Source organism: Hevea brasiliensis, chromosome 7, assembly GCF_030052815.1.
Source record: "Hevea brasiliensis isolate MT/VB/25A 57/8 chromosome 7, ASM3005281v1, whole genome shotgun sequence".
In the NCBI taxonomy this organism is placed as follows: Eukaryota; Viridiplantae; Streptophyta; class Magnoliopsida; order Malpighiales; family Euphorbiaceae; genus Hevea; species Hevea brasiliensis.
This window is the reverse complement of record NC_079499.1, coordinates 4,398,960-4,456,055: the sequence shown is the minus strand read 5'-3', so window position 1 is coordinate 4,456,055 and position 57,096 is coordinate 4,398,960. Positions and strand designations below refer to the sequence as shown.

The following is a 57,096-nucleotide window of genomic DNA, read 5'->3' as shown; positions in this document are numbered from 1 at the left end:
TTGTATATTTAAATTTCATATATTTTCAAAGAGAATTATATTTAGAAAACAATTGTATATTTATAACAGGCTCAATAATATAGAATTGAAATATTTATATATAAATATCCTTTCAAGTCAATTAGATTTTTATAAAAATTTAATTTAATTGATTTCTTTTAAATCATTTTTGGTATTTGAAATGAAAGAATTCAATTTTTTTAATTTAAAAAAAATATATTTTAAAAAAATAAAAAATCAAATATGATTGTATAAGAATTCAATTAAATTCTTTTCTTATAAACGAGTTATTCCAAATAAAGCCAATATAATGTTATTTGTCCTGCCTCCAGACCAAATGGATTCTTCTAGCCAAGTAGGGGGGGTACTGGATTGAAGGTATGATCATAAGAAATCCTTGTCCTATGTACCTAGGAGCAGCATCACTAATTCCAAGTTTGTTTCACCATAACTTGCAATATGAAAAAACAATAATAGAATATAAAAATAGAAATGGAAAAAGTCTTACTAGGGTACAACAGGAAGGGAAGAAAAGAACAAAGCAAAGTTCTCACTCTTTCTGGATCAAAATAAACTCTGTATATCAGCAAACAGAAAGCAACGATTAAGATAAATAATGATGGGGGATTCTTTATTCCCCAAAATGCTCATCATCTTGACCCAAAAAAAAAAAGAAATTGGGAAGTACAGTTGGAAGAATATGATTTTTTATATGGGAAACACAAAATAAAGAATGTTAATGCAGCATATTTTGAATATTTCAAAATCTAGTGGTTGAAGTTGAAGTTTAACTTCAGTATTAGTACATGATATCAAATATATCCTCATTCTAGTAACTAGTTACACATGAAGGGGATGTGCACCTCATTACTGTAGAGCATCATTTCGGGGTAGACTTAGTTCCCTAATTATGATCCAGTAAATGGTAGGCAGGATCCTGGACAAACCTATTAAAAAAAAAAAAAAAACTTCCTTTTATGTTCTATCTTTGAAAGGCTGTTAACTTGCTAAGAGTTATCTTCTCTAACGGCTCAGACAAGTATGCTTGAGTTCGTGTTGCTAGTTCTTGTGCCACGAAATGCATGACAGGCCGTTCCTCTGGAGTTGTTCGAGTGCATGCTAAGGCAACCCCAACTACAAAAACAACCTCCTCTGCTAAGTGGCCTGTAGGAGATGGAAGCCGCTGGTCTAGCACATCCTTTACAGACAAATCTGGATAAGTTTGCATTGATGTTTTTAGTGATGATAATGAAGATAAAAGCTCTCCTGGGTGCCTTCCCATCAAAACTTCTAGTGCAACCACTCCAAAGCTATAAACATCACATTTATCATTGACCCGCATTGTGAGCGCCAGCTCTGCACATGAAGCCAAAGAAAGGGAACATGTAAGCCTAATGGTTAAATAACTGTATATAATACAAGTTAGGGGCTTAAACTCTTGAATAATAGTAATAATAACAATAAATAGGCCAACAAATTGTTGCTGAGTGCTAAATGCATATTGCACAACAACAACCATTAATTCATATTGCTGAGCGCTATTAGATATTAATTCATATTGCAGAACATAAATGCACAACAACTATTAATATACCTGGTGCCATATAGCCATAGGAACCAGCAACTGCAGTCCAGTTGGATGAATCTTTATTCAACAGTCTTGCTGTGCCAAAATCTGAAAGCCGTGGCTCAAAATCTGACTCGAGCAAAATATTATTCAAAGATATGTCCCGATGAACAATTGGTGGAGAGCAATCATGGTGCAAGTAGGCAATTGCATGAGCCACTCCTTGCACAATCTTCACCCTTGTAGCCCAATCAAGCTCCATTTCCCCTTCCACCCCATACAATACCTTTCCTAAACTTCCTCTCTCAACATACTCATAAACCAAGTACAAGCAGCTGCCCCTAGAACAATAACCATAAAGCTTGATGATGTTTCGATGCCTCACTTCAGTCAACATCCGAATCTCATTCTCAAAACTCTGGCGATTTATTGCTGGAATATCACTGGAATCTGATATATTTAGTTTCTTGACTGCAACAACTTGACCTGTTGCCAATACAGCCCTGTAAACACTTCCAAATCCTCCTTTTCCAATGCAGTACTTCTCATTGAAGTTATCAGTGGCCTTAACAATATCGCCAAATGTGAATTTTCCTTCTCTTTCCCATATCATAGACTCATAACTCTCATATTTATTTATACCTCTGATCTCTTCATCACGGAGTTCAGTCTTGCGACGATATATTAGACTTGCAACAATAATTACTGATATCACTAATAAGGCACAAACTGGAACAATGATGCCAATAAGAACCTTTTTGTTATGCTTTGAGGGTTTGCTACTTGATGCCACTGGATTACATGGAGATAGTCCTTCTACATTTCCACACAAGTCTGAGTTTTCAACAAAAGCTTCTGCAGATGCATTTTGGAACATGCCACCGGTTGGGATAGGTCCTGTCAACTCATTGTAGGAGAAATCAAAAGAATACAGACTAATCATGCCAGACAATGCTGTGGGAATTCTTCCTGAAAGATTATTGTGTGATACATTGAAATTTTCCAATAATGTAAGCTTTCCCAGATTATCAGGTATTTTTCCTGAGAGTGAATTGCTGCTGAGATCCAACAAGTACTGCAGAGAGTTTATGTTACCCAGTTCAAAAGGCATATCTCCTGATAGGTTGTTGTGGCTCAAATCCAGAGTTGATAACTTCTCACAATTCCCAAGCTCATGTGGTATGTCCCCAGACAGCTTGTTATCAGATAAATCAAGAGATTCGAGCTTTGTCAAATTGCCCAAACTCAGAGGGACCACTCCTGTTAAATGATTGTTGCTCAGGTTGAGCCTGAATAACATGCTCAGCTTTCCCAGTTCAATGGGAATCATCCCACTCAAATCATTTGAGTCCAGCGTTAGAACACCCAACTGGGTCAACTTTCCAAGCTCAGCTGGGATTTCACCAGAAATTCTATTCCTATCCATCTGTAAATTGGTGAGGTTTTCACACTCTCCCCAAGAAGGTGAGATTTCACCAACAAACTGATTTCCACTAATAGAAATGAAAACAAGTTCTGGATGAACTCCAAATGCATTGGTGATGGATCCATTGAATTGGTTCCCATCAAGCCGGACTCTAGTTAATCCTGAGCAATTCCTCAGGCAGGTGGGCAATGACCCGGAAAAATTGTTGCCATTAACCGTAAGTTGTTCAAGAGCCAAACCACTACAGAGTTCAGGTGGCAATTCTCCAGAGAAGCTGTTGTTCGAAAAGCTAGCATATTTTAAAGTACAATACTTGCCTAGATCACTTGGGATGCTACCCGAGAAATTATTGGTGAACAAATTGATGGACTCCAGAGAACTAAGGCGTGAAATGGTCTCTGGCAGCTCTCCTTGCAGCTGGTTATTGCTGAGATCTAGGTTTATTAGGGAAGTCATATTTCCGACTTCAGGCGGAATTATTCCACTGATGTTGTTGGAGAAAAGATTCATGATTTGAAGATTTTTGAGATTCCAAAATTTTGGAGGAATGGGTCCTGAAAGCTGGTTTCCTGAAAGGTCTAGACTTTGCAAATCTTTCAAGTTTCCAATTTCAGGAGGAATCAAACCAGAGAATGTATTATTGTACAGAAAAAGAAGATTGAGTTTTGTCAGTTGTCCTATTTCTGAGGGAATATGTCCAGATAACAAATTATTTTGAAGTTGCAAGGAGTGCAATTCAGTCCAATTGGCAAAAAGATAAGGTGAGATCTCACCTGTTAAAAAATTATCAGACAAACCCAGATGGACCATTTTGCTCAGATTGGACAAGGACAAGGGCAAGTTCCCACTTAGTTGATTCAAGGCCAAGGCCACGTAAGTGAGGTTAGTACAAAGGCCAAGGTCGGACGGAATTGTTGAATTCAAGGCATTCATTCGGAGATCAAGTAGTTCCAAATGCCTAAGTTGGCCTAAAGAAGATGGAATATTCCCCAGGAACGAATTGTTATACAACTCAAGAGTTTCAAGACCAGACAACAAACCAATACTTTCAGGAATCTGACCAATAAACTTGTTATTTTGTAGACGAAGATGTTTGAGATTGGAAAGCTTGGAAATGTTTGATAATAATGGTCCTTGGAATAAATTGTCAGTGAGATTGAAATACTCAATCTTTCCCAGATTGGTGTAAGCCCATTCTGGTATCATGCCAGTCAACTGATTCCATGACAAATCTAGAAAGGTCAAGTTCTGGCAATTGGATATGAAATCAGGGAAGCCTAAAGTAAGTTCATTGAGAAAAAAACTAAGATGCATCAAAGAAGGCATAGTTGAAAATTTTGACCAGTCAGGGTCTTCCAAGTAATTTGCTCCAAGATCCAAGTACCATACCTTTTGAAGATTGCTGAGCTGATAAGGAATTGTACCATTGAGATTGTTGTCATAAAGGCTAAGATATTGAAGCTCTGTCAATCGCCCCATCTCAACAGGAATGTTGCCAGCTAAATAGTTGACACTCAAGTCCAAGTAAGTGAGCTTGGAGAGGCTACCAATAGCTGCTGGTATCGTTCCCCCTATATTGTTATTCTGGAGGTCAACGCTGGAAATGTTTACAAATGAAGAGAAGTTGAATTGGGTGAGTGTTCCATTTATGTTAAGGTTGGAGAGGTTTAATTTGGAGACTGTTCCAGTGGTGTCGCAGGAAATGGCAGTCCAGTTGCAAAGGTTGTTAAGGTTGGTGAAGGACCAGGAATTCAGAGAAGGAGGCAAGGAAGATAAGCTATTTCTCCATTGGATGAGAGCTTCTGCTTGTGTTCTTGGTGATGAGGTAATCTGTAATGGAAGCAAAGACAGCACAAAAAGAAAATGAACGAGGAGAGAAAGCTTTTGAGTTATACTCATGGTTAGCTGTATGACTTGGTGCTATGAGATATGGGTTGTACTCTTTATATAGCAGAGGAGAAGTGATAGCAGAGGATAAGATCTGGGCTGTACTTCACAGACTAATCTGGGGAGGAAAAAGGAAACCGACGCTGAAAGCCTTAGACCAATAGCATCTAGTTTATCTTTGTAAACAAGACTATTAAAGAAAGGACTTAGAATTTACAAGTGAAAAAGATCTGTGTTTAAATAAAAAATTTGCAACAAGGGCCTAGGGCTCTATTAATCAAGTCTTGACCTGGTTAAATTAATGTTACCTCTTGAGTTGACTTTAAAGATGCAAGGCACATTCAAATATTGAAATGCTTATCCTTTAGCAAAAGAGCCTAGCAATCAAACCTTAATAATTATAAAGAAATTTTTTATCCAAACTTGACGTATCAAAATATAATATAATAATGAAATTTATATATTAAAAAAAATAAATTTTATATATTTATATTTTAAATTCATAAAAAATTAAATTTAAATAAATTTTTCTCAATAATTATATATCTCTTCTTAAGAAAATTTTTTATATATCTAAAAATTAAATCATCTTGCAACCACCCCACCCCACGCGCCCGCCGCCCCCTCGCCCCCCCACCAAAAGCGCCTAAATCTGACCTCTTTATTGCGGGCATCAAGTTCTTTGGTCTGAATATTTTATTTTATGCAAGGCAGAACTTCAAGTTATTTAAAGTTTACAGCTTTCCTGTGAGTTGGATCCCATTCTGCATGGGCAGATATGGCGTTGTCCGATTTGAAGAGTTGGGAATTTAAGATTAAATTGAAAAACATCCCTTCTGTTAAAAACAAATAAATAAATAAATAAATATCCCTCGATATTAGTCTAGAATTCAATACAAGTTTAATTTCTATTTAATTCTAATTTATTTTATACGGTTTAATTAAATTTAATGATCAAATTTTATATTTTTATAAAAATAAAAAATATAATTTCAATATAAAAATAGATTGAATCGATAAAAAAAAATGATATAATTTGGTTTTGATCCAATTTAAAAAAGTTCTAATTAATTTTAATTTAAGCAGTCGAATTTTGATTTAAATCCGAACTGGGTCATGTTTTAATATAGTGTACTAGTTGGGGAGTGATCACTTCCTATAAAAAAATAGAATCTTATTTCTTTTAATATGATGAGAATAAAGCCTTTAATTTTTTTTTTTTTTATAGAATAAAGAGCATGGATTCACATCAAACTCTTTTGAATATCATTAAACAAAAAAACAATTTCAAAATGGCTTTTATATATATATATATATATATTACAACAAACAATCAAAATAATTTCTTTAATGATGAGATGAAAAAAAAAAATCCATGGAAGCATTTCATGAGCTATGAGCTACCTGCATGCATGCTCAGTATGTAAATTAGTTTTTGTTCACCGAAAAATTAAACAGGGAAATGATCATAAAATAAAATAAACAGGGACTCTTTTTCTAATATAGTTTTATGCTACTGGTTACTTAAGAAAACTCAATAATATCATATTCATAATTATGAGTATGTTTAAATAAAACAAAAATTAAAATTGAGCTATGTCAATTCTAAAATTAGTCACGTTTCAACACTTTGATTCATAAGGGATGAAGAAAATATTAATTCTTTAAAGGAGAAATAGAAATAGAAGGTTTAGACATTTAAACAGTGATTCTATAAGGTCACTGATTATGAAGTCACTAATTAGTAGATTGTGGCTGATGACCAAAAGAAAGTGAGATTATAATATATAGAAAATACCCAAATCACTGTACACCACAAATTAGTGCCAGGTAAAAAGATTTGGCATGCCTAGATAGGAGCAAGAAGGCTTTTAATTCCACTGTCAATTATAATGGGATAGTAATCATGGGAAAATGAAACATAATATATTTGGTAATTAAAAATATGCACCAATATTTGAAGTAAAGAGGAACCCTCTTAGTGGAAAACATAAATAAATAAGTAACTTGCAGGTGATCCCATTATATGCTAAAATCACTAACACGTTCATGGATGAATTTGACGACCAAGTAAATATATGGAGATCTCCGTTGATAAGCCTATTGACTTAAAGCAATATTATAATTTGCAGGGAGAATTCAATTTGAGGCCTAACTAAGTTAATCTATCTTTACTTTTTCATCAAATTTAAACACTCACTTTTTTTTTCCAAAGAATTTAAACACTCACTTAAGTTGATTACTTATAATACACAGTATGCGACGATGAGAATTCAAATCCAAACTTTCTCCTAGAGAAAAGTTAAAGAAATTTCACTTGCATTATTATTGTAGTTGTTAGGCCACTTGCACACTCACATCAAATGCAATAAAAAGCAACTCGGTTGACCATAAATTAAAGACTCATACTTGACAAGCAACTGAGTTGCAGTAGTTAGTTTTTCTTCTCCATGAGACCAAAAAGTTAGAAAAAATTAAAAAAAAAAAAAAAAAAAGAAGACATCACAAAGTTTACCATATAGTTGCACTTCAAAACAGAGAATTTTTACATATCACATATTTAAACTTTAACTTTAACCGTGATTGAGTAAAAGTTTGGTAGTGTGATGAATTTTATTTTCTCAGTGTGTACTAACCAAGAATTCTCGAGGCATACCAACCCCTACATAGTCAAATGTCAACTTTTGACAGCTGAAAAGTCAAAACTTCAAAATTGTTTCGCGTAGAAAAAGCATGTCAATTGCCCCACAAATATTTTATATATTAAATGACGGGACCAATACCTTTTGAAAAGCACATAGAAAGACTAGAAAATCATTTTTTAAAGAACTTAATTAGGCAGGTAAAAAAAGATTAGAAGCATGAAATTAGTACCTTAGCCATTGATTACTCCAGCACTGCCCAATATTGGACATGGCAAATTAAGGACTTTGCTTGCTTGAAGTAACCTATTCGAATGTTAGAAAGAAAGAAACTTTATGAAAATGTGCTCACAATACTACAAAGACGATTTTACCATCCACCCCTTCACCAACATCAATCTGATGGGCCTTGACTTTGTTATTAATTAAGTAGAATAAAAACTGAAAAAAAAAAAAAGTAAAAGTTTCATGTTTGCGAGTTTGTACGTAGAATAAACATACCTGCTTATCGACTTTTCAACGCCATCTAGAAAGCTTCTGGGACCTAAGATGATTGGAAAATCATTACGCTTTCATACTAAATGGTACTTTGGATTCATATTATGCAGTCAGATGACATCACCCGTAAGCAGCAACCAATTTCAGGAAACCTCAAGCATTTCCGATTTCTTCAGTTCTTCATTTCCATCAATGCAGGGCCTAATAAAAAAAAAATTAAAAAAAATAAAGGTAAAAAAGCATTCCACTCGGATCATAAATTGTTTTCTTCGAGTTACGTCAGTAAAATTTCTATCTCAAAGAAAACTGTCAAGCATTTCTGGAGAAAAATTCAAACAGCATCGACGCATCAAAGTTCAATAGCAAAATATACTTTCAGAAGGTGCAACTTTAATCAATAACATCATGACTCTACTCGTCATTTTGACGTCAGTAAAAAAAGTGCAGCCACGTAAACACTCTGGCCTTGAGTACATGCTTGCATGCCTGCAACTGTGTATGTGTCTGCACATGCATACAATTCAAGGTGTAAACATCTATAAACCTCAGATTGAATAAACCCATCAACATCTCGTGGTGTTTCTGCGAGCCAACATTAAGAAAGCTATTACGCGTAGCAATTTGAATGGCCTTTTTACTAGAAGAACTGCAACTTTTGGACACTCTTCATGAGGTGGGATATTAGGTGTACTTCCAAAATGATACGAGATCCAAAAGAAAAAAATACAACAGACGAAAGAATAGTAAACCAACGAACTCAAACCTCCATGTACCATTCTCATATTTTCCTCAATAGTCTCTTCTTTCAAATTTCAGGGAATGAAGAATGCAACAAAACTTGCCTTACTTGGTCTGGGTAGCAACAACTTCACAAATATAATACCCAGACATTGGAATCCTCAGAGAAATCCATTTTCTTCATCCTTACAAGAATTCACTTACACGTCCAATTCCATGTCAGCTCGGTCATCTACAAAAGGTGGCGCTCAATCCTTCTGCAAACTACCTAGAGGATCCTGATCTGGTTCAATTTAAGTGTATGGCATGGCATCTTTAACAGAGCTATTGGCTGTCATATATACTTTTAAAGAAGATTGCAATATTTATCACTGAGTGCCCAAAGCTGATATTTGATCTTTCTGATGATCTGACAAGGGGTCAGATCCAAATGCAGCTACTAACTCATCTGCAAAACCTGGAATTCCTGAACTTGACTGCAGAGTCATTTGAAGGACTGTTTCCCACAGAAATAAGAATTTATGCCAAGCTTCAAAACCTGACACTTGGAATAAACAGGCTGAACGGTACTATACCAGAGGAAATTGGATACATGTCAAAACTTGATGTGCTTGAATTGCATGAGAATGAGTTTTATAGGCCACTACCCTCTTCAATAGGAAACCTGAGGATGCTTCGATATTTAAATCTTACATGAGCAGGCCTAAGTTCTATAGCATCCCAGAACAACTTGGTTTGAATACCAACCTCACTTGAGCTATATTCAAACAACCTTACAGGTCCATTGCCTATTCCTTGGCCCCATTAACACAAACCAGAGAACTGGGAATTTTATCCGGCCAAATCCATCCATATCTCCTATCCAACTAGTCAAAACTCATTTCTTTGCAACTCCAAGTGAATGATTTATCTGGAATAATCCCATCAGAAATTGGAACCCTATATAATCTCAACTATCTGTACCTATTCATAATCAACTTTCTGATTCAATACCTCCAGAAATATGAAATTTATCTAAGTTGCTGGAACTTCAATTGGCCAACAACTTTTTCACAGGTTCCATCCCTTCAAAGATTGGAAATCTGTCAAGTCAGATCAGATTAGGACTTTCTGGAAATCAACTCAATGGAACTCTTCCTCCTGAAATAGGTAACATGGAAAGCTTAGAAGAGCTTGACTTGAGTGACAACAACTGCATGGAACCTCGCCTTCATTACATAGTTATTAAAGGCTCAAGACGCACTAAGGCACCAAGGGATACTGGAGCCTAGGCGCAAGGCGCAAAACACAAGCGCACGCTTGAATGAGGCGAGTAGCAAAAGTAAAAAAAAAAAATTTTAAATTGAAAAAAGTCAAGTAAATGTGATGCTTTTTCTTTAATGTAAATGTGTTAATGTATACCATAAGTATACCATATAATAAACATTTTCACTCTTTATCAAATATGTAATATTTAATACAAATATAATTTTGAATTAGCATATATATAGTATAATCGTACATTTATAATTAAGAATTATATTTATAACTTAAATTATTAAGAAAATATAGAGAAATAAAATATAATTTTATATTATATTTAGTTCATAATTATATATACATATATAAATATATATAATTATATTAAAAGTATATAATACATCTAAAAAAAATCATAGAAAAATATATGTATAAATTCGGTTCTCAGTACGGTTCCGGTTCAATCTTGGTACAATTCTGGTTCGATTCTTAGTGGAAAATCAGAATCAAACCAAAGTATCAAAATAACTTCCGTTTAGTGCAATTCTTCGGTTTGGGACCCTGAAAATTGTGCAAAACCCTATAAGCCGGAGTTTATAGACTTTGGTGACAGCAAGCTCTCAGTTGTCTTGTCATCAAACTGGGGAGAGTGCATAAATCTTTCATACTTTTGTATATCTAGAAATATGATGTCAAGTAAGATTCCACCAGCGCTTGGAAACTTGACAAAGTTACAGAATCTTGACCTTTCTAGCAATCAATTGATTGGGAAGATCACATTAAACTTTTTCACTGGTACAAAGCTCAATAAACTAAATTTGAGCAATGACCAGGGTTAAGCACAATGCTGTCCTCTATGAACGTAGACACCTCAGCATTTTGAAGAACAAGATGGATGTATTACAAGACATAGTTTGCTAGGAAGTTTGTTATTTTAAACTTAGACCACATACGTGAATAATATTGTGTTCAACACCCTGAAACCTTCATAGTTTGATATTATGTTCCATTGTCCTTCAATACATTACATAGAGAAGATTGCTTCTACTAAAAATGGAGGGAATAACCCAATTGAAGCGTAATGATCATGTGCCTGTAATGCATTGTATGTTCCATAATAGGTCTCATTCTTCTACCCTTTCCCAGGAGTCTATGGCTATTCACAGCTATTACCTTGACATCAAAGAAGAGTTCAACTCAATGCTTTATTTCTGTCTTAGTTGATCCTAATTAGACATTAAAAGTATATTGATTTTTCACTAATAATCGAATACTTTTGTCTGTAAATACAGCATATTTGATTCCATCCATAAATCTATTTTCTTCCCTATTACTGGGTAAGCAGGGATCAGCATGTTGTGCAATAGATTCACCATATGGGAATAGCACTCTTTCAAAAATTAAAATCAAGGGAAGGAACCATATTGCAAGTTGGGTCAAAACACTTAATGCATGTTTGGTAGAACCATAATGGAATGAATTTCCTATTCATTGTTCTCATGGATTTGTAGTCCACTACATTCTACAAACATGAGTATTACACCTAATCTGTATAATTATAACTTATAATAGAACTTTCAAAAGGGTTTTCGGATCCAAACAAAACAGAAAACTAACATCACAAGATAGATTACACTAAAGCATTTTCCACAGAACTTCATAACAAAAATACCCTAAGTTCAGCAGATAAGCAATAATAAAGAGAAAACAGACACAAGGAACATTCTAACAAAAGATTCAGACATTAAAGTTAAAAATACAATTTAACTGAAGGCAGGTAAGAAAGAAAACCTTTGTTCTCTAATATTTTGAGGCTTCCGGCAGATAGAGATCAATGGAACTGCATCCAATGGGCCTATCAGGTCATTTGTCAGGGAAAGTTGCTTATGGAGGCAAGGTGCTTGTTTAAATGTCCAGCCACAAACATGCGGAGAAAACGATAGCTTTTGTTAAACAGAGATAAGATGGAATCATCTTTGAAGGCCTCTGCGGCTCTGCCATGGTTGTTTCTTTCCCGCCCCTGCTTCTGCTTGCTGCGGCTGCGCTTTGTTTTGAATTTTTAGACCCGACGTCGTTTCTGCCCATTTAATTCTTTTTTTTTTGTATCTTTTAAATTTTTTAAAGTGTAATAAAAAAATATATAATTTATTTTAACCAAAGTAACTATAGAAATTCTTAAAATTTATATATTTAATTATAATACAAATTTTAATTGCAATTCAAACTATAAAATTTATGTAAATTTATTTATGATTTTTTTATTCATTCATGATATATTCTTGAGAATATTTATTAGTTTTAATGCCTATTTAGCATTGAAGTTGAAAGATTAAAATTATTTTTTTAAATAAAAATATTATTTTAAATAATGTTAAAAAAATAATTTAAAAAAATTATTTTATTATTTTAATATTATTATGATTAAAATTTAATAAATTTAATTTTAAATTATTTACTACTATTCTCTAATTAATATATTTTAAAAAATAATTTTTTTAATAGTAGTTTCAATAATAATCTCAAACAAACTCTTAATAATAATTATAATATCACTAAATTTTTATTTTTATAAATTATTAAAAAAATATTCTCAATTTTTAAATCATTCACTTCCTAAGTTCCTATATTACTAGGAACTTCACCATTAATTAAATAAAGCATGTAAAATAAATAAATATGAAAGATAATTCTTAAATAAAAGAATACATAAATATAAAAGTAACATTAACAAGAAATACTTTTTTAAAATAAAATTAACTTGATAAAAATAAAAAAAAAAAATTATTGTTAATTTAAAAAATATAATGAATGCTTCACATTAGGAATTATTGAACTTACAATATATTGATGGTCTAAAATTAAAAAAACATATCCAATTCATCTCGAATTTAATTTTTCATGAAAGTAATTATAAAAATAAATTTAATTAAAATTAAAGATTAAACAAATTAAATGATATGATTTTAATTTATGAATTTTTTTTTATATATAAGTTGATTATTATGAAATTATAGCAAGGGAGATTTCAATAATATCAATGAGAAAAAGTTACTAAAATTTTAAATTGATGAGAAAAATGATAAAAAAAATGTGCCGCTAAACTTTCATTTGATAATCTTATTTAGTAATTTAAATTTCAAAGAAAGAAAATTGGTGATTGTGGAAAAATATAATCATGGACAAAAAGAGACTAAAAGACAATGATTCTTTTTTTCTTTTGACAAAATGATTTACATTTCATTGTTATATCATTTTTCAAAGGATAGAAAATTAAAAACTTTTTTATAAAATTACTAATAAACCCTAAAATTTTTTTAAAATATTAATCCCAATGTCCCATCAAAATTTAATAGACAATAGTTTTGAGCTGAAAAGGATATCCTGCCCAGTCAGCGCACCAGATTGTCCTTAACTCTCAGTCAATCAGGCCCAAGCCCACCACGACTCCACTTGCGCAGACTCTGGGTTCGCCAGACCCGGAGCTGTTTTTTACGCAGGGGCGAGACTCGAACCCGAGACCCCCGTAACGTTACGAGGCTCTGATACCACTTGAGCTGAAAAGGATATCCTGCCCAGTCAGCACACCAGATTCCCCTCCACTTGCGCAAACTCTGGGTTCGCCAGGCCCACTCTTAGCGCAGAGTGGTTTTTTACGCAGGTTCGAGACTCGAACTCGAGACCACCGGAACGTTACGAGGCTCTGATACCACTTGAGCTGAAAAGGATATCCTGCCCAGATTCCCCTTAACTCTCAGTCAATCAGGCCCAAACATTTATATTCTAAAAAATTTTAAAATACTTATTAAAATTTTTGCTCCATAAAATTTATATAACAATAATAAAAACTACTAATTTTTTCTTTTTAAAAACTATCACCATACTCCTTAGAAGATTTTTAAAAACTCAGGGCCCGTGCCCCTTGCCTCCTTCCCCTGTTTGCAAATTATAAAGTTAGGCCTTTTTAGCTTTAAAGGCGGAAAGAGAGTATTTGCTGGTAATGGTATGATAAAGAATCAAATTTAACAACTGGGTTTTGCAGTATTTGTAGACTTGAGCTGATGAAGGGAATTGAATTGACCTCTGAGCTAGCCCAGATCAACTTCCATGAAGAAATGTGGATAGGGAAAAAAAATATAATTGAATTACATTGTATTGACAATCAATCTTCAATCAAACCAATGAAAGAATTACAACAGAAAGCACGTATATCACAGATATCCATGAATTCACAAGCAAAAAACAACGAAAAAAATAGATGGAATTCACGCACAAACAACACTCCAAGACAAGTTCAGCAAACATTAGAAGTGTAAGCGTAAAAAGCTGCAGTAGCACCTTCATTCAAAGCTCGCTCCAGCCTGGTCTCAAATGGAGTAGAGTGCCAATTCAGTTACTCTTGTCCTGCTCCTGCAGACCCAGTTCAGTTACTATTTATCACCTAATGCAAAAAGAATCCCCACAAAATTTTACTTGACATAATGTACCTCTCTGTATTTGCTGGTTGTGTTTGATATTCAGTTGAAAGAAGCAGCTGAGCCAGAAACCTTGCCAGAGCCACTGTGATTCCAGCAGGTTCCAACAGTCCCAATGATAGCCATCTCATCAGGACTATGACTGGGTGACCTCCTTGGTGAAGAAGAAACCGAAAACTGCTTCAGCTCTTCCACAGTTAGTGCACCTAAAATAGGCCTATCTTCAAAGCTTCTTGGGGAATTTGATCCCAGTGACATGCTTTTTTCAGGTGTAATAGTACCTAAACCAATTGTGCTAGGCTTGGTAACTGGTGTGCTATCTGATGAACCCAACCAGTTAGACAAGCTAGCATCCACTGCTATTTCTTGGTTTGATTTCTTAGATTGATCAAATTTGGCATTGAATCTCAATTCCCTAAAACTAGGCTCAGAACTAAATGAAATTCGGGGTTCTTGACCCTCTGTGAAATTCTCTTTCTGCTGCTTCAATGGTGCTGTCCCTTTCGCTTTCACAGCCTTCCATTGAGTGAGATTTTCAACTGGGTTCAGCACAGAATGCACATAAGCACTTCTGTCTCTAACATTCGGATTTGGCCTCAGTTCCCTCTCAGGCAAACCGCTTATCACTGGAGGACTGTCAATCTCCTCAGTAAATGGTGGCGGTGTCCCTGCAGGCAAAGATCCTTTAGACCTCGATTCTAAAATTCCATCATCCTCATATATATCATCTTCATAATCTAGCACCCCATCATCGTCCTCGATTTCACTTTCTCCATAGTCTAATTCATCATCGCTGTCTCTACAATTCTGGTACCTATGACTGGAAGGATAAGATCCTGAGCTGGAAGTGATCGAACTATCTTCAGAAGAGGACTGAGATTGGCTTGGTTTTGCTAAATTCTCATCCTTCTCTTGGCTTTTTCTTCCATCTTCATTCTCTCCAGAAAATTCTATGGATTCTTCAACTGTAACATGCTCATAGGTGGTCACATTCGAATTGAATGTTACTTTTTTTCTTGGGCTCAAGCTCAATCGCTCCTCTGGAGTATCCCTGTACTTAAACCACCAAACCAAAATGAAAACAGGGGAAAAGAAAAGGCAGAAATGCTCGAAATCCAGTTGAAAACTTTCTTATTCCTCACCGGATTTCTGAAACTGTGTTAGTTGGTTTTTCTGGGTTGTTCTGTACCAAAGAAACGGCTTGTTGCACTGGATTGTAACCTGCATTCCTCTGCAATGGAAATCATAACTCATACAATCGATCAATTGAATGTCCATTTGTTTGTTGTAATGAAAATTGAAGATCAATACAACATATCAAGATTTTAAATATTTATTTCCACTCTTTTTTCTCTTCCTCTCTTGGAAGCCAAACAAAGAATGAGAAATCCATAAGGAAAGAAGTCCGAAGAAAAGACTGGGCTTTACCTGGTCCCGAGGTTGAACCTTGCGCCTCTGTTTGCGGCGTTTGCGATCTTTGGAGGAACCAAAGCACGCAAGAAAGCAACCCATTTGAGAAATCCCCTTTTCCTCACTGCCTCTGTCTCTTGAAAGTAGAGGTTAATTTTCTCCACAGATTGCTTAATGGGTCCTCATTGTTGGATTGAAAAGAAGAGGAGGATGAGCAGGAGCGTTGGTAAAAGGCGGTAGGGACACAACGGTCGATAGATTTTGAAGAAGAAGAGGTGTAGTGTTTTATCATTATTATTTTAGGAGAAAAAGCAAGTGACCGTTAGGATTGTGGGCACTAACCTGTAAATTTTGGGATTCTGTAAAGCTATAAGAAAAATCTACTGTATCTGGACCGTCAATCCGCTCAAAGTTGGCTGCTTATTTATAGAAAAATAGTATCCAAAGAGCACCAATGAAAATATAAGATGTATTTAAATTTGGTTTATCGTAAATTTAAAATATAAAATGTATAATATTTTAAAATATAAGATGTATTGGTAGTTGGAAAGCTTGGTGGGCATGTGTGGTGTGGGTCTCTACTAATTTGTCCCATTTCCTTCGTCTCTTCACGTCAAATTCTCAAGAAAGTGATAACCTCTACTTGTGTGATGGAGGGGACTTCGAGCACAGCCAAGCGAATTCTTCTGGTTCAACAGAATGTGGAAGCCTTCATCATGGGGGGCACTAATGAAAACCATTAAGAACTATTACCAACATTTGCAATGGATCTTCTATAAACGTTCCAAACATCCTCATTTGGATTCATTCCTAATATTATTTTGATTTTGTGTAGAAAAAAGAAAAAAATCTGTATGTTTGTACGCAAAATTTTCTTACCTTTGCGTGTATAATTTAATTTGTATGTTTTTTTTTTTTTTTTTTTTTTTAGATGCACTTAACATTACATAAAAGCCTATCAAACAGGTTACAAAGATTTAGACTAGAAGTTTGATTTACATAAAGAACGAAGCCAATTGCAGGCCCGGTAACATAAGCCCATGTCCCTTCCCACCTTAACCCTCCCCAGTAGCTCTTCCCCAATCTAGCTGAAGAATCCTCAGTGCTGCCTTATCAGGACCTACCAAACTAGAGCAACTTGTAGGAGAAAGAGGAGCTCCTGTCATAATCATGCAAGGCTTGAGACCCAACCATGGCCAAAAAGAAACCCCAACAAGCAACTAATAAATATCATCTCCAGGAGAAACTGATGCGTCCCACATCGGTTCCTCGAGAGAGGTCTTGGGTGTTATATATATGAGTTTGCAAACCTCCCCTTGTAAGCTAGCTTTTGAGGTGGAGTTAGGCAAGTTCATATCAGAAACGCTTGGACTTCTTCGGCTGCTGATTTTGAGAAGAGACCATGAAGCACCAGCAAGCAAACTTCAAAAATGTCGGTTTTTAATCCTTGAGTCAATCTTTCTTTATTCTACCCTAAAAACAGGTAAACCTACATTTTGCACCCCAACAAGCCAAAGTCACACAAATCACAAAAGAAAAACTCTACATAAACCAAAACCAAAGACCAAAAGGATATCTACACTCAACTAGAGTGTGGGGAGGGAGACAAGCCCACTTCCACCTAGAGATAGGCTCCCTCTACTCAAAAGGTAGAAGAACCCAGCGAAAACCTAGTTTTGGCTTTTTTGAAAAGACCTCTAAATAAATCGGAGAGAGTATTTCGACTGATTAATTTAACTGATTAATAACTGTTAATTAATAATTGTAATCGTTAATTAATTTATGTTAAGTATTTAATAAAATTATATTTAATTATTTTTATTTATATATAAAATAATTAAAAAAGATATATATTAAATAATTATTTTATTATTAAATTAAATATATAATTATTAAATTAATATATTATATTATTTATTATATTATTAAAATAAATATATAATTATTAATTTATTATATTATTTATTTTATTATTAAAATAAAAAATAATTAAATAACTTAAAAAATATAGATAAATTAATAAAATAATAATTATTATTGATAAAAAAATTTATAATTAATTTAAAGCTTTTAGATATAAATAAATATTTTATATTTTATGTTATTAATAAAAAATATTTTAATAAAGTTAAAATGTGTTAATTAAAATATTAAAATTATAAATAAAAAAATAAAATCATTAATCATATTAATTTGAGTTAAATAAAAAAAATAATATGATTAAAATAAAAAATCAAATCAGTTATTTGATGAGAAACAGTTCTAAAAATAGAGCTGATACAAACTACAGCTCATGGGTATCATATTAGTTACCTATCAGCTATCAGTTTTATTTTTTGAAACTAATCAAACATTTTAGTTCATCTGTTTAGATGTCTATCAGTTATCAGTCGTACCCAATAGATGAACTAAACACCCCTTTACTAGAAGTAATATGTCTATTTATACATTCAATCAATAAAAGAATTAACAAATGAATGAACGAAGAATATAGGTAAGATTTATTATGTTTTTATATATGGCTTATGTTAAAGTTGAAGAGAATATTGAATAAATTATGTATTAATTTATTTTAATTTATATTTATATAAGCGATTGAGTAACTTTATATCGAAATAATTAGTTAAATTAATATCATAATCTAACTATTTATATTTATTTTTTTATTTTTTATATTTTTTTATGTGAAATTTATAATCCAACAACTTATTATGATTCTTAATATTGTGTGGATGGATGTATGCATTCAGGAATAGTAAAATCATAATTTTCCAGTGAAAATATATTAATATATTTTAAAAATAAAGATTTGATATTGGAAATATATAAAAATCGACTGATCAATGGGAAATCATTCGCCTAGAGTTAAGTCGATACTTCAGCAGCTCACCAACCTTGGTTGCTTTTTTTTTTTTTTCCATACATTCTTTTTTTTTTTTTTAAATTTTATCTTTAACATAGACGAGAAACGTGGGATGAAAATACGGAAAAATAATGAGAAAAAGGGGAAAAAAAATAAAACAAGAAAAAGGGAAAAACAAAACAAGAATACAAATATAAAAAATTGAGAGATATAAAAATAGAAATTATCAAACTATTTCCATAAAAAAAATTAGGGTTAATGAGATTTAAAATATATATATGAAAAATAAAAAAAATATGAAAGTCATGAATGAAAGAAAATATGAAAAGATTTCCATATGAAAAATGGCTTAAAACTCAATTATATATCTGTATTATTAGAAAATTTTAATTTAATCTATTTTTAAATTTTTATTCAATTTAATTTTAAAGTTTTAATTTAAACTCAATTTAACTTGAAAATTAAAAAATTGAACTTCTTATTTTCTTGGCTTAAATCGAGAAATTTAGTCTAAAATTAACAAATTTAATTTCTTGAAATTTCTTTCATTTAAATCAAAAAATTTGATTTATAAATTTTAAATTTTGACCTAAATTAAGTTTAAATTGAAATTTCAATTAAAAATGAGCTAAATTTAACTTTTTTAATAAGTACAATCATTTTATAAATTGGTTTCTTCTTGAATATTTAAATTAATTAATAACAAAATGTTTAAATTCAACCTCCAATCTTAATTCGTGCATGATAAAGGGCTTGATATATGTTATTAAAGATTGCTTTGATTTTAATTTCCTTAATTAAGACCTTAACATAATATTAGCAGGGATCATAATCAAGCTCAATGGTGAAGAAAAATGGAAAAAAATTTTCTATTTTTGAGGTTAAAAATTAAAGTATCTTGTAGTTAACTATATAAATCAGCAAGGTGCTTTATAAAAAAGGCTACTAATTTCTCACATGATATGCAGCTAAGACCTCAAGCTTTATTTCTCCATCACAAATGGCTAACGTAGAAGCAGATAGGAGAGAAGATTATACAGAAGATGGGACTGTGGATATCAAAGGCAAACCCATCTTAAGATCAAACACTGGGAGATGGAGAGCTTGTTCCTTTATTGTGGGTACGTAACCAGTGAAAGTTTTGATTGGTGTATATATATTTACTTCTTTTATATTCTTTCTCGATGAAGATTACTTAGTGGGTGTGGTTTTGTAGGGTATGAAATATTTGAGAGGATGGCATATTATGGGATAGCATCAAATCTGGTGCTGTATTTGACAAAGAAGCTCCATGAAGGCACTGTAACATCCTCAAATAATGTCACCAATTGGGTTGGTACTGCTTGGATTTTACCCATTTTAGGTGCTTATCTTGCTGATGCTCATCTTGGTCGATTCTGGACTTTTCTCATTGCATCGGCTATTTATTTCTTGGTAATTAATTATATCTCAAATTCCACTAAAAAAATAGAAATTAATATCTATTTTAATTTAAATTTCCTCATTATTATATTATTATGAGTCTTGGAGTGGAGGATGCCATGCACCATGCATAATTGAACGCGTATGGTGAGATCTACGTTGGATTCACCATGATCGATGTTTATAATAAAATCTTTATGCATATAATTTTTCATGAAATAGAGAAAAACATCACACAAAATATCTCTTTTTATTTAAATTTCCCTTAATTTTTTGAATTAGTTAGAGGCCTCTTTATGCTTCTGTAAGTATATAAGTATTCAATCATGGAGTTGAATTTTGCAAATTCTAAAATATGAAACAATTCCCATATAAACAAACAGGGAATGTGCCTCATTACCCTAGCAGTTTCAGTACCTGCACTAAGACCTCCATCATGCGGCCCAGGGATCAAAGAAGAGGAATGTGACAAGCATGCCTCTCCTTTCCAAAAAGGTGTCTTCTACTGTGCATTATACATAATTGCAGTAGGAACTGGTGGAACCAAGCCAAACATCTCTACCATGGGTGCAGACCAATTCGATGATTTTGAACCAAAGGAAAAGATACAGAAGCTCTCATTCTTTAACTGGTGGATGTTCAGCATTTTCTTTGGTACCCTTTTTTCAAACGCTTTCTTGGTGTACATACAAGACAATGTGGGTTGGACTCTTGGCTATGGCCTTCCTACAGCAGGATTTGCAATTTCCATCTTTGTGTTCTTGATGGGCACTCCTTTCTATAGGCATAAGTTGCCTGCTGGGAGTCCATTCACTAAAATTGCACAGGTTTTGATTGCTGCTATGAGGAAGTGGCAGGTACCTGTCCCAAATGATCCCAAAGAGCTTCACGAACTTGGCATAGACGAGTACTCCAAATCTGCCAGATTCAGAATCGATCACACCCCTTCCTTAAGGTTAACTCCCTTTGCTAAATTTATTAGTATTCTTTTTTTTTCATTGGATTTTGATTAAAATTCAACTTGAAACTTTATAATTTTGGAGATGAATCCAATACTATATAGGTTCTAGTACTATGGCTATCACAATCTACCTATGAAATTCCTGCAGAATCCTCGACAAAGCTGCTGTAAAGATTGGTGGATCAAGAAGTTCACCATGGATGCTATGTCCAGTGACTCAGGTAGAAGAAACCAAGCAAATGATAAAAATGCTTCCAGTTTTACTGACAACATTCATACCCAGCGCCACCTTAGCTCAAGTAGGCACACTCTTCATCAAACAAGGCACCACCCTGGATAGAAGCATGGGACCTCATTTTGAAATCCCTCCAGCATGTCTCACAGCATTTGTCACAATCTTTATGCTTATAAGTCTTGTCCTATATGATCGTTTCCTGGTGCCAGTCCTCAGGCGTTACACCAATAACCCCAGAGGGATCACATTGCTTCAAAGAATAGGAATTGGTCTAATCCTGCATGTTCTCATTATGGTCACTGCATGCTTTGTTGAAAGGAAGAGACTTAGTGTTGCAAGAGATCATAATATTGTTGGTAAACATCAGATAATTCCTCTCAGTGTTTTCTTTCTCCTCCCTCAGTTTGCTTTGATGGGGGTTGCTGATACTTTCCTGGAAGTTGCAAAGCTAGAATTATTCTACGACCAAGCTCCAGAAGGAATGAAGAGCTTGGGGACCTCATATTTCACTAGTAGCTTGGCAATTGGGAATTTTCTCAGTAGTTTTCTTCTCAAAACAGTTGCTGATATCACACAGAAGCATGGCCAAAAAGGGTGGATTTTGGATAATCTTAACATCTCCCATTTAGACTACTATTATGCATTCTTGGCAGTCTTGAGCCTCGTCAATTTTTTTCTCTATTTGGTGGTAGCTAATTTGTTTGTTTATAATGTGGACATAGAATCCAAAAGAGATATGCATGAAGAAATGGAAATTTCCCTGAGCTAAGCTGATGAACCTCCTGTATGTTCTATACAAGGAACAACTATCAGCACCTCAAGAATTATAACAACTGTGGATTGTATTTCATCCTTGAGTTGCACCCAAAAAAAAAAAAGTTTGTCAAATATCTTTTGTTTTAATTCTTTAAAAACTATACCGAAATATGTATTCATGGACTTTTCTTATCTAAACTCAATTCATCTTGATTTAAGAATGATAAGATCACATATTTTCATTTTAATTAAATTCATGATTAATCGAGTCTAAACAAAAATTTTCCATATATTCATAATCTTTCCTGCCGAATTCCAGATGCCATTTTTGGACAAGGTTAATGATATAAAAATTTGTCATAGCTTAGGGAAGAAACTTCCACAAATGCCAATCTCAATGACAACTGCATCATTTTCAGTCTGATATGCACATGATTAAATAACCCAAAAAAAAAAAAAAAAGAATAAATTAATATATACCAAAATATAATTATTATTTCTTTTATCTTCTCATGGTTGAGAATTATTGTCAACTTGTACACAATGAGATATAACCCTCTCCCTTACCTTAATTTACTATTAAAAAGATAATTATGCATTTATAGAAGTTTTTATGTATTATTTTACTTGAATGCTTTTATATAAAATTTAAAAGTATTATTAAAATTTATGTAAATATAATTTAATGAATGTTAAAATATAATTTTATATTATTAAAATTTAATTAATTATATTTATTCATTTATATTATAGTGTTATATTTAATTAATTTTTTTAATAACCCGTAGATTGAAACATTGATCACTAACTTATCCACTCGATCCCTTTACAGGGTCGACCTCCGAGCAAGGTTTATTAACACAGGTGCGTCTTAACCCTAGCAGTTTCACTGCCTGCTCTGAGATCTCCATCATGTGGTCATGGCATAAAAGAAGAGGTGGAAGGTGTTTTTTTATTCTGCACTATATATATATATATACATATGATTGCAGCAGGAACTGATGGAACCAAGCCTAACATGTCCACCATGGGTGGACTGACCAGTTTGATGATTTTGAACCCAAGGAAAGGATACAGAAGCTCTCATTCTTTAACTGGTGGTTTCTAAGCATTTTCTTCACATTTATGCAGACGGCTTTAATATATATGACTAAACCTATTGAATATGATGACCCAATTATGAATATGCAACGGCTTGCTAACTTTTTTGAATACTTATCATGCAGGTGTAAGGAGAAGCATTTTAGAAGGAGAAGGGTTGTGAAAAAATATTTTTTAAAAGATTTTTAGACTTACCTAAAGGAATGATGATTTCTTCCTTCTTTTAGTATTTGCTTCAAAGGTAAATTGATTGAAAGACAATTTTAACATTATGCCAACCCACCATATATATTGGGGTAAGGGCAACTTGATTTCATTTTCAAAACATTAAAATTACAACATCCTGAGCACTATTACATAGATGAATCTAACAAAACAATTAACCTATCTCAGGGCACAGAATGAACATAACCTAAAAAAACACTAGTACCTTTTATTTTACACTATCAAGTTACTCGCATCGCGAATACTATGCAAGCTGATGAAAGACTGCAACTTATACGAAGCAACTGATTCCAATACCCATGTATGACCAATGACCTGGGATCCAATTTTAGCAGCTAAATTCTCTGCTTCATTTAGTCTCTGCCAAAGAATTGTAACTTCCTCTCCTAACTTGCATCCCTGCGGAGGATCAAGGTTATAGACGACTAAAGTTTTTGAAGGAGCTTCTGGGTCATTAATTTGTTTCACTAATTCTTCCTCTCTCCCCAAAATAGTACCTCCTGCAGCTTTGACCAAATTCTGAAGATCTTCCTTGTAACCCAACACAAAGTCACCAGAAAAATAGAATTTCAAGCCATTGAAGAGTTTTGGTGCCTACAAAATGAACCAAGCAAATCAAACCAACGCCCAGCATTCATAGCTTAGATACAATGGTAAAACCCAAAACTGAAATTGGACTTTCAATTAATTTTCTTTCATTTAAAATTTCATAAAAGAAAGGGTGTTGACAAGAACAAGTTGCAGTGGAAAATCTAAAAAGTACTTTGAAGTTTGGAATTTTCATAATCTGGAGACACCAATGCACCTTCATGCTTTTGCACCAAAGCATTCACAAGGATACTTACCTTGTCCAACACACTGAGCCTGCCAGTTCTGGGGCCATTGTAGCACCCATGGTTGTCGAGACTAACTTCATAAGGTTCTTCATCAACAGGACGCAAAGATTTCATGCATTCCTTAACCCCTGCAAAGCACAAATTAGTAGTTTTATAAATAGTGAGACATGTTGGAACCAACAAGTAGCAGCTCAGTCAAGAAGAAAGGCTAAAGAAACACACAGATATTAAAATTAAAAACAATGGACAAGTTCATTGCATAAGGCCAATGTTTATCAATAATAATAAGAAAATTAACTACAAGTTAAAGGCTTAGTTGAATTGAATTGAATTGAGTTGTATATTTTCTAACATGCTACTTCCCACCCCAGGGAAATGAAATAATGAGGGACCCAAATAGTAGAATAATCCTTGATTGCAGACTGTTGAGAGATGATTCAAAGTTATTTGATGTGCTGAATCCAACACACTCATGTAGAAGCAAAAATGCGTGCTAGCCAATTTTCTACAATCCTTGAGCAATTCCACACTGATTTGATCCATTTGATCAACCTTAAAACATATGGTACTTTGAGCAAACACAAGCACTAGATGTTTGGCCTAGGGCCATCGATAGTCTGGGCTTAGCCCACCCAATGTACCACAAAATGGGACATATGATAGTACTCCAAGACAAAAGCCGGAGCACAGAAAATAAAGGATGCAAACAACATACCAAATTAATCAGCACAAAATGAGACAATAATCAAGTTGAAGATAAGACAACTCACAGTCAATTGTAAGAACCCATCTCCCATTCAAAATTGCCATGAGAACTTTCAATGTCCTGGTGCATGCACCCTTTGTATCTGTGGCTGCAATGACATGTGTGACATTTGGTTTCCAGAATTTGGTTACAGACACGCCAATCATGCTCCCAAACTCAACCAAAAGACACTGTACCATCATAGACGTAAACTATATATCAGCAATTTTAACAACATAATGTACCACAATGCATACCAAAACACCACATTGGAGAAATGCTTTGTATCAAGAAAATAGGAGAAACCCATATATTAATCTCATCTAAACAAACCTTCTCCTCAGAAGACAGAGCAGATCCACAAAAAACCCACCCTTTTGCTCCGTTAAACGATTCTGACAAAAAATTAGACTGTTTTGGAGCTCTGCATGAAGAACAACACACATGTCAAACTACAAATTAAGATGCAGTGACCTACTTAATTTACAACATAAAAGGAGTAGAAACACATTCCAACCAATCTTTTTTTTTTCATGAGCACAAAAAAATTACCCCTCTGATGAATGGCTCAAAAACAAATTATGTTAGAATGAGCCCAAGATAATCCATATTTGATATAAAAGGAAGACAAAGGAGAGGATGAGGGGTGGGGGTGGGGGGGTGGCGCAGGGGCAGGGGCACAGGGCATGAGAAGTTAATAAGATTGACTCAATTCAATTTTTTTCAGTTTGCTGGAAACCACAAGAACTAACAGAAAGAGGATGTACATTTGAGTTGTCACGTTACAATGTTCTATGTTGTGTTTCTTAGGCTTGGACTTCTTTTCATTTGGAAATCTGATTGAAGAATGAGATGGACAAAGCACAAGGTAGTCATCCTGTAAGAATTCAAATAATAGGAAGTCATCATTATCCAAATCGTATCTCACTGCAATGGCACAAAATAGTTGCTTAATAAAAAATGCATGAAATTGCATAAGTACAAGCACTTACAAAATCCCATCGGCAACCAGCGACTGCCTTTGCACAAGGAACATGGTAACTTCTCCTGCAAGAGTTTAGATAGCAGCCTAGAGCTGCTCCCTTCAGCCCACAGCTGCTACACTTTAGTTTCGCACCCCTAGCCAACTCAGCCTTCAGATTCTTAACAGTTTCATCAACAAAATAGACCAGTGGTGCCCTGCATGTCATTGAACATAACAATCTATAAGCAGGAAAGATAGTAAAAGGAGTCATTGATCATTGCACACTAGATATCAAAACTCACATTATTTTATAACATAATCAGCAAGAAAATGCCAAAGGTATACCATTCAATACATGCCCTATGAACATGTATGGCAGTGGATAGAAATGCCTCATCACCCTCTACTGACTTCCCATTGACATAGTGCAACATTGGACCAGTGTCCTGAAAAAGAAAGGGAGAAATGTAAAATACATATATAGCTTTGGTGGCTAGATGTTATTGTTCTTTTACCCAAGGAATATTTTCGATCAATGTCAACATTCTTTGGCAACAGTGTACAAAAATGTAAATAGAAAAGTACAAATTATTATATTAACCAAGCATAAATGGATAATTCACCTTGGAGATTCTAGAGGACTGGCAAAATCCACAAACAGCTTTTCCTGCGGATGAGTCATCTAACGCTGTAAGAGGCTGTGCACCATTAACAGGTAGCTCAGATTTATCTTCTGATTGAGAGTAATGAGTCCCCAAATTACCAGCTTGAGAACTAACTGGCATACTATCCATATTATTTGTGCATGCATTCAGTGGACCATAGCTCAACTTCTTATGTCTCTTCGAGTCCCTTGCATCAACTCCATCATTTCTAGAGACAAAACAGTCATATCTCTCTTGTCTCATGCTATCATCAAGATTTCTCTTGAACAATCTATTTGCTTGATAATTTTTTGGACTCTGCAATAAACAATGAAATTCTTAAACAAGTGAAAAACTAAAAGGAAGATGGGAAAAAGAATTGCACTTCATCATTATGTAAATAGAAACATGCTCAATTGCTTATTGCAGACAAATTGCAAGTGTATGCATATTCATGTTTCAATGACACCTCAAACAAAATACTAACATTTGTTTCAGGTACCCACATACCCAACTTCACATATGTTGCTATACTAGATAGGCAAGAAACAAGCAACAAGCAACAAGCAACAAGCAACAAAGATAACAATTCAAGCAACTCTTCAAAAATATGGAAAAGAACTGCCAGAGGGGGAGCACAAATGACTGATGATAGCTCATAACACCCCGATCTTAATCTGCAACTTTGTACTTTCAAAAATTTTGAAACAAACCAAGCATAGAGAATTTCTGAACAGAACTTTAAAGCTAGTCCCATGCTTAATTTAGCTTTAGGAGTAAAAAAAATAATAATAATAAAGTTACTAAAAGCAACTATAGAATTCTTACAATATCACCACCCTGATCATAACTTTCATTTTCTGAACTCCTAATATCACCAAATGAAGGAGGGCTACCAGCTGACAATTGATCCACTTGATTTGTTCCTATTACCATAGTCATACACTCTTGGATTCCTCCAACTCTTATATGAGAACTTGCTGGTGGAGAATTGATATTCTGCTCTCCATCACCTTCATTTCCTCCACTGCCAACTATATCATATTCTTTATCTTTAAGGTGCCTTGTCACATTGCATTTGTCTGCCATGTCAATCTTTTGAACCCCATTTTCAACAGAACAATTCGATGGAACCTGAGCTAACTTATTGCCTCCCAGTATAAACATGGAACCCCCACTGCTTGAATTATCCTCCCTAGCAGCTTTAAATGATTCCTTACTTGACTTATCATTGCAATCTGCACCTGTTGAAGTTGGACATTGCTCCAAAATTCTCCCAGTACCTACAAGGATCTCCACAAAAAGTAAACTTGAAATGAAAATGCTATAATTGAAGAAAACTAGGTAAACCAATGGGTATCAGATGACAGCATACAAAGAGATCATACCAGATGAGCTGGACTGGAACAGATTGGCACAGAAAGCAGCATCCAAACTTCTATAGATTGTTACCAAGTTTTCAATGAAAGACAAGGCCCTCAGATCTGCAACCCACATCAGCATTTTAGTAACTAGTCATTTGCCCACACATCTTGCAGATTTTTAAAATTTTCAAATTATTATTGTATAAAATTATAGAATGTAACTATTTTTATATTATATTTTTAATTATTTAAATTCAATGATTCCACACAATAATTAACACATGAAAAGAGAGCAAAAAAGTAGCATTAGTTAGTATTAATTAGCTATGATTTGAGAAAATTATCCAAACAATGAATAGCACTTTAGTTTGATAGGAAATTTCTTTACGTGATTTTCATTGTCGAATTGTTGTACAAAAGATGCATAAAGAGAAAAGGTTAGCATTGGTATAGATATATAGATTATGATACTTGCAAGGAGAATAACCTTTCCTATGGCACTTACTCAGTTAAGGGGCTCATTATAATTATAGCAAGCCATGTTTGCTTTAAGACTGACATTGTCCATTTAACTTCAATTACTTTGACAAGTAATTCAAGAAAAATAGAACCTAAAAGTTAGCAATTGAGAGAGAGCCGAAAGCTTTATCTATCCATATCAACTATGCTACATGGAACATTGGTACCATATACCTCAGCAAACACATGAGATTAACAACTTCTATCTTAATGTTGTTAAAGGAAACACAAGTACACTAGTTAAAATATTTTTCCAGGAATCAATACCTAAGAAATCAAAAAGAACCCAGCATTCCAAGTAACAAACAATAACCTATAGGTTAATGGGCAATGTCAATCCGACCCATAAAAGAATGAAGGAACATACCCCGATCAAGATATTGAGCTTTACAAACAGGGCACTCTGGGCCAAACTGCGTCGTTTCGGGTAGGCATGCGCTGCAATAAATTCAAAAACCCAGGCACAAATTACACGTTAAATCAACAAAAATAAAGATTCGACATTACCCAAGAAGTACGGAAGAGGGAAAAGGAAGAAAAATAATAAGACTCGAGGACAAGATACGAACTTGCAGAAAATATGATCACAAGGAAGCAAAATTGGTCGTTTTAGGAAGTTTAAGCTGCAAATACCCAAAAGATTAGAGCCAATAACAGATATATACATACCAAAAGAAATCAAAGAACAATCAAGAGAAGCAAAAAAAAAAGAGCACAAACCAAAGAGGGCATTTGAGCTCAAGACCCAATTTCTGTAGATGGAGAAACCATGGGTTCATAGACCTAACATTATTCTGTTTAGTCGAATCCGCCATTTCCACTGCAGATACGAAGCTTTGAACGCCAAAATCCAAAGCAAGTGATTTTGACGTTTGAAATGTGTTTCCTGAGAGTGGGATTTCACTACTCTAAAGTACCGACGGAAGGGAAAGTTATTTATGCGGATGATTGATGGAGGGGTGGGATTAGTACACGTGTACGGATAGGATTTTGGATTATGTGGTTAGTGAGTAATTATATCATAACCCAACTATTTCACTTAAGATTAATGACAAATTAATCATAATATAATAACTCGAAAAAAAGTAGTTATGATTTTTTTAAAAAGAAAAATTATTTTTGATACATAAAAAAATAATTTTTATCAAAAAATAATTTTTTTAGACCCACAATTGTTAAATTATTATTATATTATTAATTTATTATTTTATGTAAATTATTTTTGGCGGTAAAGAAAAATTTAGGCGGCAGAGGAGAAAACTAAAACGCATTTCTGTTTCAAGAAAATTCGATTTTTGCAATTCCCGCCTCTGTAATATTTCATTGTTCCGAGGTTGTCTTGGGTTCGCTTCGGTATATCTCGGGAGAATCTTATAGTTCGTAAATCTCGCGATATCTTCAGTTAATCTATTGAATTTTCTCTTTTTTTAATAATTTATATATGTTATGACATTAAAAAAAAAATAAAAATATCTAAAAATTAATATAAATAAAAGAAATAGATTTCAAAAGTTAATGATATGATTAATGTCATTAGATTTTAAAAGTTATGATTAATTACTTCAAATAAATATTAATTTTTAAACGTAAAAATATATATATTTTTTGTCCAATCAAAGTATAAAAAAATATATAAAACTTCAATATTATAAAAAAAATAATGCAATAATTAAGATTTTAAATATTAAAAATTACTAAATAAAAAATTGGCAATATAAAGTAAACTTGCAATATTTAATAATATGATTAGGTTTCCAAAGTCATAATTAATTATAAAAAAATAATAATTTTAAACTGTAAAACTTTTAATTTATCCCATCAAAATTAAAAATAAACAATTTATAATTCTTAAAAAATAAAATAATGCAATAATTAGATTTTTAAATATTAAAATTACAAAATAAAAAAAATTATAATAATCAGAGAACTTTCAATATTTAATGACACGATTAATATGATTAGATTTTCAAAGTATAAGTAATTATAAATAAATAATAATCTCTAAATTTAGAATAAATCTAAATATCTGTTTAGCATTGAATTTAGAAAGTTAAAATTATTCTAAATAAAAATATCATTTTATATTTTGTTAAAAAAATAGTTTGAAAAATATTATTTTATTATTTTAATATTATTATAATTAAAATTTATTAAATTTAATTTTAAATTATTTTTTCATACTCTCTAACTAATATATTAAAAAAATAATTTTCCCAATAAGAGTTCCAACAACAATATTTAATCTAATTAATATATAAAAAATAATAAAATTCATAAAAAATTAGAATACTAATCAACTTTCAATATTCAATTATATGAATATTAAATTAAACTTAATTAATAAATATTAATTTTTAAACTTAAAAAATATCTTAATTAATCCAATCAAATTATTGAATAATAGAGAGAAAAAACTCAAAATTTGCTAAAAAAATAGAATACTAAATACATAACTAGTCAAATTTTAATATAAACTATTTACCCGCATGTTATAAAAATTATTTATTATTTTTATTTTAATAAATTAATTTAATATTTATTTTTATATTTAATATTTTAAAACTATATTATTTTGATAAATATAGTACATACAATTTAAATTTATATTAAATTTAAATAATTATATATCTATTCAAATCAAATTAAAACTTCATTTCTCAAATAATTATTATTTATTTTCCTCTAAATATTCTTTTATAAAAAAGTAACAATGTAATATTTTTATAGTATAAATGAAATTAGAAAAAATCATATTTGATTTAAAAGATATATCTATGACAACAAATATAATAATAAATATGCTTAAGGGTTCTTCTGAAAAAAAAAGGGAAAGATACTATCTTAAATATTATGCTAATATTCAAGGAATATATATATATATATATATATATATATATATATATATATATATATATATATAGTCAAAATCATTTTTAATTTGTGTTTCATTTTTTTTTCCTCGAGCTGATTATTTTTTTGCGAAGTATTTACTTCATTCTTTTAATATTGAATCTTATATACTTCTTAGTATTTGTAATTTTTGAAAAATTTTTCTTTTTATATTTTAATTTTTTTAAAATAATATTAAAGTAATTATATAAATTATTAAAAACTTATACAATTAATAATTATCTATTTATTTTAATCATTTGATAATTGAAATTTTGATAATTTGCAATTGCTACACAGAAGACTTTCAAAATTTTGAAATTTTGATCAATTTTAAAATTTTGCTTATTTAATGGAAAAGCTATGAACAGATTAAAATTACCAAGACTCATGAAAATTAATCGTATTATTCTAATTTAGTAAATTAGCGATTTTACTAAGAACAGATAAAAAATTACTTTGTATTTTTAATACTACTGCTTAGATAGTTATCTTTTATAATGACTGGTTTGTAATAAATTATGTAGGAAATGCATATTAAAATTCACATGTCTGAAAATATTCAGTATTACTTAAATTAAAATTCATTAATTAAAACTAATCATTTTACTAAATATTTAAATGCATATTAAAATATAAATTTATGAATTTAGTAATTTATATATGGCAAAATTTTCTTTTTGTATAAAAGTTGGTCTTTCATATTTGCAGCTTCAGGGAAAATCCAGGTTGGATCCTACGAGAAATGGTTGCGTGGACTGAGATTGCAAGAAATTTTCATATAATGACTCATCATTTATGCTGGTAAATGGAGAAATATAAAGAATGAACTCATACAAAGCAATGGTTCTTGTGCATTACTAACCTTGTCTTGCCAGAAATTAGCCAACAAACTTTTTTGTTCCCTCCTTTTTAGCAAAGAAAAACAGAAGTGACAACCTTGCTGATTCCACTTTCAACTAAAATAATAATAATAATAATAATAATAAAATAAAAATCCAGGACTTTACTTCATCTATATTAATTCTGAATTTATAAAGCATCACACTAAACGGCTGTTGCTAGGCATTACCATTTTGCTGTCATTGTTCTTCATATGCTATTCGTTTTCTCCTCTTTAAATAAGAATGATGCCTTTCATACCTTTCCAATTCTTTATCATCAATGGTCTCTCTTGCTTAGAGCTGCTAGTTGAATCTTTTCGCAATCTTTAATAAGAAAAGAGGCAGCCATTTCCAGGCTGTTTATTTATCCTTGCTTTGCAGGCTAGCTGGAACTTCTGGGGCTTGCAATCCTGTCAGTGGGGAAACTTTTTTCAGAAGCTTTACCAATACCCACGGATAACAGCAGGTTCGGTAAACTGGTTTCTTGTGCAAAATGAAATCTATCATATGCTGCATTTTCAGGTTCAATATTGTCCAAGTCTCCGGAAATGTCTGGCGGATGTGTTGTGCTCTTATCAACAGAATAAAACTCATCTTTCATAGCATCGGATAAAAAATCAGGACCATTCAACTCTGTATTCAATGTCACTTTTCTATTGTTGACAGCAACTTCTGATTCCTCTGTGGCCACTAGATCCTCTTCTGACAATGAAAAAACCTCTAATGAACTTCTAGCATCATCCTGGAGAGTTTCACTTGCATGATCAGAATGATTTTCTGGTGGAACAACAAGATCACTACCTATCTCACCATTTGAATGTGATTTGACTTCCTCTATTTCCAGCAGCCTTTGAATTGCTTCAGCTGCAGCTTTTGTAGCCCACTCATCATCATCATCTCTGTGAAAGATAACTCAAAACCATCATCTATAAGGGACCCTAATTGTGCTAACTGAAGTAAAAAAGCAGAATGCAGTTTTGAAAATCATGTTGAAACCTGTACTTCCTCGTGATCCTAACAGCGTTTTTTTTCCCTAAATTAATTGCACAGCATATAAAAAGGTTAATACTCCATTTGTTTCATAGGAACATTTCATGCATTTTCTAGCATTTGGGACAATTAGAAAAAATGATCAATGGAAAATGTTTTCTTTTGAAAATGACTTCTCATTTTCAAAACAGGATGTCATTTTTTGGACTTCCACAAACTCATTAAAAACAAAGGCAACTATAAAGCAATAATAGAGGTACATGTAGTTTACCAACCATCATCGACTATCCTTGGCCATCACAGCCACTGGCAGCCAACACCAATTGCCAATAATAAGTGTATAATATTTTTTTCCCAAATTCAACTCTAAATAGAAGAATGTGAAATTCTTCTAGGTCAAATCTTTTTCATGGCCTTAAATAATGAAAGAAAATTAATATTTTGATGTACTCCAAAAGCAAGATAATAATTTCCAGCTAATTTTCAACAATTCTAAAAAAAATTCCTTGAAAAATATTTTCAACAGAAATCATTTTCCATATAACAATGAACCTAAACTACAAAATGATAGTGATTAATGGTTGGAAAAATGCAAATTGCTAAAAGAATATTTACTTATTAGTATTTTTATATCTAATAAAATAAATAAATAAATGTGCGTGTGTGCGCATGCATGCACTTCAGTTCAGTTCGTTTAAGTAAAATGAAATCTGCTACCAAACCTATCAGTTCAGTTGATCAATTTTATTGAATTGGTTTTTCAATTTCACATTGAGTTTTCAGTTTTCTTTACCTGCCCGAAGGTTTCCTTTTGAACATATCAGACAGTAGTTTAAAATAGGAGTGATTAATATGCTGCAGCCAAAAGCGTCCATCCATCTATATTATTACCATCATAAATCATTAGGCTCTCCAATATCCATTATTATAGCATGGACTGTTTCTTCTAGCATGAATTTTGGCATGGCTAAGTACTTATATGACTAAATCCAATGCCTGTAAGCTTGTAGTTTGATGTTCATATACAACACAGAATTATTACAGTTACAGACCTATTAAAAAAAGAGACATGCCAACCAACAAATTTGCTCCACAAATTGCATAAATGGGGAACACACAACAATAACAATTCTTCAGGACTGATAACAAGCCTTCAGGACTGATAACAAGCATATCAACTCAGAGAATTACCTTATAGGATCCAATCCAGCTGAAATGAAGGATGATTTCATGAGATTTGCAGGAACCACGGGGTTCTTGGAGAAGTATTCTCCATACCTTGTGATTTCCACTAGAAAATGCATGTCTAGAACAAACTGTTCCAAACTCATGGACATGAATGAAATTAATTCAGTAAATGCTAAAGCACCATGATAACAAATGACTGAAAAAAAGTACCACGTGCTTACTAAAAAACACATGAGCTGGCAGAAACTATCTTAACATAAGAGCAAAACTATATACCTGATTTTCTTCATTAGTTTTCCAAATATCTTTGTTGTTTGAAATCCAGACAAATATGGATTCAATCAATTCTCTTAAAAGCTCCATCAACCAATCCACTTCAAAAACGTTGAATTCAGTAAGTTTATCTAATTTCCTCAGTTCCAGAAACAACACCTGACGCGCAAAAAATGATAACTGTAAGAGAATAAGCAAGGTTAAAAGAGCTAATAAATGTTCTTTCCTTCTTCCTTCTCTCTCCTTTCTGATTGGAATTAATAGTAGCACTTCATAAATGTTAAAAAATGAGGTCATTAACTTCCTATATATATATATATATATATATATAGCAGGAAGATATTATCAAGAGTCTGACGCGTGGCATTCTCTTTTATAGTATTGCCACGTGATATTCTCTATTATATATAAGTTATAAATTATTTAATAGTTACCTATTAATACTATAATAAAGAACCATTATTATAAGATAACTTACAATATATTAACATATATTAATTACATATGTTTATTTCTATATTATATATAGATAAATTTTAATTATTTCTATTATGAATCTTTATTAAAATGTTTGAGAGTTAAAAGTGATAAAAATAAAATTTGAAATCATTAATAAAAAATTTAAAACATTATATTATTTTTATATATTGAAATTAAAAGGAAATTATAAATTAACATATATATATATAATAGGAAAGCATTTCCAAGAGTTTAACATGTAGCATTTTCTTTTATTGTATTGCCACGTGGCTGTAATTCCCCCTAATCTCTTATGACCAGAATCAACCGCGGAGGGAGGTTCCGGACAGGTCTTGGAAACCCTAGTAGAGATTCAGAAAAAGTTAGGATTTGTGAAATTTTTGTTTTATCATTTGTAAATGTAATTTGGTATTTTATGTTTATATATATATAGTTGGTTTTAAGGTGGTGTTTTAAGGGTTGTTGTAGATGAGACTTTCAGCAACCGAAAGAATGGCTTTCGGCAGCCAAAAGTCTCATCGACTACAAGGGGTATAAATAATCATTGTAACTCAGAAATTTTAAAAGAATTTGAAATTTCAAAATTCTCTTCCTCATCCTCTTTACTGTTGCATGCAAGAGTGGGATTCTTCCCATTTCGAAACAAACTAATATTTTTTTAAATAGAAACTAGAAATCTTTGAAAGATTGAGGATCTTTAGTAGATTTCAGGATTCGAGGGCTGAAGTAAAAGTGTAGATTATGCACAAGAAAGTTAATGCTTTTAAAGTTTAGGAGCCAAAGTTAAAAAGGTAAACATTCTCCTTGATGAATGTTAAGTTAGTAGTTTTATATATATATATATATATATATATGAGATTGTTGTCGTGCATCAAATGGTTTTCAAGTGTTTATCCAAGTTATAAGAATGTTCATAGTTGGTTTTTTTGTTTTTTCCATTTATACATGCATGTGTAAATAGCAAGTCTCTTTGGGTTAATAACCTTGTGTATATGGTTTTTAAGTTGTTGGTTTGAGGTATTTATGCAACTGAGTTCATTTTCCCTTCTTTTGGGTTTTTGATGTAATTTGAAGTTCCTATGGATTTGGGGATAAATTCTTGGACGAATGTTAGGATTCTAGGTTTCTTGATGTTAGTTGGTTAGTTTGTGGATTGTATTTATGTTGTCAAGTGTTGAGCTTGGGAAATAAGAAGGATTAAGTTTTAGCCTTGTTGAGTTTATGTAGTTCAAATTGCGAATTCTGAAAATTCCCAACTTTGGCTGCCGAAAACCATTGTTTCTTTTCGGCAACCGGAGTAGCTACTACTTCTGAAGGGCATTTGGAGTTTAGAACTTCGACAGCCAGAGTTACTTCTTTCTGCCTTATTTTCCTTTTTGTTTCAAAACTCCAAAACCTATTTTCAGATCCCATAATGACCTAGAATCAACTGTATGATATGTATATAGGGTTTTAGAAGCCCGGATAACTCATTAGGATCCGTCTTTTATAAGATCGGACTTGAAAGACCCGGAAAGCCAAGGTTGAAAGGTTTAGCTACCGTTCGTGTTTTGGGTGTTGATAAGCTATAAAAGGTAAGTAACACTAACTTTAATAAATGATAATTTATTTACTTGAATGTAATTAGACTTATGATCATCAACATGCATCATTTTATGATATTATTATTTTGTATGTATTTAGAATACGAAGATACTGCATCACTGTATAATTAAATTATTGATGCTCAATACTTCCCTTATGTTATGATCATGTATGATGTGGTAAGACCAGGTAAGGCCTAACAAGCTTCTGGTTCACTATTTATGATAGAGGAAGACCCGAGGAGCTTCTTTATCAGACACATTGGTTATGTTAGGTATTAAGAGGAAGTCCTGAAGAGAATCTTTATGAGCCGGGCAAATTGCTTTTGGAAAATCACTAATGACAAGTATATCTTATGTGAATTGTTTGTGTTGTATAAAAATCATTTGACTGATGCATTACATATGTATGAATTGAATAATATGACAAATGAAAATCTGTTAGTTTACTCACTAAACTTCTCGAAACTTACCTCATTCTCTTAACCCCAGGTGAAGTGTTGCAGGATTAGAAATATTTACAAAAAAGGATAGCAATAAGCTAAGGTATAGCAAGTGTTATACTTATATGTATGATTTGAGGTTTTATAGTAGATATGTAATTATAAATTGTTAGATACTATGTTTGATTTCAATGTATTGTCAGTATGCAGTATGTAAGAACAAGATCAGTCTGTATAGTTGCCTTAAACCCTAAGCACTTGTTATGATTATATATGAATGGATGAAATACACTTTAAAATTTTATAAATGTTATGAAAAGGCTCAAAATCTTGAGCTATTTTAAATGAAATGTTTTATATTATGATGAAAATGCTAAAATGTAGTTGCTTATGAGTTGCTTTCGGTTTTGGTTTATATGGAATAAATAAATATTTTTATCAAGTTTTAGGCTTGCTACGGGTTCTAGCAGCCTTAAGCTGACTCATTCTCTAGCGCCGATAATGGCCCCCTATTAGGTCATTATAGTGGCATTCTCGATTATATGTAAGATATATATTATTTAATAGTTACCCTGTTAATACTATAATACGTAGCCACTATTATATGGTAACTTACAATATATTAACATATATTAATTATATATATTTACATCTATATTATATATATATAGATTTTAATTATTTCTATTATGAAATCTTTATTAAAAAGCTTGAGAAATAAAAGTAATATAAATAAAATTTGAAATAATTAATAAAAATTTAAAAATTACATTATTTTTATATACTAAAATTAAAAAAAAAATTAAAATTATTAATAGCCACGTGCATTAGCACAGGCAATTCTCATCTGCCAAGTTGCATTTTCTTTTAGAGTATTGACACGTGGCTAATACGTAACATAATAGCATTGCCACGTAAAATTTTAAGTTATAAATTATTTAATAGTTATCCTATTAATATTATAATAAGTAGTCATTAATATAAGGTAACTTACAATATATTAACATATATTAATTACATATATTTATATCTATATTATATATAGACAGATTTTAATTATTTCTATTATAAAATCTTGATATGTAAATTAAAATTATTAATAGCCACGGGCAATTCACTAGTTCCTTACTAAAAGAAGAAAAAAGTACCTGAAAGACAGCAGAGGGCATCGCCATCGGACCATTACCCAGGCTGGAACAAGTCTCACTATCAACACATATTTCTGGGGTCCATTTGCAGACCTCAAGAGACACTACTCTGTATATAAATTGCTGGAAGAACTGAGCTCTAAGCTGAGCAGAAGCTTGTTGAATGACCATCAAACAACTATCAAGTTCCTGCTGCTGAGAACCATTTTTTGTTAGCTCAGAATCACTACAGTTGATGCCGCTGAAAATGCTTGTGAGAGTGCTAGAAAAGAAACGTTCAAGCGTTGACAGATTTGATAGAATTGAAACTTGTTGTGGCACTGACTCTGCCAAAATTATTCTTGAACCTCCTTTTTCTGGCACATTTATTTTGGAGCTGATAGCTTTTTCAAGGATGGCAATATACTCTATGAAGAGGTTACTGAGTCCAGAAAGGATAGAACTTTCCATTTGAAGGGCAGCTAAAGGGGTAACATCCTTGATGATAGCCTGAAAAAGAAGGATGGGAATTAGCAAAATTTCAGTTACAGTTTATGTACTGCAAATTGTGAGCATGCTTGAGAAAAAAAAAATTTTCCTTGTTCAACCTTTATAATTTGTATCCTCAAAAACAAATAATATCATTTCACCAAAAATCCCAAGTCTCCTGCATAAGATGTTCTAACAAACAATAGGATATGAAGTTTTAGTTTTGCTTGAATTGGCTAATTCTACATTTGAAGTCCATGTTGTTCTGTGGTCCTATTAGCAAATGTGCGAAAGATCTCTCAAAAAGGAGAAAAATAAAATATTGAAAAGACAAGGTTATCCTTAAAAACTTTCACCTAGAGATACAGTATATTGGTGTATCTGTCAAGTCAACATTTCTATAAACATTGAAACAAAGATCTACCACTTGTGCAACTAATGGCGGTCTCAGGACATTCTGAAAGTGTTCACATAAAGCTGCCACAGCTGTATTGATGAAAACAAAGGATTAAACTGCACAGGATACTCAGTTGGCATTCCTTATTATGATAAATGTCTTCTATATTTTCCCAGTTAATAAATTTTAGACCAATACAAACAACCATATGGTGCTGAACAGTCCCTCTGTAACGTCTGTTTTTTACTCTAGAAATTGATTCCTCATCTGTTTATAAGTGTGAGAAGAGAGCAAACAAACCTGCAACAGAGTTACAAACTTCCGGCCACTGTTAGTGAGCATACAGTATTCTGGTTGCTGCCCAACAACCATATAAGAGCAGTCTTCATTCAAGATTCCAGATACGAGATATCTGCCCAAAACCCAAGCATCAGTAGCCGTAAAGATGCTGATGACTTTCTTAAAATGGTCTATATGTGTCTCTAAAACATCTTCCATACAAGTGCGAAGGTGCTTAACCAAGCATGGCTGCAATACCAATCTTTGAGCTTCTAATAAAGAGCAATATGAGATTGCAAACTGCACAGCTTCTACCGCTGCAGACAGTCCACTGCTTATTTCTGAGGTAGATTTAAGATGTTTAGCAAAAGAAACAACAAATACTTCAATTTCTCTTTCAGCCCATAGAATTAGTTCTAAAGCATAAGGAGAAGTTTCTCCATAAAGCATTACAAAGCTCCTTGCTGCTTGAGAAATCATAGAAAATACAAATTTTGAAAGTTCTTTGATATACAACCCTTGTAAAAATGATTTTGAACTCTGTAAATTATTTATTCCAGTTGCAAGACGTGAATGATAATATTTGAGCAATAACTGAGTTGATAGATGACCCTCGCCCAGCCTGCAAATTCCAACTAGTGCCTTCTGGAGTTCTGCAGCAGTAATTCTTGAATTTTCAGCGACCAGAGTTAATTGCAATGTAAGCATGGCCTTCCTCTCAGAAATTGCAGAGTTATATAACATTAAGACATCTGATGGTATATCATCTTCAAGCTGCACCTCTTGTAGGTTTTCTTCCTCCATTTCTAAAATTGCAATAGCATCATCAGCTCGATTTTCTGATAGAAGCATGTCCAGGGTTTCTGAAATATTACTGATGTGAGCCTCCAACTGATTTAAGGGAGCATATTCATCACATTTCAGCTCCTCAGTGATTGATTCCACGGTTTCCTCTGATAAAACCCTTAGGTATACACTATCAGTTAGATATTTTACAAGCCTCTTTTGCATTGAAACATGGGTTCGCAGCTGCATCAATTCCTTTTCCATTTCTTTTACTTCCTCATATACTCTGCGAGCATTATACATTGGGCAAAAAAACATATTGATTTAACATGAAAAAGGACCAGTCCATCGGAAGATATTTTTTTTATTACTTAAACTAAGCATACCACACATAACCAGATTACTTGTAAATGTGCTTATTTGCAGCTATTTGAGCAAATTACACCAAAATATTTGAATGAGACAATATGACAAATGGGGAAACGGTTAAGAACAAAAAAAATAAGAAAGGTACCCAACAAAGGTAGAATAATTAGCGAAAATATTTCTATGAAAATCCTCATCCGATGTCGCCTTTATTTCCAGTAGCTCCGTACAAAGACGCCTTATCCCCTAAAATCAAACAGCAGAAATACACATTACCATATTAGAAAGAAATCAAAATTTTAGTGGCACTCATTTCTGCCTTTACTTCTGTTTTCTTGGGAGCCAAACAAAAAATTCAAAGTAACCTACCTTTCCGGTCATGGATTCGAGCTCGGACTCCTCATCTCTGTCGCTAGACAAGGAGGAGATGTCGGAACTGGCATCGGAATCTGTTGCATCCTCCGGTTGCTGGTGGTCACGGAATTGGAACCTAGAAGACGCCGTAAATGATTCCATGGGAACCGATTTCCCGTGAAACGAACACAACCGCGTTCTTGAAATAACTGATTTCGATTCAATTCGTGAAAAGGCATTGCTTGGAGCTCTCTGTTGTCGTTTTGCGCCATTAGTCGCTCAGGCTTCGGTTGCATCGCCAAACAAATGCAAACAAGGCACAGACTGTCTTCCTTCTTCAATTATTGTCTCTCTCTTCATTATCTTCATTATGTTATTGGCGCCATTGCTGACGACGTCAAACGTCGTTGGTTCAGACGCGGAGACAAAACCATAAAATGATTGGTCTTCGTCATCGTTTATGTTAAAACGAGTAGATAATCTGCCGTTTTATGTCTGCGGAAAAACGCGGCCCCTAATCCACCAAGCCATCAAATTTTCAACTCCAAACGGGTAGTCAGAGTCGTCGAGTCCGTTCCATACTATCTCTCTCTCGAGTCTCGAAAACGAGAAGTGAGATGAAATATGACAGAAGGACTCCGCCATCTAACCTTCGTCGTGGCGCTTCTGATCCTCGTCGGAGGTCCTCGTAGAAGCTCCGGAGATGGAGGAGAGTTCAGCGGAGACTACTCGAAGCTATCGGGGATAATAATTCCTGGTTTCGCGTCAACTCAGCTTAGAGCTTGGTCTTTCCTCGACTGCCCTTATTCTCCTCTGGATTTTAACCCTCTTGACCTCGTCTGGCTCGACAGCACGAAAGTAACTATCCATTTTTTGTCCTTCTCTTTTGTTTGTGTTCTTTGTTATGAAACGATGACTGCATCCTTTGGTATTGGCTAAATCCCGTTACTCATGTTAATTATCGTCACATTTCTTAGCATCTAGGTAGCAAAATTGTAGGAAAATTATTTTCAGTAGTTCATGAAGGAGTTGGTAATTGTTGCAGCTTCTTTCTGCTGTAAATTGTTGGCTCAAGTGTATGCTACTTGATCCTTACAATCAAACAGACCATCCTGAATGCAAGTCGCGGCCTGATAGCGGTCTTTCTGCGATTACAGAACTTGACCCTGGTTGTATAACAGGTTTTTGTGCCTACCTTCTTTTGTATTTTGCTTCTTTTAAATCTGGTGATTTATGTCTTTGTTGGATAACAAGGAATTCCTAATGAATTGCTTGTCTTGATGAACTTCAGGTCCTCTTTCTTCAGTATGGAAAGAATGGATTAAGTGGTGCATTGAATTTGGTATTGAGGCCAATGCAATTATTGCCGTTCCATATGATTGGAGATTGGCGCCATCAATGCTGGAGGAGCGAGACCTTTATTTTCACAGGCTCAAGTTTGTACATTTCCTAAATCACTATAACATCAAATTTTTAGTGTTTTGATTCATCGTTCTCTAAGTTATTTAAGCAACTATTCTATTCTGATTGAAGTTGTTGCTCCTGACCTTGACATTTTTCTTTCCACAAACAAGTTTTGTGGTTTAGCCAATTTCCTTAGATTCCCACAGATAAATCAAAGTTGATGTGTAAGGAGTATTTCCTCTAGTTGCATGAATAGCCTAGAAAATAGAGGGGTGTGTGTGTATGTGTGTGTGTATAATACCTAAAACAAGTTGCTTCTCAATCTGAATCTAATTGAATTTAGTTTAATGATTAATTAAAAAATAGTAGTTTTTTTTGGTGCTCAACAATACTTTATTTTGTCTTTTCTTTTTGGTTCATAAGGAGGCCAAATGAACTATAATACATTGTAGGGTACACACCAGGTGTAGCCTTCTCCTTGTTATAACTCTAACCATAATGGTGAATTTCTCACCATTATTGATGGATGAGGGACTTGAATTTGAGACCTCCCACTTCCATACTCTTAAAAGGTATGAAGAGACCTACCAAACTATGCCTGATTGGCAGACTTTATTTTGACATTAATTGCCCCTTGTGCTGTATCGTCTTTAAACAGCTGGTTACTTGTTTGTCTATCCCTGAACTTGTTTTTCATTGCATTTGTCAGCATATGCATTTGATGGAAAACTAAATGTGCAGTAATAGTTTCAAAAATCGTTGTCTGAATCACATGTCTTGACTCTTGAGTTTGTTATGAGATCTTGTGGTTAATTCTGGGGATTTGACTTTTGTTTGCATTTTCTTTTGCAGATTGACATTTGAAACTGCACATAAACTTCGTGGAGGACCCTCAATTGTATTTGCCCATTCTTTGGGTAACTATGTCTTCCGCTACTTTCTGGAATGGTTAAAGCTAGAAATTGCTCCAAAGCATTACAGCCAATGGCTGGACGATCACATTCATGCCTATTTTGCAGTTGGTATGATCTCTTTGCATCAAAATCCATTTTCCAAGAAGGTTGGAATTCCTTTGGTAAAATATGTCACTTATCCGACCTTATTTTGTTGCTTGATTCTAGGAGCTCCTCTTCTTGGTGCAACTGAGACGGTCAAAGCAACACTTTTTGGAAACACATTTGGTCTTCCTGTTTCTGAGGTTACCTATTTAGTTTCTTTGTTTTGACTATCCTTCTTTAATTGGTATTTTTGTTTATTAACCAACTTATCTTCATTTTTATCGCCATCGTTCTATTTTTTGAATAATTGTTCCCACTCCCCCTCCCTTTTTTTTTTCCTTTTTTATAGTTAATATCAATAGCACTGCAAATATTTAAAATTATTGATAATAGGCTTATCTAGATATTCCAAGATTTCCAATGATCTAAATTAGCTAAATAGTGCTTCTAAGAGAATGTAAGCCTATATAATCACCATAGTGGATTCACACTGGTAAATCATAAATAATCTTACAGTTACAAATACTTGGTGGAATTTGTGTTAACCATTGTGACTTTCACTAGCTTGTTAATGCCTGTTTGGCGTCGTGGTTGGAGGGCTAAAACTGTTTTTCATGAAAAAAAAAAAAACTATTTTAGATGCTATTGAAAAAAACAATTTGAAAAAGTTATTTTGTTATTTTACTGTCCTTATAACTAAAACTTATCAAATTTAATTTTAAATTATTTTTTAATACTCTTTATTTTTATAACTAAAATTTATCAAATTTAATTTTAAATTATTTTTTTATTAATCTTTATTTAATATATTTAAAAAAGTGATTTTCTCAACAACAGCTCTAATAGCAATGCCAAACAGGTCTTTAGAAGTTTAGGCATCTGTCAATTTTTTTTTTTTTTTTTGGGTGTAAGCGCCATTGGATTTGGATGCCTATTATTAACACATGCTCATGACATACTTGGCAAGGTACCAGGGTACAGCTCGATTGATGTTCAATTCTTTTGCCTCCTCATTATGGATGCTGCCATTTTCAAAGTATTGTACAGCTGATAATCCATACTGGAAGCATTTCTCTAGGGCATCCAGGAAAAGCCATCAGACTTATCAATGTGAAGACCATGAATTTCTCTTAAATTACTCTGGATGGCCAACAAATATTGTCAATATTGAAATCCCTTCTATACGTGGTAATACTTCATAGTTTCATCTTATAAAGGCAACATGCCAGCATTATTATTAAGAAGCTTATTGGCTCTGTTCAAATTCCATTTTTGCAGCATTTGATGCCTATCCACCAGTTACAGAAGTAGCCCAGGCCAACTTTTCTAGCATGGAATGTGGACTCCCTACTCAGTTATCATTCTCAGCTCGTGAAGTATCAGATGGGACATTTTTCAAAGCAATAGAGGACTATGATTCTGATAACAAGAGACTCTTATACCAACTACAGAAGTGGGTATTTTCTTAATAAATGCCGATAAGAATTTTAACTCTTTTTTTTCCGCTTGCTTTGTAACATATTGAAGCCATTGACCTTAGAAATTGCAGTGTATTTTCTTGCATTTTAGAGCTTAACAGTGTTTTTAGCAACTGTGTTTACTGTTCCAGATGTCCCTATATGTCAGTATTTTCTTTGTGTCCCTGTCAGTCTGTCATGTGGGTCCTTAACAACTCTATATATATATTTTTTTGGCTAATGCTGTGACATTTTTCTTTCAAGGTTGGATGACAATTAGCTCCACTCCGAAAAAAAATCCTTACCACGGATATGATTCTGATTCCTTAGCTTCATGATTATCCATTCATTTAGTAATGCAATTTTGCCATAACTCATCAATTTTTTAAGAGAAGCGGCTTATTCTGAATAGTCTAAATTCTATTATGTCTTCAAAATCATATAAAGCTGCAAATGCATTGTTCACCATAGAGCTTTCACATAGAAAGTTAGTTTTGATTAGTGATTTTACTAAAACTATATTACATCACTGTTCATGCATTCGTAGATAGATGAAATATTACTTTCCAAATGCTTCCTTCATTATCTGTTATTTAATTGTGCGTGATGAGGTCAGGGGTTCATAAAAAACTATTGAGTGCGAATGATGTGTGCAGTGCACTGCATAATTTTACTTGTGTATCTAAATTTGTAGTACCTCACTTTTTTTTCAGGTCATATCATGGTGATCCTATTCTGAATCCACTTACACCTTGGGAGAGACCACCTATTAAAAATGTTTTTTGCATCTATGGAGTTGATTTGAAGACTGAGGTATAATGGTCTCATTGAAGTGGAATATGATATTTTCTTTTTGTCTTGAGTGAACTCATTGTGGATGGGTGTAATTGCATACATGAAGTGAATTTTTATTTTTGGTGCCAAAAATGAATGGCTGGGGAATCTCTTTCTGCGTACTGTTATCTTGGCTCTAAGCTTCATGCCTTTATCCCAATGTTACAGTGAAATGCTGCTAATTGCATGCTGGCTTTGTCATTACTTTCATGCATGAAACAATGTTAGAGTAAAATTCCGTTCCTATTATGCTCAAACCATGTGTACAACTGACCTTTCCCTTCTTTCTCTCTCTTTCCCCCTTCCTGCCTTTTCCTTCTGGCGCCCCCCAGCTGAAAGAGTCATGTTGTTTTGTATAAGACAAGAATTTCTCTATCGGTCTTCTTTGTATTAGCTGGTCATTTTCTCTGTTCATCAGACATTATTTCAATGGCTGGTAGTTTGTTTGCACCCTAAAATAGTTCATTCTTATTACTAGGGGATGATGTTTTTGGTATCTTGGTATTGGCTAAACAGGTTGGTTACTATTTTGCGCCAAGTGGCAAGCCTTACCCTGATAATTGGATCATAACAGATATCATTTACGAGCTTGAAGGATCTTTGGTCTCAAGGCAAGTGCCATCCTCACTGTCAGTTTCTGTAATAATCTTAAACAATGAACAATGGACACATTAACTCATTTTTGTATCTGCATACTATACTGGTCGATTTGTTGTTGGTTTTCTTTACCAAAGATGTAATATTATGTCCACTGTGAGCAGAAAGGAATAAAATCTTACTCTCTCTCTCTCTCTCTCCTCTGTGTGTGTGTGTTACTTAAGGAGCATGTATTATACATGTGACTCTTGTTAATTAGTCTGCATTCAGAGCTTCAAGACTAATCATGAGACTGGTACTGAATGTGGTGCCGATTGCTCAGTCGTTCTTGCTGTTCTCATGATTAGATTTACATCACAAAAGAAGAAATTGTGAAGTTTTGCATAAAGAGCATGTCATCGATTGGTCTTTTGATGTTGGAGCCATAGAAAACTTTTCAATATATCTCCATTATATTGTATTGAAATGTAGTGTTTCAACATAGGCCTTTATGAAAAGAGTGAAAATGGAAAAGAATACCCAAAAAAAAAAATTGCTCTTTAGAGAAACTGAATGGGATGCGAAGTTGATAATAGTTCAAATTATTGATAGATTCAATCTTCATATTTTGAACTAAGTTTGTGAAGGAATTTAACTCAATTAAAAATACATAATTCTGTCCAGGAATCTCACTTATGTAAAGAGCTGAAGTTTTTGAATTTATTACCTCCCAGTTAACATGAAGCAGCAAAGGAGATTATTTATTGAATATGTCTGTTCAGCCCTTTCATGTTACTAATGTCCTTCCATCTTATCCAAAATTGGTTATGGTTACCTAAAGAGTATGATTACCTCAGTCTACCCATCTGTTACTTTGTCTTCATACATAGTACAAGGATTATATTATTTTTATGGGGATAATCACAAAAATGGTTTCATGTAATCCTCTGCAGCTTGGTTCTATTGAAATGCATGTTTACATAGAGCACAGTTGTGCATATCTTCTCAAAACAGATATGATATTTTCACCTGGTTTCTTTGTGAGTTCTAACTTGTAAGTTACACATATGTGCTCTTCTTGCAGGTCAGGGAATCTGGTTGAGGGGAATCCTGGAGCCGCAAGTGGGGATGAAACAGTAAACACATGAAATATCACTTTTAATGTGCTATCTGAAATTGCATGCATTGCTTTAGCTTCAATTAATATAGCACATCTGTTCCAGGTACCTTATAATTCTCTCTCTTTGTGCAAGAACTGGCTTGGACCAAAAGTTAACATAACAAGAGCTCCTCAGGTACTTATAGTCTGCTCAGTATGATGCATGCATGAGTGTCTGCAGATGGCATTTGTGTGGGGTAGCAACATATTACTGCAGTGTAATCCTGGATGCAGAAAGTTAGAAACAAATAACTGCAGCGACTAGTAATGTGTTATAGTTGTACGCATAAATACATGCAAATATCTAGATATGTGTACTGCATGACATACATATCTACTAATGTGGCAGTTCATATGTTCAAAGTACAAGGAAATGCTTTCAAATTCCAAACTTTCCTTCTGAAAAGTAACTGATTATGGTAACTTGTTTAGAGTCTTCACATCCATTCTAAGCTTCCATCTATTCTCTGTTTTCAGTCAGAGCATGACGGGTCTGACGTACAGGTGGAACTGAATGTTGAACATCAGCATGAAGCAGATGTAGTTCCCAACATGACAAGGTCTCCAAGGGTAAAATACATTACATATTATGAAGATTCTGAAAGCATTCCAGGAAAGAGGACAGCAGTTTGGGAGCTTGATAAAGGTGTGTTACATTCCCTGTAGTGTGAATGAACTGATGATGACATTCATCAACTGAAAATGACAGTTCTATAAAATTCCAACATCAAATAGTTGATTTATGTTACTGGAGGCAATCTGATATAGCTAATGATAATAGAACTTGCAGATAATGTAGTTGCTGATCAAATCAAATGTTTAGTTCTCATAAACTTAGCATGATTTTGAATTATATTGCGCATGATTTTGAATTATATTACCTATGTTATCTAAAATGATATTGATTTGGGAATTTTAGAAGTAAATTTTAGGGATATATCTTTGGCTTTGTAGTCAAATTTCTGGGGAACATGTATAGGAATGTCTGGGATCATTTTCTCTGAGAAGATTCTTTACTGCCTAGTAGTTTCCTTATTTTGCTTGTTGCTGCGCTGGTGCTCTTAGAAAACTTGAGTCTCAAAATGGAGTTTTGAATATTAATCATCTTTTTTATTTTCTGCAATGGCCTTTTTTGAGAAGATGAACTTACTTCAATCATATGCTGTTGGCTTTGTCTCTGAAATGAAGATCGATTGCATATGATTAGCAGCAGCTAGGATTGATTTCTTGCAAATTAAATTGAAGTTATCTTCATGTAGCAAATCACAGGAACATTGTTAGATCCCCTGTTCTAATGCGAGAGTTGTGGCTTCAGATGTGGCATGATATCCATCCTGACAAAAAATCAGAATTTGTTACAAAAGGTGAATCTCACACTATTTGTTCTCCCTTTTTATGGCTTACCCTGAGTATTTTCACTGATAAATCATCTGTAATAGCTAAGCGTGGACCTTTGAGGGATGATGACTGTTATTGGGACTATGGGAAGGCTCGGTGTGCATGGCCTGAATACTGTGAATATAGGTTTCTATTTTCTCTATCAAAATATTTATTTATCAACCTTTTTTTTCCTTTTTCTAATTTGATGTATGGTACATGCAGGTATCTTTTTGGAGATGTTCATCTAGGACAGAGTTGTAGGTTGAAGAATTCTTCAGCTGACACGCTGTTGCATTACGTTTAGATTAGAAGGTACCAATTGTCTTTTCCTCAGGCCAATAATTATAAATTGGAAATCGGAACAGTTGTAGAATTAGAATTTTTCATTAGGGTAAATTATTATTCAGTCGTTGCATTTTAATGAAATTAACTATTTGGTCTCTATATTTTGAAAAATACACTATTTATTCTATGTATTTTGCTTCCTTTAAACTTTTGTCTCTCTGTCAAATTTTCTATTAGTCCACGGATTTTAATACTAGTCAAATTACTATTTATTTTAGTAAAATTAATTAGTTGGTCTATGTATTTTGAAAAACACTACTATTTAGTCCCTCTATTTTACTAAAACTAATTAGTCCCATATTTTAAAAAATATATTCTCGGATGAAAATGGAAATTTTGATGTGTGAAGTCTAAATTTGAATTTGCATTTTTTTTTTTTAAAAAATTATTCAAGTATTTTTCATTTTTTGTATTTTCTTTATAGAGAAACAATTTTCTTGGATTATCGCCTTGATCTAGAAGAACTTATTAACTTATTTGCAAAGATAGCTTATATAATTTTCTATCCAAAGATGAAAAACATACAAAAAATGAGGGGGAGAAGGGTATTGGTAGATAGAGGAAGAGACATGGTGAAAGAGAAATAAAGGAGAGATGATCAAGACAGTTTAGGTGTAAAAAAATAAACAGATGGACTAAAAAGTTTATAGAACTAAATCACAAATATTAATTAATTTGTTTTTGAAAATATAGAGATGAACTAATTATTTTCACTAAAATAGAGAGACTAAATTGTAGTTTGATTGACAGAAAAAATTGGTGGAAGAACTAATCAGGTTAGGACTAAAAATAGAGAATTAAATAGTATATTTTTTAAAATAAAAAGACTAAATAATTAATTTCGTTAAAATACAGAAACGAAATAATAATTTTTCCTTTTCATTAAATAATTTGCTTATACCATTCATAAAATGGTATCATTTTTTATACCACATTTTCTACGGTCCATTATATAGGAAACTCTTACTATATCTTCAATAGTATATGTCCAAGCTTTAAAGCAAAGGTGCTTTTACAATTTTGTTCACTATTCCTGTTATTTACAAATCATCATTATATGCTAACAATGAAATCAGACGCTTGTACAGAATTTTAAAGCTTATTTGTAGTGAAAGTTTATTCAGGACAGGCAAACCATTTAATGTACCATCATGATAGCTTCAGTTTAATCGAGTGTATCATTTTCCTATTTGTGTCAGCATCACATATGTAAATTTTAGATTAGATAATTTTTAGTTATATAATATTAAAATTATGTTGTGTCTGCTTTGAGAGTGATCTTCCTCCTATTGCCTCAGTTGCTGGCATTGGGCATTATTCCATTCATTACAAGTTCTAGCCCTGCAATTGCTCTCTCTTGGAAGCTGGAATCAAGCTGTTTGATCATTTCTTAATGCATCACGCATAATGAGACACAGAATGGCTGGTGGTCTTTGTCCCTGTTGAAATTCTAACTTGGCATCTCGGCTTCCTCCTTTTTGCTACTTGCAACACATCTGCTTTCATCAGCCAAATGCTTGCCTTCTGCACTAACTTCTGAAACTCTGGCATAGCTTATCTTTTCTGGTAGCTACTTTTGAGCTTGAACCATTACAGCACCAAAAGTAGATTCTTGACTTCATGTATTTGCACTGACATGGCTCAGTTGAGCAGATGCAACTAAGGAGCGTATTTTCAAGTAGAATACGAGCGTTCCTGGCCAGAGAGTCTTAACATCGAGCAAGGTACTGTTGGTGCAGCATACAGTTGATGAAGTGGTAAATCGAAGAATATACAGATGAATAGCATGGCCTTTATTATAATTTGAAGTTTATTTACTGAATAGTTAAATACATTTTTTGTCCAATTGCCCTCAAAATGCCTAGCAAAAAGGATAATAAACATACAACAAGATTTGTTCTGTAACAATTCAAATGTTACGCGCCTATTTTTGAATTGAAACCTTGTATTGAAAGTTTTCATCTCTTGTATTTTTTCTATACAGTAATCATTCTTTTCAATTATACACCTGAAACTTTGCAGAGATAGATAATCTTGGTTGGTCTTCATGAAATTTTATATTATTTTATTTATGGATTTGAAAGGAATCTATTGAAGTTTCTGTGTGAAATTCTTTATGTCAAAATATCATGCCTTTTCTTATGCAAGGATTATACTCTTCCCATTATTCTTTCTTTTCACCTTTTGTCTATTCCAACGCTAGGAATGCAGAGAGAACTTTATATCGCAGTATCAGATTCTTTAGACTTCTGCATTGTATTTGACATTATGTTTGTATCATAGTTTGTGATGATTTCATATTTTATGATATAATTATTCTATATGTTTAGAAATATTGTTCCTAAAGAATAATGATTTTGGATTGTAAAGTGATAGTTCACAGTTTTCTAAATCACCAAATTGGTGGTTTAGCATTTTTTCTTTTAGAATTTTTATATTCCTATTTTATTCTTATATAATTTATTCTCTCATGGAAGATATATTTAGTGATTAATTAAAAAAAAATAAAATGTCTTTAATTATTATTATGAAAACATTATTTATAAATTAATATTTTTCAAGTAATATTTTTAAACTATTTATATATTTAAAACAGTAATAAAAAGTATTTTAATAATTTTTATATTTATTTTACTATATCATCTTTTCAAATAAGTTAACAATAAAAATCAAATCATGCAATAAATCACCATGCACTCAATCTAAATAAGGGATCAGATATTACAGAGTTTAATAACTGTTGATCCTTTATTGCACAAAGCCACAAATGCTGAGACCACCATAACACAGCTTCTCAAGAAAACTAACAAAGCTTGTTTGAGAAACGTCGTTTGCTGCCTAGGGCTTGAGTGTCCAATCTTTCATCTTTATTCACAGTGGATTTCTCATGAGAGAAAATGGTGTATTGATATAATTTATCATTCTTTTTGTTTAAATGACCAGTAGTCTGCAAATGATGGTAAGAAAAGAAACATCACTAAGAACAGAAAGCAATGCAATGGCCTTTGCTGCTGGTGACTCTTCTAGGATTTGAAATCCCAAATATCCTCTAGGTCTAGGATTTTCTCTGTTAAAAACCGAAATTCTACTAGCTAGCTCATCTTTGCTAGGAATTTAGCACCCATTGAGTCCATTCTATAATTATTTATATCAACAAGGATTTCTAACACATTGAGTCCACTCAGTGCCAGCATTATTAGCCAGACCAATTAAAACTTTTCCTATTTGCAAATCTTTTCAACATATCCCTTTGATTATCTTCAAAACACATGCACATGAACACATAAATGCCTGAATTTTTACTCTTGAATATCACAAGAACTCAAGTTTCTAATGTATGATAATGGATAAAGATAGCAAAACGTGAGGCATGACAATTTTGGTTCGAAGTTGCCGATTGGAAAATAGACTATATTTCCCTCACACCTACATTCAATCTCAATTTAATAGATTCAAAAACATCTATGTGGTTCATAAAGACATACGTGAAAAGTTGAAAACACAAACAAACACTGGTGTAGAATTGGCTAGCTCCTCTTTTTTATCTCAAAGGAATATTTTAGATCCATATGACATCTTCTGTCATCATCTTCGAACTGCGAGGAACAGTGACAAGAATGTAAATCCGAGTTCAACAGAAATATAGTAAGCACTATGCAGATCTTAAACATAATAACATAAATTTAAGCATGAATTGTAGGATGCACCTTAAGCTTTGCTGAGTAAATTCCCCTTGCCAATGCACCAGATGGAGTAGTCTCCTCCTCCAAAGTATGCACATATGGTTCCCGCTGAGGAGCAAAAGTGCCCAACATTCCTTTGCTTTGGTCAACTGACAATCAATGGAAAACAACCTTAAATAGTATACTGCTAAACATAACAACAACCAAATCAAATAAATGGCCACGAAAGATCAAAGATGAATCTTTGCCAAGCAGCCAGTAGCTCTAGCATCGCAAGCTCACAACATTGTTCTCTCTCAATATAGATGTGAGCTTTTCTCCACAGGGCAACATAAAATAAACTCATATTCTGTATCTATCCGGTATCCCTGATTAAACAGTACCACATTCGGCTAAAACAGTACCACATTGAGGCCGAGAAGTATGGCAAGTTCAGACTAAAAAATTCTCCTCAGAGGTGGATTAGATAAGTCTACAACTCTATTCTTTTACAACCATAAAGTAAAAAATAAATAAATGCAAATTAGAAAATGATTCTGCACCTTGGAGTCCCCCCTTCCACACAATATTTGAGTAATTTAGGCCAGAAACAATATTGTGTAGAACATTAAATGTTAGCTTAAGTTGGTATCGAGATCCTTCTTTGAGAGTAAAATGGACTTGGCTGCTCCGATTGCCATCAACAGGTAGGGGAGTATTTATTTCCCCGAAGTCACTGGATATAATTCCTATAGAGTGAAACTTCACTTCCGGTTCCATTTGGCCTAACAAAACAAAGACATAAACTTGTGATGATGTGAAGCATGACAAACGCAGATGTAGACTAAAAGATGGTGAATAAAAGACTCCCCTACACAAACCATTTAAGTCACCCTCAACACAACCAAGTAGCTTCTCTTTCCACCTCCTTAAGCTGTCATCATCCTGCAATTATCGAGCAACTCATAAAATTATTCAGGCACAGAAGTTAGCAAATCACAATAAAAGACTTTAAATATAAAGGGGAAAAAAATCTAAAATACAAATGACATCAGAGAAAATTTGGGAGTATACACAATACGCAATTAGATTCTGTTAAAATAAGGAAAATGGATGGGAGTGGAGGGGGAATAGCCAAAGAAAATTGTTGATTTTAGCTTTTGTTGCCAGGCTTCACAAACCGAAAAACTCAATTTGACCAATTTCTAGTAAAATATTACCCCTGCACATTTTCTGAGCAACCAAACAGAGGGTAAGTGAAAGTTCAGGACTTCATCAAGAAAGACTAAAAATTTTAAAGATAATGGGTGTTCAAAGAAAGAAAAAAAATTAAAAAAAAAAACCTGATCTTTTTCAATCTGTTCCTTGAGAGAGAGCAAAGGCCCAGGTACGAAACCAGGAACAGGAACAGGAACCCCACTACCCTCCTCCTCCTCCTCCTCCTCATCATCATCATAATCAATAACAGCTTCAGCTAGTGCTTTGTCTGCCATTTCCTTTTGCCTCTCTTGTTTCTCACCAACTACTCCTGTTGTGGATGGGCCTGCTTCCACTCCCTTTCCACCATCCATCTCTCTCTCTCTACTGTAACTTTAAAGTTTAAAACCACAGAATACCCTTTCAACTTTAAAATGCAAAAGGACAGGATTAAGCGTTCAAAGGTTGCAGACAGAGCAGAGGCAGTGATCCCCGGCTCCTTCCTCCTCTCTAATACAAAGCTTCTTTGTTCTTTTGTCTTTGCCCTGTCTTAATTTCAGTCTGGGCTGTGTCGATTTCAAAGTAGATAGTGGAGCCTAAATTTTTATAAAGACAAATACTTTCCATTATTCCTTTCAATTTTATATATTTTAATTAATAATTTATATAAATATATATTTTATTAAAATATGTAACTTTATAAATAATATTATTATAAATATAATTTTATATTTAATTAATTATTTGTACAATAAATGTACGTTCGATTCTCTACTCTCATATATTTCACGTTCACAACTTTAAATGGGTTTATCTTAAAAATAAAATATAATTTAGTAATTAATATTTATGATAAAACTAGAAAATGGGATCAAAGCATTAATAAAATGATGAAGAAAACAATGGACACATTGTGAAGTAGTTTTAAAGAAAGTATAATGTCTATCTAATCATTTCTTATTTGTGAAGTTCAAGCAAACTTTACATAATAAGTAAAATACTATCAAATTTTCAACATAATAATAATATATATTGTGTAGATTATATAAAATAATGATTTTATTAAAATTATTATTATTTTAATAATAATTTATTTTTATTACTGACTAATAAATGAGTGTATTTTATTTTTTGACAAAAAAAAGAAAGAAAAGCATTTAAGTGAAAATAAGGGAGAGTTGAGTTCCAGTGTAATGCCGGTTGAGATTCGCGAGTAAGTCAGGCATACTCAGAGATTGATATTTCGAAATCACACATCCAATGTAAAATATACATGTATATGAATTATATAAGAATAAAAAATTTATTAAAATTGTCATAATTTTAACAGCGATTTATTCTTATTACTGACTTATGTGTGCATGTATTTTATTTTTCATTAAAAAAAATAATAATATATAGTATTACTATATAATAATTCATAATTTCTATATTTTTTATTTTAATAGTCTACATTTTTTAGTGGCAAGTTTTCAACATAATAATAGATTTTTTTTTAGGCATACAGAAAAAAAAAAGTGCTAAATCATTGTAATTATTAGAATATTAAATTAAGAATGAAGCACATTGCCTCATTTATATATATACATTAAATTTGTCTTTAAAATAAATCATTTATAAAGAAAAATTAAATTAAATTTTTATGCAATTATATTTATTTTTATTTTTTTATTTAAAAATAATTTTTTAATTCCAAATATATAAAAAGTAATTAAAAAAATAATTAAATTAAATTCTTGTAAAATTATAATTTTCAAACCTAGAGTAAAACTAATTTGACCAATTGAACAATAAAATGAAATTGATTTGGGTCTTGCTAATTATAAATTAGCCCTTTTGGTGTTGCTTGTAATATATAAAATTAAACTAATTTCATTATCTATTCTTTCTATTTTAAAATTTTATATAATACAAAAAATATCAATGTATTTTGAATTTCATGTTATTATTAATAAAATTAGCAAATAAATTTGGAAATGTGAGATTTTATATCTTATAATTTATGCAAGATCTCACATATAGATATTAATGTAAGAAACATTCTAATTTTTTATTTTTCTAAAAAGAAAAGCAAGAAAAAGGTGAAAATTAAGAAGCAGTTTAAAAAAAAAATTTAAGCTTAATTTCACTCTGTATTTGTTGAGAATGTTCAATTTTATTTTTTTATTTTTTTATTTAAATTAACTCAAATTTTTTAATTTAATCTCAATTTAATTTAAAAATTAAGAAATTATATTTTTTAATTTATTATTTAAATCAAAAAATTAAAAAATTTAACTAACAATTTTTTATTTTTTAAGTTAAATTAAGTTTAATTTAAAATTTTTAAATTAACTTAAATAAAAAATTAAAATAATTAAATCAGGCTGGCTGAATAAAATTAAAAAAGAAAAGCTATTATGTACAAAAAATAAAGAAAAAAGGATGACACGTGGGGCCGTGTAAGGCCGACAATACATCAACCAATCTCGGCGCGATAGCCCAATATTTCTCGCTGTGATTGGCCGTGCCCCATTTTTAAAGTCTAAATTCACATTGAAAATTTCTTCATTGTTTTTTTAAAATTTAAGAAATTTTATATAAAAATTATTTTTATATAATTTATTTTAATTTATATTTAAATTTTATATTTTGATTCTAATATTATTAAGTTAAAATTAATTATTAAAAAAATATTATTAAATGAAAAGTTTTTCTTTTTTATTTTAATATGAAAAACATTGATTTTTTTTTTTTCATTTGATAAAAACACACACTAATAAGAATCGATCGCTATTAAAATCACGATAATTTTAACAGAGTTCTTATTACTATATAATTCAAATATACACACATTCTACGATGATATGAAATTTCGAAGAATCACAATAATTTTTTCTAATAAGCATAACTTAATAAAAAATTAAAATTTAAGAAATTTTATATAAAAATTATTTTTATATAATTTATTTTAATTTATATTTAAATTTTATATTTTGATTCTAATATTATTAAGTTAAAATTAATTATTAAAAAAATATTATTAAATGAAAAGTTTTTCTT

General features: G+C 32.4%; 7 protein-coding genes and 1 long non-coding RNA gene across 15 annotated transcripts; 2 read left to right on the top strand and 6 right to left on the bottom strand.

The window, feature by feature from the left end:
* Positions 1-727: 727 nt before the first annotated feature.
* Positions 728-5,058, bottom strand: LOC110657597 (MDIS1-interacting receptor like kinase 2). Its single transcript, XM_058149807.1, has 2 exons — positions 1,595-5,058; positions 728-1,356 (listed from the first exon to the last, which is right to left on the bottom strand). The coding sequence occupies exons 1-2, from the start codon at positions 4,890-4,892 to the stop codon at positions 983-985; spliced, it is 3,672 nt and encodes a 1,223-aa protein (XP_058005790.1). The 5' UTR covers positions 4,893-5,058; the 3' UTR covers positions 728-982.
* A 1,368-nt stretch (positions 5,059-6,426) lies between these two features.
* On the bottom strand, positions 6,427-12,052 carry LOC131181486 (uncharacterized). The gene is made up of 3 exons (XR_009150000.1): positions 11,789-12,052; positions 8,024-8,221; positions 6,427-7,828 (listed from the first exon to the last, which is right to left on the bottom strand). It is a non-coding gene; the product is annotated as an uncharacterized LOC131181486 (long non-coding RNA).
* Positions 12,053-14,116: 2,064 nt separating this feature from the next.
* Positions 14,117-16,235, bottom strand: LOC110657596 (uncharacterized). 3 transcript variants are annotated; one of them, XM_021814851.2, is made up of 4 exons: positions 15,898-16,235; positions 15,612-15,700; positions 14,482-15,520; positions 14,117-14,398 (listed from the first exon to the last, which is right to left on the bottom strand). In XM_021814851.2, the coding sequence occupies exons 1-3, from the start codon at positions 15,979-15,981 to the stop codon at positions 14,512-14,514; spliced, it is 1,182 nt and encodes a 393-aa protein (XP_021670543.2). In that variant the 5' UTR covers positions 15,982-16,235; the 3' UTR covers positions 14,117-14,398; positions 14,482-14,511. The 3 variants fall into 3 exon arrangements, with proteins under 3 accessions (XP_021670543.2, XP_021670542.2, XP_058005789.1); XM_021814850.2 differs by having other exon boundaries at positions 14,117-14,404; positions 15,898-16,233; XM_058149806.1 differs by having other exon boundaries at positions 14,117-15,520; positions 15,898-16,233.
* Positions 16,236-19,682: 3,447 nt separating this feature from the next.
* On the top strand, positions 19,683-22,248 carry LOC110657595 (protein NRT1/ PTR FAMILY 5.2). The gene is made up of 4 exons (XM_021814849.2): positions 19,683-19,863; positions 19,959-20,176; positions 20,548-21,119; positions 21,274-22,248. Exons 1-4 carry the CDS (start codon positions 19,743-19,745, stop codon positions 22,127-22,129), a joined length of 1,767 nt encoding a protein of 588 aa, XP_021670541.2. The 5' UTR covers positions 19,683-19,742; the 3' UTR covers positions 22,130-22,248.
* A 1,230-nt stretch (positions 22,249-23,478) lies between these two features.
* LOC110657594 (BRCA1-associated RING domain protein 1) lies at positions 23,479-29,432 on the bottom strand. The gene is made up of 13 exons (XM_058149804.1): positions 29,235-29,432; positions 29,084-29,137; positions 28,882-28,952; positions 28,020-28,115; positions 27,460-27,914; positions 26,611-26,949; positions 26,333-26,433; positions 26,016-26,202; positions 25,791-25,900; positions 25,357-25,447; positions 25,049-25,214; positions 24,288-24,406; positions 23,479-24,036 (listed from the first exon to the last, which is right to left on the bottom strand). The coding sequence occupies exons 1-13, from the start codon at positions 29,327-29,329 to the stop codon at positions 23,656-23,658; spliced, it is 2,265 nt and encodes a 754-aa protein (XP_058005787.1). The 5' UTR covers positions 29,330-29,432; the 3' UTR covers positions 23,479-23,655.
* A 2,802-nt stretch (positions 29,433-32,234) lies between these two features.
* On the bottom strand, positions 32,235-41,204 carry LOC110657592 (exocyst complex component EXO84B). 2 transcript variants are annotated; one of them, XM_021814843.2, is made up of 8 exons: positions 41,058-41,204; positions 40,837-40,934; positions 39,558-40,608; positions 38,393-38,881; positions 34,742-34,897; positions 34,469-34,593; positions 33,098-33,186; positions 32,884-33,029 (listed from the first exon to the last, which is right to left on the bottom strand). In XM_021814843.2, exons 1-8 carry the CDS (start codon positions 41,202-41,204, stop codon positions 33,025-33,027), a joined length of 2,160 nt encoding a protein of 719 aa, XP_021670535.2. In that variant the 3' UTR covers positions 32,884-33,024. The 2 variants fall into 2 exon arrangements, with proteins under 2 accessions (XP_021670533.2, XP_021670535.2); XM_021814841.2 differs by having other exon boundaries at positions 32,235-33,186.
* A 318-nt stretch (positions 41,205-41,522) lies between these two features.
* LOC110657593 (phospholipid--sterol O-acyltransferase) lies at positions 41,523-51,198 on the top strand. Of its 4 annotated transcripts, XM_021814846.2 has the most exons (16): positions 41,667-41,900; positions 42,088-42,223; positions 42,334-42,478; positions 43,299-43,468; positions 43,568-43,644; positions 44,419-44,632; positions 44,723-44,897; positions 45,615-45,714; positions 46,252-46,346; positions 47,396-47,447; positions 47,535-47,606; positions 47,948-48,116; positions 48,730-48,834; positions 48,910-48,994; positions 49,073-49,162; positions 50,494-51,198. In XM_021814846.2, exons 1-15 carry the CDS (start codon positions 41,667-41,669, stop codon positions 49,152-49,154), a joined length of 1,911 nt encoding a protein of 636 aa, XP_021670538.2. In that variant the 3' UTR covers positions 49,155-49,162; positions 50,494-51,198. The 4 variants fall into 4 exon arrangements, 3 of the variants coding, with proteins under 3 accessions (XP_058005786.1, XP_058005785.1, XP_021670538.2); XR_002495404.2 differs by lacking the exons at positions 49,073-49,162; positions 50,494-51,198 and having other exon boundaries at positions 41,523-41,900; positions 48,740-48,834; XM_058149803.1 differs by lacking the exons at positions 49,073-49,162; positions 50,494-51,198 and having other exon boundaries at positions 41,523-41,900; positions 48,786-48,834; positions 48,910-48,996.
* Positions 51,199-52,522: 1,324 nt separating this feature from the next.
* LOC110657591 (rho GDP-dissociation inhibitor 1) lies at positions 52,523-54,641 on the bottom strand. Of its 2 annotated transcripts, none has more exons than XM_021814839.2 (5): positions 54,201-54,641; positions 53,733-53,802; positions 53,421-53,642; positions 52,903-53,027; positions 52,523-52,791 (listed from the first exon to the last, which is right to left on the bottom strand). In XM_021814839.2, exons 1-5 carry the CDS (start codon positions 54,426-54,428, stop codon positions 52,723-52,725), a joined length of 714 nt encoding a protein of 237 aa, XP_021670531.2. In that variant the 5' UTR covers positions 54,429-54,641; the 3' UTR covers positions 52,523-52,722. The 2 variants fall into 2 exon arrangements, with proteins under 2 accessions (XP_021670531.2, XP_021670532.2); XM_021814840.2 differs by having other exon boundaries at positions 53,739-53,802.
* Positions 54,642-57,096: the final 2,455 nt, after the last annotated feature.

Excerpts from the sequence above, each read along its gene's own strand:
- LOC110657596 (XM_021814851.2), bottom strand. The coding sequence starts at position 15,981 with ATGGGTTGCTTTCTTGCGTGCTTTGGTTCCTCCAAAGATCGCAAACGC. Across the intron at positions 15,701-15,897 it reads AGGTTCAACCTCGGGACCAG|AGGAATGCAGGTTACAATCC; the intron begins GTAAAGCCCAGT and ends TTTCCATTGCAG. Across the intron at positions 15,521-15,611 it reads AACACAGTTTCAGAAATCCG|GGATACTCCAGAGGAGCGAT; the intron begins GTGAGGAATAAG and ends GTTTAAGTACAG.
- LOC110657593 (XM_021814846.2), top strand. The coding sequence starts at position 41,667 with ATGACAGAAGGACTCCGCCATCTAACCTTCGTCGTGGCGCTTCTGATC. Across the intron at positions 45,715-46,251 it reads GAGTTGATTTGAAGACTGAG|GTTGGTTACTATTTTGCGCC; the intron begins GTATAATGGTCT and ends TTGGCTAAACAG. Across the intron at positions 48,835-48,909 it reads ATCAGAATTTGTTACAAAAG|CTAAGCGTGGACCTTTGAGG; the intron begins GTGAATCTCACA and ends CATCTGTAATAG.
- LOC110657595 (XM_021814849.2), top strand. The coding sequence starts at position 19,743 with ATGGCTAACGTAGAAGCAGATAGGAGAGAAGATTATACAGAAGATGGG. Across the intron at positions 19,864-19,958 it reads AGCTTGTTCCTTTATTGTGG|GGTATGAAATATTTGAGAGG; the intron begins GTACGTAACCAG and ends GTGGTTTTGTAG. Across the intron at positions 21,120-21,273 it reads GATCACACCCCTTCCTTAAG|AATCCTCGACAAAGCTGCTG; the intron begins GTTAACTCCCTT and ends AAATTCCTGCAG.
- LOC110657592 (XM_021814841.2), bottom strand. The coding sequence starts at position 41,204 with ATGGAATCATTTACGGCGTCTTCTAGGTTCCAATTCCGTGACCACCAG. Across the intron at positions 34,898-38,392 it reads TGCCCTCTGCTGTCTTTCAG|GTGTTGTTTCTGGAACTGAG; the intron begins GTACTTTTTTCT and ends TTTGCGCGTCAG. Across the intron at positions 33,187-34,468 it reads GCTGGATTGGATCCTATAAG|AGATGATGATGATGAGTGGG; the intron begins GTAATTCTCTGA and ends TATCTTTCACAG.
- LOC110657597 (XM_058149807.1), bottom strand. The coding sequence starts at position 4,892 with ATGAGTATAACTCAAAAGCTTTCTCTCCTCGTTCATTTTCTTTTTGTG. Across the intron at positions 1,357-1,594 it reads CTATGGCTATATGGCACCAG|AGCTGGCGCTCACAATGCGG; the intron begins GTATATTAATAG and ends CTTCATGTGCAG.
- LOC110657591 (XM_021814839.2), bottom strand. The coding sequence starts at position 54,428 with ATGGATGGTGGAAAGGGAGTGGAAGCAGGCCCATCCACAACAGGAGTA. Across the intron at positions 53,643-53,732 it reads GGGTGACTTAAATGGTTTGT|GCCAAATGGAACCGGAAGTG; the intron begins GTAGGGGAGTCT and ends TTGTTTTGTTAG. Across the intron at positions 52,792-52,902 it reads TTTACTCAGCAAAGCTTAAG|TTCGAAGATGATGACAGAAG; the intron begins GTGCATCCTACA and ends TGTTCCTCGCAG.
- LOC110657594 (XM_058149804.1), bottom strand. The coding sequence starts at position 29,329 with ATGGCGGATTCGACTAAACAGAATAATGTTAGGTCTATGAACCCATGG. Across the intron at positions 28,116-28,881 it reads AGCTCAATATCTTGATCGGG|ATCTGAGGGCCTTGTCTTTC; the intron begins GTATGTTCCTTC and ends TGTGGGTTGCAG. Across the intron at positions 24,407-25,048 it reads ATGGGTTCTTACAATTGACT|GGGTTAAGGAATGCATGAAA; the intron begins GTGAGTTGTCTT and ends TGTGCTTTGCAG.